The 72,089-nt window shown below is 40.9% G+C and overlaps 1 protein-coding gene and 1 long non-coding RNA gene across 5 annotated transcripts; one reads left to right on the top strand and one right to left on the bottom strand.

The window, feature by feature from the left end:
• Window positions 1-35,047: 35,047 nt before the first annotated feature.
• MSL3 (MSL complex subunit 3) lies at window positions 35,048-52,588 on the bottom strand. Of its 2 annotated transcripts, none has more exon segments than NM_001132984.2 (13): window positions 35,048-35,820; window positions 38,095-38,179; window positions 38,545-38,644; window positions 42,132-42,241; window positions 45,101-45,363; window positions 46,892-47,050; window positions 47,833-47,993; window positions 48,577-48,699; window positions 49,248-49,330; window positions 49,889-49,989; window positions 50,331-50,426; window positions 50,958-51,040; window positions 52,478-52,588. In NM_001132984.2, coding segments are annotated over 13 exon segments (1,566 nt in total). In that variant the 5' UTR covers window positions 52,580-52,588; the 3' UTR covers window positions 35,048-35,720.
• A 184-nt stretch (window positions 52,589-52,772) lies between these two features.
• On the top strand, window positions 52,773-63,142 carry LOC129052887 (uncharacterized). Of its 3 annotated transcripts, XR_008518013.2 has the most exons (4): window positions 52,773-54,096; window positions 55,326-60,211; window positions 62,857-62,908; window positions 63,016-63,142. It is a non-coding gene; the product is annotated as an uncharacterized LOC129052887 (long non-coding RNA). The 3 variants fall into 3 exon arrangements; XR_008518012.2 differs by having other exon boundaries at window positions 55,326-62,908; XR_010138938.1 differs by having other exon boundaries at window positions 55,326-63,142.
• Window positions 63,143-72,089: the final 8,947 nt, after the last annotated feature.

Below are 72,089 nucleotides of genomic sequence, written 5' to 3'. Positions count from 1 at the left end.
TCCAAAATCTTTACAGGACAGTCAAGATTTTAAAATATAAGTTAGTTTTTTTCAAAGGCTCCAAATAAAGCAATACCTTAAGAAATTACTGCAACTGTTCTAACAGTGTGTTACTAATACTTTCCATAAAAAAGACAGGATGTAATAATAATAATAAGTTAATAGTTCATGCTGTTTCTATGGGTTCCACTAGCACAGCGAGTATAGAGGTTCGAGGTCACGTGTGGAAGAGCAAACAGCATTCTTTACTGCTGTGCTACCCCTTTCAGGAGACTTATACTCATCCAGGTAATTTCACTGCCCCCCATGGCATCTCACACCTGTGTTCTATCGCCACAGCTGTGCAGCTCTCCGTAGTCAGCTGTGGGGCTCTGTGTCCAGGTGGCTGGGTACCCCTCTGAAAATGAGATTGGTTCTGCTGCCCCCCTAGCATCTGCAGTGATTGCCTGAGGGGTCAGGCAATCTTAACCAGTCTTTCCACAGCACACAGGGGCTCTCGGTATCACATGTTCAGTCTCCTCTCCCTAGAACTGTGGCATATGTCTGTGAACTAGAATTGGGGGATAATTTGAGAATATGGAAGGAGCCATTCTTACAGTGGTTCCTCCATTCTGCTTTGTCCCAAACCTCCAGTCTGATTATTACTGGGCTCTGAACTGTGAAGTCTTGAAGCTCTGCCTTGTCCACCTTCAATCCTTTGGCCTTGCTGTGTGAAGTTCAGCTGCTTCCTCTGCAGCTTGGATGTAATAGACCACCCAACTCAGCACTCCTTTTTCCACCCTACAGATTTCAGCCCCGGATCCACGTACCAGCTCATCACCCAAACAGGCAAGCCCTTCCTTCTTCTCACTGTCCTTTCTTTCATTTTTTTGAGATGGGGTCTCACTCTGTCACTCAAGCTAGATTGCAGTGGTGCAATCATAGCTCACTGTAGCCTTGAACTCCTACCCTCAGGTGATCCTCCTACCTCAGCCTCCCAAGTAGTTGGGACTACCAGTGCACACCACCATGCCCTGCTAATTTTTAAAAATTTTGTAGAGCTGGGATCTTGCTATGTTGCCCAGGCTGGTCTCAAACTCCTGGCCTCAAGCTATCAGCCCACCTCAGCCTCCCAAAGTGCTAGGATTACAGGTGAGAGCCACTGCACCAGGCCCCAACTGTCGAGTGCATCTTACTATGGATGCACTTGCTCCCAACAGCGGTAGAGAAATTATGTTTAATAAGTAGTAATACATTGATGAGAAAGCTAGACAGTTGAGAATAGTTTAAAAAACTAAAAGATTAACAAGTTTATATTATGCCAAATTTATAAATCAGTTCTTCATATTTGTAAATGTAGTTGAAAAAATCCTACCTCACATAAAACTTTGGGAAGGCAGGTCACACTGGAATTTTGATGCACTGAAATCATTTTTTCTCAGCTTGCTGTTTTGAGGTACATATATGAATGAAAAGCTTCTTTGAAATGCTACAGTTCAACACAGACACACTCAAACTTAGGAGATAGTAATAGATTTTCATAAATAAAGGGCAGAATTAGGAAGATGACAATCTTTTCTATTATCTGAGAGAAGCATTTTCTTTCAGATACATTTCCTAACCCTGAGCTAACTTACTATCTAAAAATAAAGTGGCCTTGTTTTGGTCTTCTACCCATCTATCCAAGGGTAGGAACCAACCTTAGCTTATAGCCAAACCCAAGTAGCACATCTTTATAGACTTAAATTTATTTTAAAAAATAATTTCTGCAAAATTAAGTATGCACCACACTTGAAAACACTGATCTCAAAGATAAACTTAGACAATCTGAAGACACTCTTTTGTCCCAAGCTGAAATGCAGCAGACTGAAGTACGATTTAGAAGCCTGGAACTATAATCCATTATTTTTCACCCTAGCCAGTACACTGTTAAAATGGAAAATCTGTCTAATCAATTACAGCAGCTGAGGTGGAATATTGCATAGCTTGTAATCTCTGAAGCTTAAAAGAAAATCTGTTTACAAAAATTCAGAGATACATCAAAATGACAAGGGGAATGAAAGTTCATTTTCAATTAACACCAACCAGAGTTTTAGAAACCTGTAACATCCTTATTCCCCTTCCTCTTACCTCTTCCGAGGTTGTCCAATTTGACCATAAACATGCCATGGAAACCGAATTGATGGAATGTTTACAAAACAGATGTGTTCACGGGATGCTAATAATGTATTTAAACCCAAGACCTACCTTTCCAAAGGGACATAAATTATAAGTGACAGAATACAAAGTACAAAAGAATGCATTAAAGTATATGCCACAGAGCAGACAAAATTGAGGAAGATATTATCTAGTCCGTATTTATTAAACATTCACTATATGAAAATTCCCAAATTTCTTCCAAAGAATATTCTTTCACTCTGCCGAATTATGTACTACTATCTGTTTAGAAAATGACTCAGAAAGAAAAGTATAATATTTCACTCCACCTAGAATCAACAGGGGAGGAAACAAAAATATTCAAGATAAATAATGAATGAATGATAGAATATATATATATACACATATATATGCATATGTACATACACATATACATCTTAATAATGATGAAGTGTTTTTTCTCAACTTTTTTTTTTCTTTTTGAGACGGAGTCTCACTCCCTCAGTCACTGAGGCTGGAGCGCAGTGGCACAATCTCGGCTTCTTGCAAACTCTGCCTCCCAGGTTCAAGTGATTCTTCTGCCTCAGCCTCCCAGGTAGCTAGGACTAGAACACACCACCACACCCAGCTAATTTTTGTATTTTTAGTAGAGACAGGGTTTCTCCCTGTTGGTCAAGCTGGTCACAAACTCCTGGCCTCAAGCGATCCACCCGCCTCGGCCTCCCAAAATGCTGGGATTACAGGTATGAGCCACTGCACCCGGCCTCAACTTCTTTACAAATGAAATATGCTTGTGTCTTCCAATGGCAATTGCCCTCGATGAGGAACTCTGGTTTGCTAGTGGTATAGAGGTCTGACTGTTGTCAGTACTCTGTCATTCCTATTTATTTTCTTGTTTCACTGTGTGAACATACCTTTGTCATAGTAAATACATGTTTTTGACCTATAACCCTTCACCCACTACACAGCAGGAAGATGATTCTTTTGGTAACCCATCCTCAGTTTTGTTATTGCCACTAAGTCAGTGGTTCTCGATCACGAGTTAGTCTGTACCCTTAGGGACATTTGGCAATGTCTGGAGATGTCTTGGATCGACACAACTGGGGAAGTGATGTTATTGGCATCTAGAGGACAGGGATTCTGCTAAATATCATACAGTGCACAGGCCAGCCCCCAGGACAAAGAATGATCTGGTTCAAAATATCAATAGTGCTGGGATCAAGAAACTCTGCTCTAGAGTTAGGTAGGACTAGGTCTACTGTGTGATTGACTCACTGCTGAGCCATTGTATTTTTGGATCTAAGATACAAATAGATTTATTTGTATTTGATTATTCGAACTCCCCAGTTTACGGCACATATTCATCATTGGACTCTTCTCGGCCTTATTTTGTTCTACTTTTCTATTTCTTTTCCCCATTCCACCATTCTAATGTATTTGACGTATATCCTTTTATTTGTATGTGTCTTTGGGTAGCATTTGGGGGTGTGTTTGTGTACATGCATGTGTACATGTGTTACACACATGGTATTGGGCTCTAGACTCACACCATTTTGGCTTTTTTCACTCAGCATTGTTTCGAAGTAAAATAATTGCTCCATTGCTATGTGCAAATCGAGTATGTGCCTTCTAATTGCTAAAAGACACAGCAGTTTACTAATATACCACCCCCATCCCCATTGTCACAAGTGGTAGTGTTTCCAACACTCTACTCCTAAAAATGCCATGAAAAACAGCCTCAAAAATTTTCCTTATGTGTCTGTGTGAGAACTTCCCTGAGACATATATCCAGAAGAGAGTTCTCAGTGCTTTCTCAGATATTATCACAATTGACCTTCAAGCAATGATGTGAGACAGGCATCATTGTTTTCCAATAATGGGGAAGCTAAAGCTTAGCGAGATTACATAGGTTGCCCAAGGCCACATAGCAGAGTGGGGACTGACTGTCTGTATTTTCTGAAGCTCACATCTCACTTTCTCCTTAGACACCTCCAGATGCAAAAGAGACTGAAGCCCAGAGCAGAACTGGCACTGACAGCAGGGAAACATGGAGGGATTTGTATGAGGCTGTGCTCACATTCTAGAGCTATCTGCCTTTCCCTAGATGAGGTATTTTTCCTCTCCAGCATTTTATTACACCCCAGGATCTCTGGGACCAAATATCATAGGGACAACTGGACCCATGAGACTGAGGATGAGGAGGACCTGATGGCCTGAGCCACAGGCCCAAAGGAGATGTCACAGAGAAACCAAAAACTTCTCCAGGCATGTATCTTCACCATTCATTCTTTCACTCATTTTCACTATTAATTGATCGGCTACTATGTGTAGCACGCTTGTCAAGCAAAACCTATCATTCAAGGGATTGTGCTCGTATCTGTGACTCCATATTACAACCAGCTAGTGCCCTTGTTTCAATGGCTATCCAAGCCATCACACACATGATCCTTAGGGAAACCAGCAAGATGGCCATAGCCCTTAAATGCCAGAAGAGTTGGCAGCAGACGTGGGGCCAACTTCTCCCTTATGTCCCTGAGACCTCACTGCACAGGAATGTGTTGGAGATCTCTTGCGCCTAGGATGGTGATACATAGGTCACTAGGAAACCCTAGCAGCACCCTCCAAAGAACAGGGACGTTATAGTGGCTGAGGTCCCTACATTTGACTGAACACAGCTATTTGGTCCCAAACTAATATGCTAAGGGAACCAAAGGTTAAAAAGTCCTCTGCAGATGGAGGGAAGATTGTTAACCTATTGTATTTTCACATGTTTTAAAGTTGAATCATGTTTAGAGCTTTCAAAAGTGGATTTGGCTGTGTTATTTTGAACCCAAGAAGGCATAAGTGGGGGAGGAAGCCAGTGGAAACATCCCTAACCCAGAAATCCAGATACCTGGGCCTGGGTCTCAGCATGATAATTGATCCACTGTGTAACTGGGAGCAGCTCAGCTTCTCTGGGTCTCACTGAATTCCCCTGGGAAAGAGGTGAAGTTTCAGATTGTTTCAATGAGCCTTAAGGGTCAGTGAACGTCCCTCAAGGGCCACTCAGGATGGGAGTTGAGATGTTAGGAATGGGAGTTGCAGTATCTGCCCAATTTGACCACTTTGACCAAGTTTATATCTTGGCATTGCATATAAGAATTCATCTTTTTACAATGAGTTCTAACACAAAAGAAAGATTTTTAAAATGACTGATCACAACGACTTTAAAACTCTGCTTAGTGCTAGATATACTTTGCTTCTATGACTCATTTCATTTCTCTCAACCCCAAAGCTCTGGCTTCCCTTAACTTTCCCTTCTTCTAGAAAACCAATAAATTGAAAGAAAAAGAATCTTACAGTGGACAGGGCCAACTTCTCCATCAGGCCTGGATAATCAGCCCAGGGCCAGAGCCCAGAATGTATTTAAAGACCCATGAAAATTTACTCTTAAAATTTTAATCTTTTCCAATCAGAAAAAAAGAATAATAATGTGTACATAATAATGAATCCAGCTCTGCTTACGTTTGTCTTTATGCCATAACAGCCATAAAATATAACTATTAGTATTTTTGGTGAAGGATGGACCCATGGAGGCAAAAGTTCTTTCAGCCCACGAAGGCATCATCGGTTCTAATAGCAGGAAGTATGTGGTGTTTGGAGACAGCACAGATCTGGGTTCAGATTCCTGCTTTTAACATAGCTGCATGTGATTTATCTCTGTGTCTCTGTCTCCTGGTCTACTCAACAGGGACACAGATTACTCCAGGACTTGCTGGGAGGCTTAAGTGAGCATGCACATGATATCCTGGACCAGCAGGTGCTAAACTAATAGAGGTTTCTCCTATCCCCTCCTTTTCACACAAACCCCCAGCCAGGTGGCATGGACAAACATTTTAGGGGGCACTTAGCCAACATTTACTCCCTGGCTTGGACTTGAAACTTCTAAAACTTCCTGCCAAGTCATTCAGCTCTGCTTTGTTCTCTCCATACTAGGAATTAAACAGAACTCATGTAATGGTCTTATAATTACCTCCTGCTTCTGTACAGAAAAATCCCAATTTTCACTGAAATAAACTGAGGTAAATGAAACAGCCACAGCCTGGGCCTCATGCTTTGTCATCTGTATCTCCAAGAACTGAGAAGTAGCAAGACCTGATGATAGAAATAGCATTGACAGAACATATGGCTTGGTTGACATAAAAGATCTGTCCCAAGAAAGATGTAAATAAATCTAGTTTTCATAAATTGGATGATGTTTATCTTTTAAAAACACACACACTTTTACATTTAAATATGATTATTTGGACACTTAGGTTGCTTCCATATCTTGGCTATTTTGAACAGTGGTCCAATGGACAGATATCTCTTTGACATACGAATTTCAATCCCTTTGGATATATACCCAGAAGTGGGATTACTGGATCATATGGTACTTCTATTTTTAGTTTTCTGAGGAACCTCCATATTGTTTTCTATAATGCAAAAAGAAGGGTATTCTGCCATTTGCAACAACATGGATGAACCTGGAAGACATTATGCTACGTGAAATAAGCCAGACACAGAAAGACACCACAAGATGTCCCTTATGTATGGAATCTAGATAAGTCAAGCTCATAAAAGTCGAGAGTAGAATGGAAATTTCCAGGAGCTGAGATGGGGTTGAGTAGGCAAGGAAATGGGGAGAGGTTGGTGAAAGGATACATAATTTCAGTTAGACAGGAGGAATAGGTTTTAGTAATCTACTGTACGGCAAGGTGACTATAGTTAATAACAATGTATTATATATTTCAAAATTACTAAAAGAGTATATTTTTAAAGTTCTCACCACAAAATAAGTATGTGAGGTGATGGATATGTTAGCTGGATTTAATCATTCCACAATATATACATATACATAACATCACATTGTACCCCATAGATATGTACATAATTAGTATTTGTCCATTAAAATATGATTATGTGCTGTTTTAATTAAAAAGAATATAACATTAGCAAAACCACTCCATGTTAAGAGCATACTAAAAATAAAACAGAACTTGCCCATGCCTATGTCCTGAATGGTAATGCCTAGGTTTTCTTCTAGGGTTTTTATGGTTTTAGGTCTAACGTTTAAGTCTTTAATCCATCTTGAATTAATTTTTGTATAAGGTGTAAGGAAGGGATCCAGTTTCAGCTTTCTACATATGGCTAGCCAGTTTTCCCAGCACCATTTATTAAATAGGGAATCCTTTCCCCATTGCTTGTTTTTCTCAGGTTTCTAAGATCAGATAGTTGTAGATATGCGGTGTTATTTCTGAGGGCTCTGTTCTGTTCCATTGATCTATATCTCTGTTTTGGGCATGTCTAAAACACCAAAAGCAATGGCAACAAAAGCCAAAATTGACAAATAGGATCTAATTAAACTAAAGAGCTTTTGCACAGCAAAGGAAACTAACATCAGAGTGAACAGGCAACCTACAAAATGGGAGAAAATTTTCGCAACCTACTCATCCGACAAAGGGCTAATATCCAGAATCTACAATGAACTCCAACAAATTTACAAGAAAAAAACCAACAGCCCCATCAAAAAGTGGGCAAAGGATATGAACAGACACTTCTCAAAAGAAGACATTTATGCGGCCAAAAGACACATGAAAAAATGCTCACCATCACTGGCCATCAGAGAAATGCAAACCAAAACCACAATGAGATACCATCTCACACCAGTTAGAATGGCAATCATTAAAAAGTCAGGAAGCAACAGGTGCTGGAGAGGATGTGGAGAAACAGGAACACTTTTACACTGTTGGTGGGACTGTAAACTAGTTCAACCCTTGTGGAAGTCAGTGTGGCGATTCCTCAGGGATCTAGAACTAGAAATACCATTTGACCCAGCCATCCCACTACTGGGTATATACCCAAAGGACTATAAATCATGCTGCTATAAAGACACATGCACACGTATGTTTATCGCGGCACTATTCACAATAGCAAAGACTTGGAACCAACCCAAATGTCCAACAATGATAGACTGGATTAAGAAAATGTGGCACATATACACCATGGAATACTATGCAGCCATAAAAAATGATGAGTTCATGTCCTTTGTAGGGACATGGATGAAATTGGAAATCATCATTCTCAGTAAACTATCGCAAGAACAAAAAACCAAACACCACATGTTCTCACTCATAGATGGGAATTGAACAATGAGAACACATGGACACAGGAAGAGGAACATCACACTCTGGGGCTTGTTGTGGGGTGGGCGGGGGAGGGATAGCATTAGGAGATATACCTAATGCTAAATGACGAGTTACTGGGTGCAGCACACCAGCATGGCACATGTATACATATGTAACTAACCTGCACATTGTGCACATGTACCCTAAAACTTAAAGTATAGTAAAAATAAATAAATAAATAAATAAATAATAATAATAAAAAATATGTAAAATAAAAAGAAAAAATGCAGAGATAACAAGCTGGGGAAAATATTTGCATCACTTTGATTTATAGACCAAGAGTTATTTTTCTCTATTAAGAGCTCATATAAATAAATAAATAAATAAATAAATATAAAAAAAAAAACAGAACTGACATGATGCTTTAAAGGTATGAATGTAATATAAAGAACTCTGTGTCTCAAAGTGAACTAGAATCCACTTTAGAAACTGTGGGGAATATGTGTGCATATTTCTGTGTGCATAGACAGAAAGACATTTTTATATATTATGTATGTATATAATATACAAAAAATCAGAATTAATAAAGAATAGAACAATAATGTATACAATATATACATGTATGTAATCTTGGGTCTTGGGTAGCTGACCTTTCTGGGCAGGTCCTGCGAACGTCTGGCACACAAACTTAGGCTTCCAGTGCCAACCTTCCAATGACCTAACCCTCGACTCAGCTTCTGTCATGCTATAACATAAAATGAAGGCTCACAAAGGGCAGGGGGTCCAACACATACACAGCGAAAAGCCCTGACTTTAGCGCTCCTTTCTGTGGAACCCTGGAATTGTGAGGTGCCCGTGCTTCTCATCTCGAGTCAATCCTGAACTCATAAGTCCACCCTTTCCCTAATACTCTTTCCCTATACTTTATAACATATAATTTATCTAAAATTCTAATGAGTGACCCAGAGACAGTCAAAGGAACCACCTGAGTGACCGCTGTAAGCTGTATGTTGGTAGTGATCATTGCTGGGTGGTAAGTCTATAGGCAATGGCTAATTTTTCCTTCCTACTTTTCTGACTTTCCAAATTTTCTACCTTACCCTTAGAATGCAGGAGCTGGGACGGGGGATAGTTATTATCTAAAATGAACTTGAGACTGCCCAAAGAGGAGCCCTTCAAAAGAAACTAATCTGCTTGGTAATTTGGTCCGGAACTAACCACTGGTTCCTTTAGAGATGTAATCTACAAGACACTGATTGTAAAGGAAATCTAATCTCTGTTCTCAATTTATCACCCTAAAAGTTGCTAAAAGAGAAACAAGTCCATGTCTCTTTAGTTTAGAGAATGACAGTCTCCGCTACAAAAGATAATTTCTTGGAAAACATCTTGTTGCTTCTTTACAAGGTTCTTTTCCCTCCAGGACCTTCAGGGAAAGCTATTCTTGTGAGAAATAATAAATCAAGCTAAATAAAATATGGCCTAAAAAAAGATTTACACTTCCATTTACGAGAATGGGTAGTGGCAGTAGATGGATCAAAGTCGCCTCATTTAATTCACGGTCCTAACAAGGGTGGTTATCTGGGTTTCCAGCCTATGAGAAATAAAAGATGTGAAATGGGAAAGGGATGGAAAGAGAAGGTTTGAAGAAGTGGACTGCAAGGCTGGCAGCAGTGAGCAGACAAAAATGCCTGCCTGATTCAGAGGGTAATACTCTTGATGATGGCTCAAGAGATACTTAAAAAGTAGATATAAACAAAATTTGTGGGGTACTATCAGATCAGACTAAAAACAAAAGTTGAATTTTCTGGTTGTGTTTTATGAGCAGTGCCTGGCACACAGTTGGCACTTTACAGATGTTTGTAAAGCATAAATATCACGCAGCCCTAACAAGGGGTAAAGTGAAATGGCCACACAGGCATGGCTGTGCCAGTAGAAATTGAGTTTTTTCTTTTTGGAACGTAATTTAGAAAAATGCCCATAGCTTTGGATTCAGTAAATTTTAGGAATCTGATCTAAGGAAATAATCTTAAAGTAAAAAAAACAAAAAGCCTTATGTAAAAATATTTTCAATTGATTGGCTATTAGCAGTAACACTGGAAAAAATCAAATTTCCAACAAAGAAGAATAGTTAAATAAGCTTAGTGGAATATTACATAACAGATAATATATATTCAGGATAACCTATAAAAGTATTTTTAATGCTTTAAAATGTTTAAATTTTTCTATCCATCTATTATGTGTATATATATGTGTGTACAAAAGCATATATAGTCTGATTATAATTTAATCATTGAAAGAGTAAGCATTATTTTCTATGCTAACTGTACTACAGGGTAATCAAATATTTGTTAAAAGAAAGTTTCTCTTTATAGAAGTATTCTAGCTGGTAAATGATGATTGAATGAATGAGGTAGAGTAACACTAAATTAATTATCATTACTGAATAACAAATTACCCCCAAACATAGAAGCTTAAAACAACACACTTTCCATGGGTCAAGAATTCAGCAGTGGCTGAGCAAGGAGTTTCGGCTCAGGATGGTTCAGGAGCTGCAATCAAGATGACAGCTGGGGCTGCAGCTACCTGAAGGTCTGACTTACAACCTCACTCATACAGCTACTGGCAGGAGGCCTCAGTTCTTCTCCATGTAGTCCTCATGGCTTGGCTGCTGGCTTTGCCCAGAGTAAGTGGCCAAGAGAGAGAGGAGTAGAAGCTATGCTGCCTTTTATGACCTACCCTCACAAGTGATATAACAGCATTTCTGTTATGTTCTACTGGTCATGCAGACCAACCCTGAAACAGTGCAGGAGGACATTACATGAAGCCGTGAATCCCAGGAGCCAGGGAGCACTGGGGGCCTCTTCAAGGCTGGCTACTGCAAACACCATTTATCAACCCTCAATGAATTAACTGATCTACACTATAATCATCAACGGCCACTGACATCACAACAAGAGAGACAACCAGGCATGAAGTGCCACTGATGGAAGTAACAACAACAGCTATGAAGTAGTCCTGTGAAAAAAAATGAACTTGAATCTGATTAAGTCTCTGGTTCTACATACTAATATACAAGAACTGGAGGGGACAAAGGAACATGTTAACCAATACCATGTAAATGCAGCTTCCATGTGAGTGCAATACCATGTAAATGCAAGTCCAGACTGTGAGCAGTTTTATAAGACAAAGAACTAATTTCTTGATTTAAAAAATTGCAAGGGATAAATGAGAGAGAGAGAGAGAGAGAGAGAGAGAGAGAGAGAGAGAGAGAGAAAACCTACAGATTGAAAGAGACTAAAGGACATTTCAATAATTGTAACATTTAAACATTATTTCAATCCTAATCCAAACAACTAAATTTTGAAAAACATGACTAAGCATATAAATAGAAGGGAGAAACTTTAAAGCATACAAAAACAAAATACAACATTCTGTAATCATTCATTGTAACGGAAAGAATAATTCCACACATATAATATCTTAAGAAAATATTATAGTAAGAATGTTTCTATGTTTCCTCATTCATTTATCCATACAGTTAATAAATGCTTACTGAGTACCCAACGTGACTAAGGCATGCAGTAAGTATCCTAGCAAATATAGAAAAGGTTATGTAATACTTGATACCCAGTGTTCAAGAAGGCAGCCAAGTATAAGCTGCATTTTTGAAAGTTGGTATTAAAAAATGATTCAGCCTCAGTAACTAAAATGTGACTTGGGCAGAAGACATCAAATAAATTTTCAAGGCCGGGCACAGTGGCTCATGCCTGTAATCCCAGCACTTTGGGAGGCCGAGGCAGGTAGATTGCTTGAAGCCAGGAGTTCAAGACCAGCCTGGCCAACATGGCAAAACCCCATCCCTACTAAAAATACAAAACTTAACCAGGCATCATGATGCGTGCCTGTAATCCCAGCTACTCAGTAGGCTGAGGCAGGAGAATCACTTGAACCTGGGAGGCAGAGGTTACAGTGAGCCGAGATCGCACCACTGTATTCCCGCCTGGGTGACAGGGCGAGACTGTTTAAAAAAAAAAAAAAAGTCATACCTCCCTTGTGTTAATTTTATAATTGACATTTTAAAAACACTTCACCACTTTTCATTAATGATGATCATGCTTGCCCTAACCCCACAAGCTTTTAGTGGCAAAGTAGATCTATCTATTTTTCTTCAGTGTGATTAGATACTCATATTTCCATAGCATTTTTGAAATTTGAGATGTGATTGAAATATTACAAAATTCTCTCCTTGAAAGTATACAGTTGGGCAGTTTTTATTTTTATTGATTTATTGAGACAGAGTTTTGCTCTTGTTGCCCAGGCTGGAATGCAATGGCGTGATCTCAGCTCACTGCAAACTCCACCTCCCAGGTTCAAGCGATTCTCCTGCCTCAGCTTCTGGAGTAGCTGGGATTACAGGTGCCTACCACCATGCCTGGCTAATTTTTTGTATTTTTAGTTGAGACGGGGTTTCACCATGTTGACCAGGCTGGTCTTAAACTCCTGACCTCAGGTGATCCACCTGCCTCGGACTCCCAAAGGGCTGGGATTACAGGCATGAGGCATCGTGCCCAGCCAGCAGTTTTTAGTGTATTCACAAAGTTGTGCAACTATCAACACTATCAAATTCTCGAGCAATTTCATCACCCCCAAAAAGAAACTCTGTACCCATTAGCAGTCCCTCCTCAGACCTCCATTACCCTCTGGCTGCCCCTCCACCCACCAACCCTAGGTAACTAGTAATCTACCTACTGCCTCTGCCTCTATGTATTTGATTATTCTGGATATTTCATATAAATGGCATCAGATAATATTTATGGTCTTTTGGGACTGGCTTCTTTCACATAGCACAGTGTGTTCGTGGTTTATCCATGTTGTAGCATGTGTCAGTACTTCCTTTCTTTTTATGACCAAATGCTATTCCATTATATGGATTGACCACATATGTTCATCCATTCATCAGCTGATGGGTTCATGTCATTTCCACTACTTGGCTATTATGAAAAATGCTACTGTGAACATTTGTGCATAAGTTTTTGTGTGGACACGTGTCTTCATAGGAGTAGAATTGCCAGGTCATATGACAACGCTAGGTTGAACTTTTTGAGGAACTGTTTCACACTTGTTGATATGGTTTGGCTCTGTTTCCCCATCCAAATATCATCTCGAATTGTAATCCCCACGTGTCAACGGAGGGACCCGGTAGCAGGTGACTGGATCATGGGAACTGTTTCCCCCATGCTGTTCTCATGATACTGAGTTCTCACAAGAGCTGATGGTTTTAAAGTGTGACACTTCTCTCTCTCTCCTGCTGCCTTGTGAAGAAGGTACCTGCTTCCCCTTTGCCTTCCACCATGATTGTAAGCTTCCTGAGGCCTCCCCAGTCATGTGGAACCATGAGTCAATTAAACCTCCTCTCTGTATAAATTAACCAATCTCAGTAGTATCTTTATAGCAGTGTGAGAACGGACTAATAATATATACTTTATTTACAAAATAAATATTTATTGAACAATTAAAACATTTTAATCTGGCTCTTAATTTACCCCTAGTTCATTATTTTGTAATAGTTTGGTGTTTTTTTTGTCATAAAGTTGACATTTTAAATGCCAGACTTCCCTCCATTTTCTTGAATTATGTTGACATCATAGCTGCTGTTACCTTATATTTTATTTATACTTTATTTTGTCCAAGTTTTAAAAAATGCTTCTATTTTTAAAGGCAATTTTATATGTAATGATATCTGGGATTTACTCCAAAATAATATGAGTAGAGGATGAGAAGTCAGTAAAAGTATAGAAAAAGAAAGATGAAACAAGATTGGCCATGAGTCAATAATTCTTGAAGCTGGTGATTATACCTAGGGGCTCAATATTCTCTACTGGGTCAAGTTTTGTATATGTTCAACATTTCTCATAATATAGTTCTGAAATAAATATTTTACTTTAATAGATTTAAGCCAATTTTTTAAAACAATGAATTTATATTTTTCATTTCAGCTGAAAATCATTACACCATCCTTTTCTGTATTAAACATAAAGTATATTTCATTGGCCAGATGAATTTTCTCTTCTTTCTTTGTTCCAGAGGTACTTGAATATATAATTTGTGTTTGCTTTACATTGTGGATTTGGAGTCAACGTGCAGAGGATCTCCTTGTTCTAACAACACAAAATGAGTATTACAGAGTCACATAGCAATCCGCAAGTTAAGTCACTTAATTTAATGCAACTTAGAGCAGACGCCATCCTAACAAATTGGCTACAGAACAGCTAACTATGAGTAACAATACTTCAGTTAGAGCAGCCCAGGCATGGATTATTTATCAAACTGACCGTGATGAAGCCCATCAGGAACAAAGGGATCTGAAAACACGTACTCAAGCTGACTGAAGGCCAAGCCGTGATTCCAGCAAGTCCCCAGCAAAAAGAGTGTGATTGCCACTAATTTCCAGGTATTATTTGTATAATGCTGTCTTAAATAATTTCATATTTTAAGTTGACTACAATATGCTCAGATGCTCTTTGCTTGACTTGATCAAAGTACACAACTCACTGAAAATGTTGTTCGCAATATCATTCTATCTGCATATACTGATAGCAAGCCAATTTTGCAGTACATCACAGGAATAGGTGGTAGATTTGGTTTACTTAGGTGTAGAAAATCTTGGAAACAGGAAAGTGTCCTCAGGAAAACAGTATCCTTAAGATGATCACTTACAATGAGACCTTAAAGATAAAATAATTCATTTCAAGTTGCTGGGCGCGGTCACTCACACCTGTAATTCCAGCACTTTGGGAGGCTGAGGTGGATGGATCACAAGGTCAGGAGTTCAAGACCAGCCTGGCCAAGATAGTGAAACCCCATCTCTACTAAAAATACAAAAATTAGCCGGGCATGGTGGCAGGTGCCTGGAATCCCAGCTACTCAGGAGGCCGAAGCAGAGAATTGCTTGAACCCGGGCAGCAGAGGTTGCAGTGAGCCGAGATGGCGCCACTGCGCTCCAGCCTGGGTGACAGAGTGAGACTCTGTCTCAAAAATAATAAATAAAAATAAAAAATAAAAGTATGAACAGTCTCTTAGAAGAATAATTTTTCAAAAAGACATACTGTGAAGTGTCCATGGAAAGCATATAGATGCTTCTACAAAGGCAAGTAGGTTGAGAAGTGAATGGCATGTCCTAAACAGCTCATTTTCCACCTGCCAAGGCCTGGATCCTCACTAGCTGGTAATTTACACAGTAATCTAGGAAACAGAAATAAAATAACTGTCATTTCTAAGTCTTCAACAAACTATTACTGGCATTTTCAAACTACTCTATGCCTTTTAGAAAATATAGGAAAAGGGGTGTTCTGTTTCACAGTTGATCCTTGCCTGCCCTCTCAAGCCTGAATCACCAACACTAGCCATCAGCCAGACAAGCATATTTAGTGTCTCAATTTCGGTATCTGTAAAGAAGATATTTCAACAGATGGTGGAAAAGGAACTAGGACAAGAACCAAAGGACACAATTCCGAAAGGAAACTTAGAGAAACAAACCCAATGCCTGGTAACTTCATATGTACAAAACAGTGTCAATCAGCTAGCTGGTTGATGAAACAGAATAAGGTCTGTGTGCATTGCTTTGGATTGATTTTCCTTAAGAGAAGCATAAAAGAAAAATTGCCCCTCTCAGATACGTAGGCTCCAGGCTGGGTTCTAGAAGCCTGGTCCCATCAAGTCAGAGGGGAGGAGCCAGTGCTCAGGCTGAGTGCTCAGGAGTGGAGGAACACATCACAAAATGAAAGGTTAATACAAAGGAAACATCCATTTAGAAGAGTTAGGAATAGATTCTATTTCTTTTTATTTTCTTTTTGAGCCATTTCCTGGAGAGACTTATAGGGGTACAGAGAAAACTTCCCCTTCGCCCTCTAAAGGTTCGCTGAAAACCAGCTGACAAAAGGCAAATTAATAAAGGAAAAGGCATGCAATAGTTTATTGTAATGTGCATAGCATGGGGGAAACACAGGAGAATGATTACCCTCTGACCGACAGCAGCACAGAAGCCCATATGCCCTTTTGCATAGGGGACGGAGAGATGGCTCTCCTGTCAGGTTCAAATCAGCCTCGTTGTGCTAACTGAGGCCAGGAGGTTTCACACTGAGTCGGTGGCCAATTAAATGCTGATGAATCCATGGTTTATTGTGAGGCTTTCACATGCCTACAATCATGCAAATATATTCAACACACAAGGGCACTAGTAAGAGAGAGAGGAGGGTCGTAGCTTGATTAGCTTCGGAGGCCAGCATGCTGACTGACAATCCGGCAGGTCCTGTTATTTTTTCCTGGGTCGGGGTTGGAGCGGGGGTCACTGTCACTGCTCTTCTCCCAGCAGACCTTCCTACAGCCCCTGCCGATGGAACAGAGGCCTCAGAGTTGCCACGTGCAGAGCTTCTGCTGGCATCTTGACCGTGGTCAGTTTCTTTGTGGTTTTTATGGCCTTCCATGGCCATGATCTCAGCCACCTTTTGGCTTCACTCGCTTGTCAGGTCTCAGCAGTGCCTGGCCACAGCAGGTGACATCTTCCATACATATGCTTATCACTCTGAGGGGTCAGCAATTTCACTGTAGGCTGAGTCATTTGTCATAAGTGACACCATTTTGAGACATTTAGGATCAAGAAACATTATTATATATCATCGGGGAATTTAGACAATTATTTTCAGGGGCAGTAAACCATTAGGGAGAATAAATGGACTGTGGAGGTGAGAAACAGACACTAAGAAAGGTGAGAGGTGGAGGTGCACAGGAAGAAAGGTTGTCTTATTATGCAGATGGAGTCTTCCAGGTCATCTTTCTGAGCTGCCCTCAGAAGAATAGATGAAAACTCTGTCTGGGTCTGGTGCTGACTCCCAGTTTTTTCTCTTCATAGATGGTTGATCTTTCCTAGATATTTGATGAGATCCCTAGGGAGGCGGTTTAAGACAATTACATTTCTTTTGGAAAGATGCTTTCTTAGTGAGATAAGAAAATTCCAGAGACAGTCCCTCCCAGAGCTTGGGGGACAAGAGGGAGGCGGGGGAGACAAGACAAGGTAAGAGGGACCTTGATTCTGACACCTCTCTGTATGTCAAAGCACCAGTCTTGGGGTATTGCTTTCTGAGCCTCAACAGACTCATGTCAGGCAGAGGAGCTGAGAGAACTTCTATGGCAGGAGTAGGAGGAGCTCAGGCAACAACTGCTATTCTAGTGATGTATAAATTTTCAGTCTAAAGCAGTTCACATGTTGTCTGTGTGAAGCAATGAACACTGAATGCCCAGAGCTATTTTAACACATGAGCTATATGGACAAGGATACACAAGAGAAGTTAATCAAGTCCCTTCACACTTACCAAATAGGTACTTTGTAAAAGCAACTCTCCAGAGAGACGTGGGTTTTCTCACAATTTCCCCCAGGGAGCACATTGGGCCACGCACCTCCCTCCAAACCTCTGCTGCACCATCTCAGGAAGCAGAGGCCTGGAACTGTGCCTGAAACTCCTTCACTCTGCAGGTGCGTGGTGACAGCCTGGCCCGGGTGGCAGGCTGGAAAATACGACGACACAACCACAAAGGCAGCATTTTCACACTAGCTTTTACAGACTGTTAGTACCTGTCATTCAACATTAGAGAAAAACAAAGCCCAGAGGGCAGCAAGATGAGAAGTATTTCTATGCTGGTGTCTCATTTGCAAGGAAAAAAAGAAATGTGACCTCATAAAGCACCAAAGTATCAACAATGAAATAAGAGATGTTAAGAGTTTGCCGAAAAGCGCAGAAGTTAAAAAAAGTACTAACTACTAAAAAGTGGTCAAGAGGGTTTTGAAATCATAACTTTCCTTTTGATTCATTATTCAGAACCCAAGAACTCAAATATTTGGTGTCACGGGAACATAAAGCTAGTAAATGTGTTCTGCAAATAGCAACTATCCCACTGTTTGTCTTTTGCTTACCAAATAGCATTTCACGTTATCGAATATCCTTTTTCCCAGGACATTAAATGATTTTATGGAATCTAAAAAGCAATGGTAATTAAGTAAGGAAAAATGTTGTGCCTCCATGTGTACCCTCAAGTAATAAACAGATTCAATACATGGTGCTTGCTGCTATTAGTAGGGGATGATGCAGATGATATGAAAATAACAAATACAAGCTCACTATGTGATCATTTTTGTATTAACTTCAGTTAGTTTCAGATACTTTATGTGGGTATTATTAGAATCAGAGATTTCATTCCTACATAATTCATTTTATTTTTTATTTTTATTTTTTGAGACAGGGTCTCACTCTGTCACCCAGGCTGGAGTACAGTGGCACAATCTCAGCTCACTGCAACCTCTGCCTCCTGGGCTCAAGCAATCCTCCCACCTCAGCCTTCCAAGCAGCTGGGACCACAGGCATGCATCACCATAACTGGCTAATTTTTGTATTTTTTTGTAGAGACAGGGTCTCACCACGTTGCCCAGGCTAGTTTTGCACTCCTGGGCTCAAGCAATCCACCTACCTTGGCCTCCCAAAGTGTTGGGATTACAGGTATCAGCCACTGCTCCTGGCCTCATAATTCATTTTAAATCTATTTAGAATGCAGGAAAAACACTATTTATCTAGACCAGAGGTCAGAAAAATAAAATCCACAGGACAAATCCTGCCTGCCACCTGTTTTTCTGTTGTTTTTTTGTTTGTTTTTGTAAATAAAGTTATATTAGAACATAGCCATGCCCATTCATTTATGTATTACCTCTGGCTGCTATTACACTATAATGGCAGAGGTTGAGTGGTTGCAACAGAGACTTTATGGCCCACAAAGCCTAAAATATTTACTACCTGGCCCTTGACGGAAAATATCTGCTGACTAATACACTAGACATTTCATTATTTACCCTCACTATCACTATGGCACAATAAATAACAGATTATGTAAAATTTCAATATCTGATTTTCCTGAAGAAAATTAAAGGAATTTATATTAAGTTTTGGTATATTCCCTGCAAATATGGCTGCCAAGTAGTTCGCCCTTGCCATCAAGACCTGGAGTTTATTTTCCCTTCCCTTGAATATAAGGAGGTCTTGTGACTTGCTTTGGCAGCACAATATGGTAGAAGAGGCCTGTCAGCTTCTGCTTTCCCTCTTGGAGCCCTGAGTCACCATGTGGAGAGTTTGTCTCCTCTGCTGGAAAGAGAGGCTCAGCCAGTCCCAGACATACCAGCTGTGGTACCAGTCTTTGAGTGAAGCCATCTTGGAGATCCTGGCTGCAGATAAGCTCCCAGCTGAATGCAACCCCAGGAGTGGCCACAACCAACACCGTGTGGAGGAGAAGAACTGCCTAGCTCAGCCTAGGCAACCAACAGGGTGGGGAGAATAAATCATCATTTTAAACCACCAAACTGTCATCATGCAGCAACAAATGAACTCAAAGTTTTGATGTTCCATTTAGTATTTCAAACTTTCTTTAGGATATTTTAAAATAGTTCTAAAACAAGACAACTCTATCGTCTTCTTTTATATCTTAAAAGCAAGAAACATCATTCTGTTCAGATGGCAGTGTGAGCAGATTGGATGAAAAATGTCTCTCATAAACTGCATGTAAGACATGGAGACTCAAAGAAAAAGCAAAGTTATCTGGCAACAGCAATAAGATACAAAATCTCATCTAAATGCTGAGAAAAAGATTTTTTTTTAATCCACGAGCTAAGTGGTCAGGGTTTTCAGAATCTCATTTTTTAAGAAAGCATTTCTTTTCTCAATCTATTTGTCTTACTAAAAAGCAAGCAGGTCAGGAGAAAGAGACTTCAAGGAAATGAAAAACATTGTTAAATTTAAGTTAGCTGGTGGCAGGTGATTTACAATTGACTAGTAATATAAGAATAAAAATTGAGAAATACTCCCAGAAAAAAGAGAAAATAGAGGAAAACAATGAGAGAAGAAATTGATGCAAACATGACAATAAAAGTCTTCAAGACAGAGACATTTCGAGCAGGGGATTGTATTTTCTATAGGGCATAGAAAAGGGGGTTCAGTTAGGCAACATTTATTTAAATTTTATTTAAAGAAAACAATGACTTGAACTAACCACTGAAACACTTGTGCCTCATAAAGGAGACAATTTGGTACAGTGCCTACCAGAAATGGCATGGAGGTTTCTCAAAAAATGAAAAGAGAATTACCATATTACCCAGCAATCCCACTTTTACTTCTATATCCAAAAGAATTGAAAGCAAGATCTCAAAGAGATATTTGCATACCCATGTTCACAGCAGCATAATTCACAATAGCCAAGAGGTGGATGCAACCCTAGTGTCTACCAACAGATAAACTGATAAACAAAATGTGGTCTATCCATACAATGGGTTATTATTCAGCTTTAATAAGAGGAAATTCTGACACATGCTACAACAACATAAACCTTCAGGACATTATGCTAAGTGAAATAAGCCAGTCACAAAAACAAAAATACTGTATGATTCCCCTTATATGAGGTACCTGGAGTCATCAAATTAATAGAGATGAAAATAGAATGGTGGTTGCCAGAGGCTGGGGGAAAGGGGAAGTGAGGACTTGTTTAATAGGTTCAGAGTTTCAATTTTGGTAGATGAAAAAGCTCTAGAGATCTGTTGCATGACAATGTGAATGTACTTAACACTACTGAACTGTACACTTAAAAAATGATTGCAATGGTTAATTTTATCTTATTGTTTCTTTACTATTAAAAAACTTAATTTTTTAAAAAAAAAGAGACTAGAAGGAAAAACTCCAAAATAGTTATGGTGACTAGCTATGGCATCATGATGTTGGATGATTTTTCCCCCCTTTTATCTGTGCTTTGATGTGTCTCTTTTTGTTTTTAGTTTGTTTTTATATTTGGAAAATATTAGTTTCCTATAATCTTAAAAGAAATGGGAGTTAGTTGGGTCAAAAATAATAATAATTACCTTAATATATTTAGACAAGGCTTTTTAAAGTCTATAAGTAGGATGAAGGAAATAATTAAAGCATCAAAACAAATATATTAGAAAATAGAAAACCATAGCATTATTTACAAGCCCAAGAGTGCAAGTTTCTTGAAAAAAAAAATATATATATATAAAGAGAATACCTTTGCCAAATACAATCAATAGAAAGGTATGAGGAAAATGTCCATTAAATGAATTATGAATGTTAAAATAGCAGCTGCTGAAAAAAATCCTTTGAAACTGCAAGAAATAACTAAGCAGGCACAGCTGTAATATATTTGAAACTCTAGATCAGGCTTGGCAAACATTATCTGTAAAGGACCAAATAATGAATATTTTTAGCTTTGTAGGCCATGCAGTCTCTGTAGCAACCACTCAACTTCTGCCATTATAACTTGAAAGCAATTACAGATAATATTTAAATGAAAGGGTGTGGCTGTGTTTCCATAAAACTTTAGAAAAGCAGGCAGGAGGCCTGATTTGGCCCAGAGGTCGTAATTTGCTAAGTGATAGAGGCTGGGGTCACTTTTCCTTCATGTTCTTTTTCCCCTAAAATTTGGCCTCCCCACATCACTGTGACAACCTTCACCAAGACAGTAAAGAGCTGGAGCTACTGTATCTTTTTCTCATGGGCCACTGACATCCTCATGGATAGCATTCCTAATTAGATGCCACTAAACAAACAGTGATTCTGGATACTCAGAATCCATAGGCATCCCGCTTCCACATTTTATATTTTATATTGAAAAAACAAAGTGTCATAAACCTTAGAGGGCAAACAGAGGCAAAGTAAAACTTCCATCATGGTCTATCAGTACTCACAAAGACTCTTTTCAGGAAATATCTCAGGCCCACTCCTTGACATAAGGAAAACTATAGAATATGTCATTCTAAAAGCTTTTGAACATAGGAACCAAGGCTCTAGGTTTTGGAGAAAGTATTAATTAGAGTAAGAGGCTCTAGCCAGGGGTGAGAGGGAGCACAAATACAGAAACCAGGTCTTCCCTTTGCTATAGCGATCCAGTGCAGTTACCCCAATTGGGGTTCAGGTTCAACATTCTCCTTTAAGTCCCTTTTTTATTAAAAAAAAAAAAAAAAAAAGGCAGCAAGTAGTAAACAATCTGAAAACTCCTATAAGAGAGTTCATGGAATTTTCAGATGAAGAAACTGGGCAAGCCATGAAACTTGTATTCAAATGCCAGAACTGTGGGCCCTGATGATTTTGAAGTAGATTTGGTTCAAACTTTCAGGGCCTGGATAATTCCAAGTCAAAAACTCAGAAGTTTGAATATAAAAACATGAAAAGTTATGCAATTAGTTTCAGAAAGCTTCAACGGAATCAATTTCCAGAGGTAAGCTCTGGGACTCTATATTCCCCCATAATTCTGATGCAGCATGTCTTGGAGCTAGCATTTGAGAACCACTGAATTCAAGAGTTAAATATAAAAATCAACCAAAGACAATGATTAGTTAATTAGCAACAATCGTATGGGAGGGGGTTTCTGGCAGCATTTTCGCATATAACCAGTGAGAGTGTAAATCACGATAATTCGTCTGGAAAGCAATTTGGCAAATGTATCAAGGACTTTAAAAATGTTTACAGATGTTGATACCTGCGAAGGAGGGAGGGCTACCCGGCTGCTGCTGGGAGCAGGGGTTTACAGGAGGAGACGCCAGGCTAAGCTCAGGCCGCTGAGGAAGGGGGGCCTCCCAGCTGTTGCCGGTGTGACCGACCGGCCCCAGGAGGATGCTTCTGGAAGTGCGGAAAGAAGTTGGAGGCTGCCACCAGCCGCTGCAGCCAGAGTGAAGCGCCCCTGCATCCTGACAAAGCAGCAAGCCAATCGGGATGAACCCCTCTCTCCCGTCCAGTTGTCCCTCTCCAATGCCCCCTGCTGGCAAAACACAACAGGAAGCAAGGGAGCAAAGGAGTTTTCAGCACAGCAGAAAGCGATGTATTTGGAGCTGCCTGATAATCGCCGAAAAACTGACAACACCTGAAATCTCTTTATAAAATTCCCCTCACGTGTGCAAAACATGCAGGATATTTCAAAAACCAGAGCCTTGATTGCCCAAATCTTAAAGGAAAGAACTAAAAAACTAGCGTCAGAAGTTCCTTTCAGAGTGATTTCTGGAAGCCAGCAGGATTTCACTTCATTAATATAATTATTTTATTACTTGTACTAATCAACATTTTGTCATCGGGCTGGCTTGGAGTTTTGAGGACAAAGATGTCGCTTTCCCATAGTTTTATTTCTCCTCATTTTTCTATACAAAGTGAATGATATAGTATTACTTCTACAAAACAGCAATTCTTATCACCAGTTGTAAGAATTTAAAACTAAGAGCGTCTGCATTATAGACTATCTATAATGTAACCTGACATAAACCAAGAAAACCTCAGGCAGCTCTCAGATATGGTTACAAATCGAAAGAATAGGGTGATGTTGACAGCATCCTGTTATGATCAGCTGGTTTGCACTGAGCCCAGAAGACAAAGGGTACACACAATTTGTTGAGAAGAACATTTATTATGACGGCAGGCTTCTTGTATGCTAATTCGCTTTTGACGGGAAGGTGTAAAAATCTAAGAGCACTTAGCTACTTACTACTTAAGCAACAAGAGTAATGTTCTGTTTACAGAAGGAAAGTTGTTTGAACTTGACCATGATCATACCATGGTATGTTTACCATACCATGTCTTGGCACGGTAAAATACAAGATTTTAAACTTGACTTCGCCATTGAGAAAATCAAAACAAAACAAAAGAACTGGTTTGCCTTATTGAATAATGAATCTGAGACTTCTCAGAAATGATCTAATGTGATGGTTTGTCCATTTGGAGAACATTTCAAAGAGATTTCAAGTTTCCATCTACCTTTTCTTTTATTTTAGCTTCTTGTGTTATAAATTTGTCCCATAAGACAACGACTCTGAAACTTACCATCAAGGAAATCTTATAAAGCCAGGTTCCTGTCTGGTGGGATAAATTTAGACTCTAGAAAATGTAAAAAAGTATGTGTCCCACCATCCAGAATTCTGGGTGTGTGACCTAGAGAAAGACTGGCATTTGAATACAAGGAATTATATACAAGTGCTATTTATTTCAGCACTATGTATGAGTAAAGGGGGAATTTGGAAGCAATCTGAATATTCAACAATGGTAAAGGAATTAATACAGGATATTACATCCATGTGATAGACTATCATACAGGAGTTAAAAGTATTAAACTAAACGTGTGTATAAGTAAAACACATATTTACATATTTATGCATATGTTATACATGTATGTATATATACATATGGATGTATGTCATATATATGTATGTCAAAACTATGATGAGTAAAAGAGCAAAAAGTTTCATTGTACAATGTGAGTTCACACTATACCACACTCAGGCTATTTTTGCCTGTGGAAGAAGGGCAGGGTCTTGAGACCCAGGTAATGGTTAAAGGGAACTTTAGCCAAATATAAATTTTTTTTTTGTCTTACAAATAGTGGTTGAAACAAATATTACAAAATAATAACAGTTTTTTTACTTTATAGTGAAAATGTATTTTATATTCTCCTTTCTAGTTTTCTGCAAATTCTAAATTTCTTACCAACTGCCCCCCACCTGCCCCCACCAGACTTCATGCTAGCTACAGGATCCCAAAGATGTGTTGCTGTCTCCATCTACTTTCTTCCTTGTTATTTGAGCAGTAGCAAGGGTAGGTATATGTTCCCTTGAGCATCTGATGGCTTCTGAACATGCCAGGGTTTCAGTGATTTCAGCCAAGGCAACGAAGTTTAAACTGTTCCATAGACAGGGAGTAAAACATTTGCACCACAAAAGGCACGTTGTGACATTAGCTATTGCTGTATAGCAAAGCATCCCAAAATTCAGTGGCTTAAAACAATAAGCATTTATTATTGATCAACAGTACATAGGTCACCTGGATGGGTCTGCTAACCTGGGCTAGACTTAGCTGATCTTGGCTGGCTTGTATATGCATCTGTTGAGGGCTGGCAGGTAAGCTGGGGGTTGGCCAGTCTAAGATTTTTTTTTTTCACATGTTGGCCAGTCGGCTGATTGTTGGCAGTGGTAATAAGAATAACTGGCCATGTGGCTCTTATCATCCGCAGGTTAACTGGGATTTGTTCACATCTCAGCAAGTTTCCAAGGGAAAGAATGGAAGGGAGTGACTTCTGCCATATTGCCTTGGCTAAAGCAAGTTATAAGACCAGACTTTTCTTTGTCCTTTTCAAGAGCAAAGAAAATAGACCCCACTTCTTTATTAGAGGAACTTCAAACTCACATTTCACAGGTTAGGAAAGGGAGTAGTGGTGGTTGTGGTGTTAGGTGTGTAAAGATTTAGAAACATTTTTAAATCCATCTATCACACCATGGCTTCTTGTGGACCACCAAATTAACTAAGAGTCTCTGATTGGTTATGCTTCACATGCTACAGAATATAAAAGACAAGATGAAATATCATATATCAAAAGAAAATCTTACTATGTTTTCCCTCCAATAGAGTGTTTTCGGTTTTCAGACTGTTTTATATACTGCCCAAGCACATTTAAACAGCCTTTATCCTCTGACACTAATAGGTGTGTTTCTATGCAGCTCACAAATCATCTCACCCAAAATTATTTTCTGGATACTAATGGACGACTAATAGAGGCTGGTGACCTGAAACTGTCTCAGAAGTCACCTTTACAATAGTGAAGACTGAGCAGTAAATAGAGACTGCAGGCTGGTGTAATTTACCTTCTGCCAAGCCATATCTCCAAAACGGCTTATTAAATCATCCCACTGAGAGTTGTAAATCTAAGTGGGAAAAGTACAAATCAATAGAAAAACATAGTCAAGCACTTCACTACCTATGATTTTCATGATCCTCTGGAAGGATGAAGATTGATGTTGCAAAGAAATTCCAAAACGTGGAAGACTTGTAAAGATTAACTGGCTCTGGTTTGCTTTAGTCTTAACAATTCATTTTATTCTTGCTGTCACTAACCTCTGTGTATTAACCTTTTATGCTTATATCACAGTATCAGTATATACTTATTCCTTATGCCCTATCTTGCTAAGCAGGAGAATCAGAAAGCCAAAAAGTTTGAAGATCTGTCAACCCCATATTTGCTTACAAAGGAAGCTGTATAAAGGCACAGGTTTTCTGACCTTCAGAGGAGGTATGAACTCAGAGGAATGACAAGAGGAACCTTGGCCTGTTTTAAGCAGCGATGCTTGAAAGAAGCCTCACTGGAGTATTGGAGTAAGTAGGCTTTCAGCTCTCAAAAATGGGTTTTCATAGTGTATTTTCGTTGAGTTTTAGGCACAGCCAATTTTTAGAGACCCCTTTCTAAAAAGTGAAATATAATTCCCTGTTGTAGTCTATTCTCACATTGCTATAAAGAAATACCTGAAACTGTAATTTATGAAGAAAAGAGGTTTATTTGGCTCATGGTTCTGTAGTCTGTACAGGAAGCATAACACCCTCTGTTTCTGGGGAGGCCTCAGGAAGCTTTCAATCATGGCAGAAGGCAAGGGGGGAGCAGGCTTCTTACATGGTAGGAGCAGGAGCAAGAGAGAGAGGTGGGAGGTGCTACACATTTTTAAACAACCAGATCTTACGATAACTCACTCACTATCACAAGATCAGCACCAGGAGAGTGGTTCTAAACCATTCATGAAGGACGACCCCCATGATCCAATTACCTCCATCAGGCCCCGCCTCCAACATTGGGGATTACAGTTCAACGTGAGATTAGGCAAGGACACAAATCCAAACCATATCATTCACATACCATAAAATTCACCCTTTAAATGCTGACAATTCGGTGGTTTTTAGTATATTCAGAGTGGTATAATGATCACTACTAATTCCAAAAATATCCATCACCCCCCAAAAAAAGTTCTTATCTATTAGCAGTTAGTCCCAATTCCCTCCTCTCCCTATCCTCTGACAACTACTAATCTACTTTCTAGCCCCATGGATTTGCCTATTCTGAACATTCCACGTAAGTGGAATCATATAATATGAGGCCCTTGTTTCTGGCTTCTCCAGGATCCTTTTTGATGAATGAAAGAGCACATGAACCTGATATTCCTGACTCTCGGAGTGTCCTTGCTCTTTCTCTGCCTGCCTGGAGGCCTGTTTCAGCCTGGCAACTCATTTCCACAGAAGCTCAAACGCACAAATCCAGCTCCTCAAGCATTAAGCGAATGTCTGACATTTGAGCAGCAATGAAGGGAAGGCTCACAAAGCACATCACCCAGCAAAAATGCCCCTGCCCCGCTTTCAATCCTTCTCTTTTTTTCTGAAACAGATCCTTCTTTACTTTTCTTTTCCTTTCCTCCTCAGAAATCTCCACCACCCCCTTGAGCCACAGCTTAACCTCCTCCCCAGATGCTTCTCCAAACTCTTCCTTTTGGTATCTCACTTAACAGCCAGAAGCACGGGCTCATCGTGGGCCAGACCACACCACACCTTGCTCCCCAAGGGCCTCCTGAGGGCACTCCATTTGTCTCATCACACACACATTCCAGAACAGGACCCCCTTCAGGTTTTGTGGGGCCTCAAGTTTCTGTTATCGTGGCAGCCCTCTTTGAGAAATAAAGCACACAATTATGCCTACAAAACTGAGGGCTTGGAATAGGTGCACACAAGCAAATGAGGAGCCCTGAAGTTTCAGCTTCACCAGCTCCACAGTCATTCTACCTCTGCTCCAAAGCCAACACCATGGATTGTTGGAACATCTGAGTAATGCAAATGTTTCCTGGCCTCACAGGCCAGGACTCAGTGATAGGCAGAATAACAGCCACCAAAAACATCCACATCCAAATCCCCACGATCTGTGAATATGTTACCTCACATGGCAAAAAGAACTTTGCAGATGTGATTCAGACTAAGGACCTAGAGGTGAGGACATTATCTGCATGGGCCCAATTTAATCATAGGAGTCTTCATCAGCGGAGATGCTTTCCTGGCTGTGGTCAGAGAATCAGAGACATGACAGCGTGAGAAGGACTCAGCCAAAACTTGCTGGCTTTGAAGATGGAGAAAGAGGCTACTAGCCAAGGAATGCAGGAAGCCTTGAGAAGCTTGAAATGGCAAGGAAACATATTCTCCCCTAGGGCCTCCAGAAGAAACACAGCCCTCTGACACTTTGATCTTCACCTAATGGGACCTGTATATTATGTCTGATGTCCAGAACTGTATGCTAATAAATGTGTGTTGTCTCAAGTCACTAAATTTGTGATTATCTGTTACAGCAGCAGTAGAAAATTAATATGGACTCCAAAATGTTGAAAGTGTTGTAATCTGAGCATAAGTGGAAAAGACGCTTATCTTCCTACAAACCTGCCCTAGCAGGAACCAAACCCTTAAAACAGGTCCCTCTGTGTATTGGGGAGTCATCACAAACCAGTTGGCTAGCTGTGGTCACCATGCAGTCTGCCAAGTTCTTCCTCCCTAACTGCCTTAGGAGATCCTTGGAAGAGGAGGAGGAGGTGAGGGAGCAGAAAGGGAGTAAGTAGGAGGATAGTGCAGAGCTGATTTGAAAGCTCCTTGAAAGAGACTTGCCTCCCTCCACGTGATGATAGGGCCGTGGCGAGAGTATCAGTGCTGCATGTACCATGGGCTACCTCCAGATGGCCCCAAGCTTTAGTTCTCATGGAGTCAGAGAAGTGTGAAGCTTGTGTCCCCTCACACCTGGGCCCGCAAACAGCTCTGCTCGAGTCTACAAGTGCTCTTGTGAGGTCTCTCCAGCTTCTGGCCTTCTGCCTTTGCCCAGAGGTGCAGGAAGTCCCTTAGGAAACACATTGCTTGGTTTTAGGCCCTCAGGCTTCTATTGCTAGGGACTCGAGCCCTTCATGGCAGCAGACAGCTCCTCCTCTCCATCTTCCGCCTCCCTCTCTTCTGCACTGGCCTCCCCAAAAGCCCCTCCTCCCAAAAACCAGCTAGAAATGATCTCCTGCATTTCAACACATGAGCAAGCCCATGAGGTGGCTGTCCAGGCCAGCAGCCTTTGGGCCCTGCTTGGTCAACCAAAAGGCTTTGGAAACTGGAGGAGGGGACAGCAGAGAGAATTAATTCTTACTCCCTGCCACATTTAGACTCCCATATGAGTACATAGCTTTTTTGTCTTTTTCGTGCTTTTTGCTGTGGACAGGTCTCCTTGCCACAAGCCGAGTAGAGAATTTGCCACAGAGAATTAAACAGCAGCAAGCCCAGACATGATATAGAAACTCAACCCTCAAGACCTAGTGTTGAGGGCCACCTGCACCTGGGTGTGCTTTCTTCTGTCCCATTGGGGTCCATGGTGTTGAATACACCACACTTGAGAGGCCACCAGAGTTTGAAGGCTGTTGTGACTGGTGTGTTTTGAAGCCAGTGCTTGGAAAGGTGGCCAGGAACACATTGAAGGGTCCCTGAGAGCCCAAAGTGCTGGAAGAGACTCTGGCTCTTGACTTGTTTTTTGGGGAATAAAGTCTAAGTCCAAAGTTGTTTGTAATCAGCACTTTAAAGATATTTGTAAGCCCTGTCTTTTGCATTTGAGGTTGCTGATAAGAAATCCCATGTTCAGGCCTAGCATGGTGGCTCACGCCTGTAATCTCAGCACGTTGGGAGGCCAAGGCAGGCGGATCACTTGAGGTCAGGAGTTCGAGACCAGCCTGGCCAACATGGTGAAACCCCCATCTCTACTAAAATACAAAAATTAGCCAGGCATGGTGGCAGGCCTGTAATACCAGCTACTTGGGAAGCTGAGGCAGGAAAATCACTTGAACTCAGTTCGAGGCCAACCTGGGCAACATAGCAAGCCCTCATCTCCACAAAAAATTTAAAAAAAAATTAGCCTGATGTGGTGGTGCACAGGTGTAGTCCCAGCTACTCAGAAGGCTGAGGTGGGAGGATCACTTGAGCTGGGGAGGTGAAGGCTGCAGTGTCACGCCACTGCTCTCCAGCCTGGGTGACAGAGCAAGACTGTCAGAAAGAAAGAGAGAGAGACAGGAAAGAAGGAAGGAGGGAGGGAAGGAAGGAAGGAAGGAAGGAAGGAAAGAAGGAAAGAAGAAATCCCATGTTCTACTCAGTCCATACTATCTTCCCCGGTAAATTCTTAGCCAATCTCAGAATTTACCACCTATGTTCTGGTGACTTCACAGACTATATTTCCCACCCAGTTCTTCCTCCTGAGGTACAACTTCCCTCTCGTATAAGTCTCAAAACATTCTGTCTCCTCTCCTCATCCTCATTTCAATAATTTTATGGAGGCCACTATCTCCCAACTGGCCTATTTCCTCTCACCTTTTTTTTTTTTTTTTTTGAGATAGGGTCTTAGTCACCCAGGCTGAAGTGCAGTGACATGATTATAGCTCACTTCAGCCTTCATCTCCCCAGCTTAAGCGATCCTCCCACCTCAGCCTCCTGAGTAGCTGGGACTACAGGTGTGCACCACTACGCCAGGCTAATCATTATTATTATTATTATTATTGTGTGTGTAGAGATGAGGGCTTGCTATGTTGCCCAGGCTGGTCTCGAACTCCTGAGCTCAAGTGATCCTCCCACTTTGGCCTCCCAAAGTGCTGGGAATACAGGCTCATGAACCACGTAGCCTAGCCTTCCTCTCACCTCTTTCTAATCCATCCTCCACAGTGCAGCTGAGTGAGATTCAGAAAATACAAACTTAATGATGCCAACTATTGCCATTGGCGATCATTGCCTCCAGGATAACATGCAGACCCTTAACACGGTCTATATGGCCCCATATGATCTGACCCTCAGCCCCTGACCCTTTACCTCTCTGACCTCCTCACTCTGCTCCAGCCATACCGGCCTCCTTGCTCTTCCTCTAGCAATGCCAAGAACACTCCTGCCTCAGGGTCTTGGCCCTGGCTGTTCCCTCTGCCTGAATGCTCCTCCTCCAGCTATCTGCATGTCACACTCCCTTAAACTCAGGTTTTTGCTCAGATGTCACCTTATCAGTGAGTGAGGCATCTCCCTAGAACTATAATCACTTTACCTAAGTACTAATTAATTTTTACCTTGGAAATCAGGTTAATTAATAAATTCAGTGACATTTAGAATAGATGATAACTGTTAACATCAGTGAGACTAATAAAAAGTGAAATAGTTTAATGATAAAAATACAAGATTCCACTATTCTGTCAATTTAGATAGATCATGTTAATCCATAGAAATCAGTCACTATGAGCACACTAGTACTTTGAAATTACTTCCTGGTAGTGACTTGAGTTACTTCTGCTAGGCTAGAGATCTATTTCCCAGTATTCTCTGAATGTAGCTATGATCACTGTGTCCATTTAGCACATATTCTATTTTACAGTTCTCATTACAACCCCATGCAACAAAGGGTTTGGATGCCAAAACTAAGATATTTTGTTAAATCCTCTAGGAAGCCAAACATCTCTAAAACTCTTGAAAGTGTGGTCAGTGAAAGATGTTGTCATTGAATCTTGGATGAACTTAATATATTTATTCTTTTGCAATCAGCCCTCATATTTCAGAATTACAAAAAATAAATCCAGTTTAGATCTAGCTACATAAACGATAAAGCCTTAAACTAAGAACTGCCTCTTCCTTTAATACCAGAATCAAGCAAATGGCCAAGCAGATGGCAGTTTAAAACAGTAAGAATCCTGGGAACACGTGGGAAGGGTGAAGAAGATGGAGAAAGTGGAAAGACTGCAGAAAAATGATTCCAAATGTTTCCCTACTTCTTTCCTCTACCCTCTGACCCATAAGGCTTGCTTATTGTCTTGCCTTGGCTTGGAAAAAGTTGGGGTGAAATAGCTTTAGAATCAAAACAGATCTGTTTGAACTCTTTCCTAGCTTCTAACTAATCTGAATTCTAATTCCTTGATTTATGTAAGACATAATACCTTCCTTATGTAGCTATCCTGAGAACAAAAGGAAGAACATAAAGTATGGCAGAAGGGACTATGTCTGAATCCTGCTTCCTACCCGATTTCGTACATCCTATCCCCTCAAACAATATCTCAGAACCTGCCTGCTCAGTGTGCAGACTGAGGGCCAGCAGCCTCAGCATGACTGGGAGCTCACTAGCAGTTCAGGCCTGCTAACTCAGAACCCACATTCTAGCAAGACTGCCCATCAAAGCAGGAGAAGCATCATCCTGTAGGAAAGGTCTCCTGATTTCCAGCAACCCAACTGTTCAACTACATGTGAACTCTTGCTTATTCACCCATTTCTAGTAATTGCATTCCTCACTGTGTGATGAAAGATCTAACACATGTATTTTCCACGTATAATGCATGTTGGCAACATGTCCATTCTGGATATGATGTGGGATAGCCTCCCAGTTGCTGTGCCTGTCACCATGCAAAGGGAGTGGTGCTGGCTAGGTACATCCCAGGCCCTGAGACAATTTGCTGGGGACTTGTATTCTGCTCATTGGTTAGATATCCCATAATTTACACCGGAGGGAAAGCTGAAGGCAAGAAATGGCCATTGATAAACTCATGTTGAGTTTAGAAGATGGATTCCAGAGAATAGGGAAGCACTTGGTCTTTTGACCAGAATAACATAAAAACAAATACACACTAAAGTCACCCAGTTCAAAAGATTTAACTAGTTTATTGAGGAGTTTCTTGCCTCTTTGGAATACAAACATGATTTCCAAGTTATTGCTTTCAACTTAATCTATTGAAACCCCTTTACCCAAGTGTATATCAAGTTCCTTAACACCATCTTGGCCAGATTTCATAACTGATGAAAACATTCAATGATCAAACCCTCTACACTGAAAACCAGTTAAAAGAGTAGAAGTATACTTTCTTTTTGGGACAATATAAGGGTTAATTTCAGAAAATGCTGACCTTTATGGGTTACATTACACTTTTGTATATTATGAACTGATTAAAGTAACATACTTCCTTAATACCAAACTTGATTTAGTAAAAATGATGGTCAGTGCCTGTAAAAATTATCTTAACCGTATTCCAACAAGGACCATGCCTTATTGTTCTTCCCATTTCCAATACCTAGTAGTTTCTGGCAGCAGAATAAGTAGTCAATAATTGCTCAGAAAAACTTAACTGTTGACAAGCCAAATCTTAAAGGGCAAAGGCTATTGAACTATTTTTTTGACGGCAAAACAGGGTCATTATACTTGTTCAAATTTTTGAGTTGACAATATCTAATGAGAGACGGCAACTTTTATAAATTGATGTTTTCTTTGGCTTCTTTAGTGTACATCATACCATGGAATGATTTATATATTCTATTTCTGCTCAGAAATGGTTTTTTTTTGTTCTCACAAGTTTTTATCAAAGATCTAGTACAAGGATCTGATACAGAAGTTATTGAAATATTGTTTTCAACATGCCTTTAAGTTACTACTAAAAGGAAAACATTGACAATGAATGTAAGACTTAACAACTGTAAGGTTTGGCAGTTTAAGAAAGTAACAATTTAAAAATTAATAAAAGGAAGATAATTTGTCATTTGTATAAGGATTATATAGACATTTAAATATTTTTATCTGAGGAATATTTTGAATTATTAGTAATAAACAATAGAGGGTTAGATGTTTTGATGAAAAATTAGTACTTAAATCAACCAAAGCTGCACATCATCAACTGTTTTTTTTTTGTTTTTTTTTTTTGAGATGGAGTCTCGCTCTGTCGCCCATGCTGGAGTGCAGTGGCACCATCTCAGCTCACTGCAAGCTCCACCTCCTGGGTTCACGCCATTCTCCTGCCTCAGCCTCCCAAGTAGCTGGGACTACAGGCACCCGCCACCACGCCTGGCTAATTTTTTTGTGTTTTTAGTAGAGACGAGGTTTCACCATGTTAGCCAGGATGGTCTCGATCTCCTGACCTCATGATCTGCCCATCTCAGCCTCCCAAAATGCTGGGATTACAGGCGTGAGCCACTGCGCCCAGACACATCATCAACTTTTGAAGTTATATTTAAGAAATGCCTTTAGGGGAAGAAAATAATTGTTCATTATTAGAAAATGAATTAACTGTAAACTCAAGGTATGCGCCTATATAAATGTCTGTGCTCACTTCATTGAAGACATTTGAACAAGTTGAGTCTTACAAAGGAAAATATTTTTCCTTTTCCTGGCCATAAGTAATTACTAATTCAACTTTTTAAGCAATTCAGAGCACACTGCAGGTGCGCCAGATTCAAACAAGCATTGCATAAACCAAATGGAGATAAAAGCTACCACGAACCTGAGTACTACTTTGGGTGAGACACCAAAACCCACGTCTAACTTAGCAACTAAGTGCACAGTATTGATTCTCATTGGTCAGTGTATGCATAAGTCATTTTGATGAAACCATCTACAGATTTTTAAAAAATCCTTGTGGCCCTTGTTCACAACCAGTGATCTTTGGAAGTTAAGGTGTGCTGAGTTTAGTTACAAGGCAGGTGCTATATTCAATGCTGCTATGGTACTGACACCATTTCTACGAAGTTAGAACTTTCTAAAACATCTGAAGATAGGGGAGGCATATGAGACTAAAATAAGAATTAGAGGAGTGACTGCAGAGACTGTCAGTTGGTAATGAGGGAGGAGGAGGATAAACTGGTGTTGGCCCCAGATGAGACCACAATGCAGCAACAAGACAGCACAGAACCGCAGGAACTTCTAGGAACCACTGTCTGGTCCTGCTGCCAAGTGAGGCAAAACCAAAGAGGGATTTAACAAAAAAAGGCACAAAGGAAAAACAAAATGAAACCTAAAGTTATGAGTCAAAAGGTTACCCCACTGTTACCCTGCATTAAAGAGGACAAGGCCAGAGTGAAAACTCTCTCTCCTGGTTCTTTCAAACAAGACAGGCTTTATTTAGATCACCAAAAATAACATTTTACAGAAAGGGAACCATAACATTACACAACAAAGTATAGCTGTAAAATCTCAAATAAGAAAGGCAATGCTTTCTTTAGATCACCAAAAATAATGTTTCACAGAGAGGGAACCATTAGAAGCAAATGCATAGCTGCAAATTTTCTTTTGCCATCAATATCGATTCCCTCTAAAATACTTTGAGACTACTTTGTGGTTTCCAAGTACAAACTAAACCTTTTTGGACAGAGTTGCTCGGCTTCATCAAAAAAATAAAACCAATTTGCAAAAAAAAATTGTTTAATGCTAACAAATAAAGAGACAATGTGGTTCTTGCTAACTAACTGCAATGTCTACTGAAATGGCCTAACCTACTCCACGAATATTTCACTGTGAACATAGTTGCTTCTTCCTTGCCATCACAGATGGCCTGCAAAGTAACAAGTGTCGTGTCAGAGCACTTTCAGGCACCCAGGGAATCATTCCTAACAGAATAACTGCAGTATGTGGGCAACTCAAACAACAGAGCCCCAAGGTGGGCATTGTGTCTGTGCTGTGGGTAAAGACCCACCACCTTGTTAGTTGTTCACCTGGAACCCAGAACGCCAAACTAGACAGAGCAGTTGCTCTTACAGAACCATCAACATTTTAATAAATTGCCCGGGGGTTCTTGGTGCTGTAATGTGCCTCACAGGCAGCGACGTAAGCCGACTCTGGGAAGAAGTCATCATGGTATTCTGCTAAAAACCTGGAAAAAAAAAAAATAGCCCCAGTGAGCACCATACTAAGGACTAAATACCATCAAGCAAAATATTGACTTTCAACCTACTAACATTTCAACTGTTTTTTGGTATTAGGAAGAAAAAAATGTTTATAATTTTGATCTCTCTATATCGATTATTTTCACTGCACTTATCTAGCTTCTATGTGAATTACTACTTATCTGAATGCCTTCACCATCATCAGGTGTACAAATGAAAACAGAACCTATGCTCCACTAGGTGGCTGTCTGGTTATATAAACACTTCTGTTGGGGGCAGAAAAAAAAAAGCCCATGAATGTTTCTACATTTTTCTGTTGTTCAAACAAACTATTAAAAAACAACAGGTTATAGGCTGGGCGTGGTGGTTCACGCCTGTAATCCCAGCACTTTGGAAGGCCGAGGCAGGCGGTCACGAGGTCAGGAGATCGAGAACATCCTGGCTAACACAGTGAAACCCTGTCTCTACTAAAAACACAAAAAATTAGTTGGGTGTGGTGGCGGGCGCCTGTAGTCCCAGCTACTCGGGAGGCTGAGGCAGGAGAATGGCGTGAATCTGGGAGGCAGAGATTGCAGTGAGCCGAGATCACGCCACTGCACTCCAGCCTGGGCGACAGAGTGAGACTCCGTCTGAAAAATAAATGAATAAATAAAATAAAAAATAAAAAACGATTATAAACAATAAATCTCACTTCAGAAATGTACATCATTTATATGAGCAAAGTCATACAAAAATTGAACAGAACAACTAGTAATGGCATTTGGTGTCCTAATTTGCCATGCCAAAACATGTTACAGTTCTAGCTAACAGTACCAAGACACAGAAAAGACTCATATGTATGAAGACGGATGTTAAAAATGTGCTGGTCATTCAAGAATCTGCAATATACATATGATATCTTGACTCAAACTTCAACTGATTTTGCCATGGAGGGCTAAGACATTCTCCCATGTGCAGTATTCACTAATAAGCACATTTGCCTTATGCTTGCTTCCCAGTGACTCCCACCTGCCCAAATTCCTAAAAATGTGCAAACCTTCTTTAGTATAAATTGAGTCAAAACTCATTGGATAGCTAACTCTTTTTCTTCTATGAGTGTACTCTTTTTATGATCATTATTGAGTCCATTGATTCTGGTTGATATCTTCGAATACATTTTTAAAACCTCTTACTAGGTTTATTAATAAGTCCTCCTAAGTTACTTCCTAAAATTCTAATTTCTATTTTGTATTAGGCATGCATCAAAATTAGCAGGATTTCCTATGCTATCCCGCAGCTGACTCTTCATATTTTCTTGGCACTATTTGATTTCAGTTTACAAAATTTTATGCCAAACAGAGTTGTGGGTTTTGTTGAGGAAGAGGCTGGGAGGGAAGAGGGTCTTTTGGAAACTTGTTTCCAAGAAAATGTTGTGAAGTCTAATTCCACTCATGGACACTTTATTCAAAATGCCTACATGAAAGGATCTCTTAAAACCACAAGACGATTTCCCTGGCTGTGATACTCTCCACTCTGTGGTAAATCCTACTTGATGAGTCAGGGTGGGGCCTGGATACAAGGAAGAGATGCTCCTTAAAGAGAAGGAAGAAACAAAGTCAGGTAGCTAGGATGAGCTGCGTGAGGCTGGGGGACAACTAGCCTTGAAGGCCAAGGACAGAAAGTGCTCCATAGACATCACCTGGAAGGGAGAGGACACAGCAGAGCCTCAGGTCAAATGATCCTATTAGATAAAAAAATGACTGGCTTTGTCAGCTGCAGGAAACAATACCTTGGTGTGAATTCATACATGACAACACAGATGAGGGGTCTTTTCTCTTAATTCTAAAGTAAACACCAAAATCCAACCTATAAATGCTATTTAAGTTAGTTTATGTACATGCAACAAAGGAAAGTCCAATGCTTAAGGTACTGTTGAATAAAAAAATGTAAACCCAAATTATCATCAATCTCAATCACTTCTACTTTAGAAAATTTATTTTCTATTTATAAGGTTTTTTTTAATTAAATTCTTCTAGTGAGACAAAAAAACTTCACCTCTGTACAATGAATGCCCCTAACTCAGAAACCAGAGAAATTATGGAAAAAAGAAATACCAAAAAAACCCACTCCTAATTCCCATTACGGTTAGAACCAACCATACTTAGGTAATACTTCTACTATTTAAAATACCACAGAGCTGACTTCCCCATGTGCTAAAGAGAAGTTCAGAAAAGCCACATATATGGCAACAGATGTAAGTTTTGACAAAGTAATAAAAATACCTCAAAAAGAGATCAAAGTGCTTCAATAAAGCCTTCAGATTCTTCTCAGAAAAGGACATCTTACCAAGGATTTCTGGAAGTTTCACTGCATTAAAAATAAAGGCAAAACCATTTACAATTAGCAGAATCTGACAATGCATAGGATTCACTCAGGGAAGGTCTGGGCCCCTCCTTATCTCTATTGGAACTGAAATTAACATCCACATTATCAAACAAAACCCCAAACTCTTACTGAACAAAGACAGAGTAGCAGTACAAATATTACAAACATAATTTTTATGAAATTTAAGATTCATTCAGTGCCTTTTCTTTGATAGGTTACCTTCAATTTTTCTTGGATCCCCAAATTTCTTAGTTAGATAATTATAGCCCAAACCACAAGGTGTACAGAAAGCTAACAAGAGAATGCAAAATGAAAAATGGAAAGAAGGCAGGAACCAGGATTCTTACCAAACAATCGCAGCAAATGTTGTGCCCCGTAAATGTAAGAGGGTGGAGGCGGCTGGTCACCTGGCGGGTAATTGTCAGGCACAAGCTTCCAGGAGAGGACCTGGAAAAAGCACGAATTGAACGCTTTTGTTATTCTTAATGGAGACACTTCCAACCACCTAACAATTAGGACAGTAAATTGTACGTAGAGGGGAAAAAATAAGTGATTGGATCAAAATAAACACAAGCTTACAAAAAACAATGATGAAAGGCAAAAACACTTAAAATAGATTAAGAAAGTCTTTAATTTCTTAACTCGCAACAGTTATTCTCTATAAATAACTGTAACTGTTTAGGTTCTTTAGTCCCTTTCTCTTTATTGAAAATCCTGCTGCATGGCCAGGCGCGGTGGCTCACACCTGTAATCCCAGCACTTTGGGAGGCTGAGGTGGGTGGATCAATTGAGGTCAGGGATTTGAGACCAGCCTGGCCAACATGTTGAAACCCCATCTCTACTAAAAATACAAAAAATTAGCCAGGTGTGGTGGTGGACGCCTGTAATCCCAGCTACTTGGGAGGCTGAGGCAGGAGAATCACCTGAACTGGGGAGGCAGAGGTTACAGTGAACCAAGGTTGTGCCACTGCACTCCAGCCTGGGCAACAAGCGTGAAACTCCGGCCCCACTTCTCCCCCACCCAGAAAAAAGAAAATCCTGCTGCACTAGAGAGAGAATGAAGCATTAAAAAGTAATCCATAGATGTTCTGAATAATATTACTGTTGTTTCAAGATTCCTTAATTTCTTGCTGTTAGACTCATTATGGAAACGAATTTGAATCTTTTAACCCCTTGAATCAACTGAAATAGACTTCAAACCTGATAACTGATTTGTCTTCATTCTGAATTTCAGAACTTGGGTGGACTTGGGGCTTTTGTTAAAGGGAGAGTTGCATTTCAAAACTCTCTGATGAATTTCTGTAAAAGTACTTCAGCAAATTATAGAACCAGTGCCTACTCTACTGAGCTGCAACTTTGGCTTTTGGGACATTATATTCAATATGGAAACAGTCAGACTGGAGGAAGTCCACCAGCAGACAAAGCAGAAAGCTGCCCCCACAAACTCAGAAATGCTGATATAGTCAGTTTAACAATATGAAATTGCCAGAAGCTAATAAGCACCAAGGTGGCCCTGAAGGATCCAGAACAAAGGCCTAGCTTCACTTTGGCCCCGGCCTAGACAGGCCTAGACTCTCGCCTAGATCTCCACTCCCAGTGCCCCACTTCTGCACTGTGGAGCACTGAGGGAAGAGATCGTTCCAGCATCTTTACAGCATCCCCAGCACCTGCCCAGTGCACACAGCTGAAGCTTTGGAACGGTTCTGAAAGTGACTCAAAGGAAACATACAGGACTTTGCAATCTCAGAGGCATGAACAGCACTTGGCATGTACAAAAGCAGGTCATCTGGCTCTATCTCACTCACTCAATTCTGTGTTTCAAGGCAGTTTATAATCTTCTATTTATGAAGACACATTTTCCGGGGAAAAACAGGTTTCTAGTCCGGGGATTCCCAACGGGGTATGCATGGGAACCACTGATGGATCTTTACTGGCATGTGCTGGCCCAGACCAGCCCCTAGTACTGTGGAGCAGCGATTGGAACGGAGAGAAAGAGCCCTGGTCAAAAAACACGGTGGTAGACGTACGTAAGAAGGTGGGAATCCACGAAGGTCTCATGAGTCCTTGTGAGAGCCGCCTGAACCCCAACCATTTCCCAGAAAGCACTTTTAAACTATAAGTTGCAGCTGTACCTATAACCACTAGATGGCGCATTGGCACTGCAGACCAGAGTGGGAATAGCCCTTACTTGACAACTCAGATGCCCCTTAAATTCATGATTTCCCTTCAATAATAAAATTCGTAGTGCATTCTTATCTGAAAAATGGGCGTGTCAGGGACTGCTTGAACTAGGGATTTCCTAACCTACCCTCAACAATCATCATAACACAAATTAGGCTTTCTAGATTCTCTATGGGGTCAGCCAACTGTAACCCCTGGGCCAAACCCAGCCAAATGCTCATATGTTCAAAATGGTTGGGGAAAAAAAAATCATATGAATAATATTTTGTGATATGTGAAAATCACATGACATTAAATTCTCAGTGTCCATGAATGAATTGAGGGGGCAGCACACAGAGCCACACCCCTTTGTTTATGGCAGAGCCATGTCCCTTTGTTTATGGCTTTCCTGCTGGAACCGCAGAGTTGAGCAGTCTCTCAAGAGACCTTAGGGTACACACTACTGAAGATAGTTATCATCTGGAAGAAAGTTTTCTGACCTCTCTTCCCATCATCAAGTGCTCTTTGCCTAGGCTGGGCACAGTGGCTCATGCCTGTAATCCCAGCACTTTGGGAGGCAGAGGCGGGAGGATCACTTGAGCTCAGGAGTTGGTGACCAGCCTGGGCAACATGGCAAAACTTAGTCTCTACAAAAAAATGCAAAAATTAGCCAGGCCATAGTGGCATGAGCCTGGAGTTCCAGCTACTCGGGAGGCTGAGGTGGGAGGATCACCTGGGCCCAGGAGGCAGAGGCTGCACTGAGCTAACATCCTGCCACTGCACTGCAGCCTGGGTGACAGCATGAGAGTGAGACCCTGTGTCAAAAAAAGAAAAAAATGTTCTTTGCCTAGCAAAGCCATTTTCCCCTGTGCAACTCCTACTCACCTTAAAAAAAAAAAAAAAAAAAAAAAAAAGGAAATCTCACCTCCTAGGAGACATTCACAGAATATGCTGATAAACTGAGACATCTTCAGAATCCCTGACAAACTCACCACCTACAGATCACCTAATGGGCCTTAAAAATAGTTTTAAAATGAAAAGTTTTCCCATCTATCAAGTGGAAATCTGCTGGCAAGGCTGATCTCGAGAATTCAAAGTAATTTGGTTCAAGTGTCTGGCACAGTGGTGGCCTAGAGCCCATCCCTGAAGGGACGGCTATTGGTATTACTGTTAATGATGGAGGGGAATCAGGTATTTAAAGTAGGAGTCAGCAAACTACAGCCTGCTGGTCACATCTCGCCCAACTACTGCCTGTTTCTATATTGCCCACAAGCTAAGAGTGGATGTTATATTTTTAAATGATTGAAAAACAAAAAAAATTTTCAAACACATGAAAATTAAATGCTAGTCAAATTTCAGTGTCCATAAATCAAGTTTTATTGGAATATAGCACACTCATTTTATTTACATACTATCTGTGGCTACTTTTGGAGTTAAGTAGCCTTGACAGACACCATATGGCCCACAAAGCCTAAAGTATTTACCCTCTGGCCCTCTGTGGAAAAAGTGTATTGACATCTGTTCTATAAAGTAAAAATACTGGTATTTCAATAATTACACTTATTTAAAAGATGATTGTCAGTGTAGGGCTGGAATCCTAACAATTTTCTCACTTTAGAAACCAAAACCCACAGTGTTAAGCATAATCTTACGTACAATTTTGATGTTTACAGTAATAGCAACATGATGCTTCAAGAACCTTGACTTCCACCTATAGAATCGAAGTAATCACAAATGAAGGAACCATTGGGAACAAACATCAAACATTCTTTACCTCGTTTATTTCATTAGTTCTTCTCCCTTCAAAGCCAGCAAACACAGCACTCCCTTCCTTGCTAGGAGTCAGAGGAATAGGTGAAGATGATCTGCTATGCACAGGTGTCTCTTCCAAAGAAAAAGATGAAATTATTCACACAGCAACTGAATTAAAGACTGCCTCAAGACTGTTAAAAACTGCAGAACATAAATCTAAACTTGGTTCTCAGAAATTACCAACCTTTAACGATAAGACTTTCCTTTTATAACAGATAGCACCTGAATTTTATTTGGTTAAAAAATAAGGAATAATGCACTGACACATGCTACAATGTGGATGAACCTTAAAAGACTATGCTTAGTGAATGGAGCCAATCACAAAGGGCCACATACTATGTTTCCATTTATATGAAATACCCAGGGTAGGCAAATCCAGAGAGACCGAAAGCAGCTTAGTGGTTGCCAGGAGCTTGCAGAAGGGGAAGTGGGGAGTGATTGCTACTGGGTATGGGGTTTCTTTTTGGGGGTGCTGAAAATGTTCTGGAATTGACTGTGCAGATGGTCGCACAACTCTGTGAATACACTAAAAACTACTGGATTGAACTCTGTGAATACACTAAAAACTACTGAATATGTGGATGTGTCAATAAAGCTGTTAAGTGCCACTGAATGATTCACTTTACAATGGTTAATTTTATATGTGAATTTCACATCAATAAATACAAATAAAAAATAAAAAGTACAAAGAGAAACAGAAAAAGATAGCACTTTATTTTGTAGCACCTTTTTAAAACAGTCTTTTTAAAAATTTTCCCAGCTGACCCTTTTCAATCTTCAATCAACCAATCATTATTAACCACTTACATACAGATGATTCCATTTATATGAAATGCCCCAAACTGGCAAATCTATAGAGACAAATAGATTAGTGGTTGTCAGGGGACATAGGGAGAGGCAAATGAGTAACTGCTAGTCGATGTGGGGTTTCTTTCTTGGAGTGGTGAAAATGTCTGAAACGGATTTCAGTGATGGTTGCCCAACTCTTTAATTTTGCCCAACTAAAACTATTTTGTTAGTTATCTATCAGACAGGGTGGTCTCTTTGTGTCGCCCAGGCTCGACTGCAGTGGCCCAATGAGATCACTGCAGTCTTGGACTCTGGGCCTCAAGCAATCCGCCAGCTTCAGCCTCAGCCACAGCCACAGCTGCAGCCTCCCAAGTAGCTGGGACTATAAGTGCACATCATCACACCTGGCTAATTTTTTCTTTAAGAGATGGGGTTTCACTGTATTGCCCAGGCTGATCTTGAACTCCTGGCCTCAAGTGATCCTCCTGCCCCAGTCTCACAGGCATGAACCACTGTCTCTGGAGACACTAAAAACTTTAAATGTGTGAATTTTAAGGTATGTGGATTATATCTCAATCAAGCTGTTTTAAAAAAGCACCTGATTTTGTTTTAGTACTTGATTATTCAAAGGGCTTCTCTTAAAGGAATGTCTTCTTCAACTCTGCCCTTCTGAGCCTTCCCAATCTTCAAAGAATCAGCAAATACTTTCACGCACCTGGAACTATGCCCCCAACACTGAGCTGTGATGGGGTGACACAATCAACAAGTCAGACCCTTCTCTCAGGAGCTTATGATGTGGCAGGGACAGGATGTACACAAGGAAATGGGCACCTGAACAGAGAATGGCACTGGGATGAGTTTTGGGAGTTCCAACAGGATGATGCTTAGAAGGACCCCTGAAGGAGTCAGCACAGCAGGAGAGGCTGAGGGAAGAAGAGGGCACAGGTCATACACAAGATACGCCTACTGGGTCATGGGGATTCGACTCCAAGTAGATTTACCCTGACCTTAGCTTTGGAGGTGTTTTTGATATTTATGAGGGGTGTCTTAGATTTCACAGCCTGCGAGCAGCTGAGCTCTGTGAAAGGAAGGCCACCAGGTTTCCATCTCTGGAGTTGGGTGCTTGGCGCCTGCTGGTGTAGCTCTGTTTCCGCCTCCACACAGTGTGCCGGTGGACAGGCATGCAAGCTGCTTCCCCTACTGCTGACTTCCTAACTCACCGAGCCTGCAAGGAACCAGGTGACATCGTTGGCCCTGCTGCCATCAACTTTCCATTTCACACATTTTTGGCAGTCAAGGGTGGAAGGATATAAGCACAGAGCACCCTGTATTTGTGAATGAGGTCTTCAATGTAAAGTGAATACTACTAGTAAGATGGCTTCATTAGCATAGGCTAAACAACCAGATTGTAATTAATTTCGGAAAAATGCCTGGTTAGTGTATGATAGCTAATGTTAGTTTCTACAGTAATTGTACCTGATTCATGGCACCTGTTTTAGCAGTTTTTGAAAGTTTAAAATGATTAATTAGCAGTGGTTTACTTCTAAGTTTTATATTACAGCAAATCAACCTGTGTGTATTTTGGAAAAAAAGAAAGTAAACTCTTGTCTAATTAAAACATTCCAGCTGAAAATCAAGGTGAGCAGATCTGATGGAGTTTGAGTTGGGCTAAGAGGAAGTGAGAAGAGCTTATGGAAATCTGAGCATTCTTACTTTGATATTTTAGGACAGACCTTTCCAAATTAAACTTTAGAATGGAGAGACTACAGAGACAGAGTACAAAGAAAACAAAAAGCTAAACAACCCATTAGCATTGCTCATTTTGAATGCTTCGTTAGGCCTAGCTACACAATATATAGAATTCTGATAACTCAATTTGCTCACAAGTGGTAGAGTGATGGCAAAAAAAGAAAGGCTGAGGAAACAGCCCAGTCCTGCCTCCAACACAGCTGCGCTGCAATCTGTGCCAGGTGCTTCAACTTTCTACAGCTCCAGACAGCAGGCAGCATGACAGCACTTTGGACATGGGAATCAAACGCACCGTACACACACACATGTAACCTCAGCACCATGCCTGGCACTGACTAAACACAAGGTACCCGCTGGCTCTCCCCGGCCTGGGGCACCCGAGAATGAACCTACTCTTTTCCAGGTGCAGGAAGAGCTTGGGCATGCTGCCGGACGTGTCCTGCTGCCGGCGCTTGGGCTGAGGTGAAGCGCTGCTCTCAGAAAGCCTGTCACAGTTGGCACTGTGGCGCGTGGACCGCCTCAGCGACTGCAATGCTTCTGGCTCAGCTTTGCGCCTTTTGGGGGTGGCTGGTTCACCGGTGGTCGGCTGACTCTCTGTGGACTGTGGCGTGGATGGATTCAACAAAGGCGGGCTGGGAGAGAGTTCCTCCTGGCTCCTAGGGAAGATGGAGAATGTCACACACGGCTCAAAGGGCCTTTCCAGAACATGGAGTGCTTCTGAAGACACGAAATGCTCTCTCTACTCCAGGAGGGTCGTAAATATGTACCTAAGTCACTTGGACCCTCTCCATAACTCTGCAAGGCATGCTGGCATTAAAGATTGTGATGCCCCTGTTATATGTGTCTTAGAGCAGTGGGTCTCAAGTGGGAGCAATGTTGCCCCGACAGGGAACAGATGGCAATGTCTGGAGACATTTTTGGTTGCTGCAACTGAGGAAACAGGTGCTATCGGCATCTAGTGGGTGAAGGCTCCTAATGCTGCTAAACATCCTATATTGCACAGGCAGCCCCACAACAAAGAAAGATCTGATTCAAAACATCAATAGGGCTGAGGCTGAGAAACGCTGGTCTAGAGAACAAGCATACCCTACCACCTCATTGAAACATAACTACTGGCAGCACTAGGAAAAGCATCAGGGCTGTTGTGTGAAAACACACAGCCCACCCCGGAGGAGTCTCAAGGTTTGAAGTAGGCCCTGGGGACTTTGACACAGGTCCCCAGTGAGTCCTGCAGGCCTCTCACCTGGGGTGAAACTGACATGGGGAAAGGGAAAGGAGAGAGAGAAGCTACCAAAGGAAGGATGGCTGAGAGGAGATGGTGGCCAGGCGGAAAGAGAAGCTGGGGAGCCGACAGCCAGGAAGCAGAGGGAGAAAGGGAGGGCAGGGCAAGGCGGCCGAGGCAAAGGGCAGCGCGCTGCGAGTGGGAGGTTATCAGTTCACATGCAGGCAAAGTTTTGCAGCACAGCAGTAGATGAAGGCAGACGATAAGTGGTTAACAGAGGAGACAGATGAGTGGAAATCATGAGAACAGACCACTCTCTCAGGAAGAGAGGGAAGAGGGAGCAAGCACAATACCTTATAGAGATTAAGGGAAAGACTTTAGGTGGCAGGATCCCCCTCCCTGCCCCCTCAAAAAAGAACAGAGCATGCTCGGTAACTGAGGGAGGAAAAGTGGTGACATCGCAGAGCAAGAAGAGAAGTAACTTTTACTGAAGGCCAAAGTTTGCAGGCCCTGTGTGAACATACCCATTTAATACTACTAGCTAGGCCTGCCTTCAGTCCATCCCACACCTGCAAAAGAAGGAGGCTCCTAAGGAACCTCTGCAACTAACACAAACAGCCAGTGAGGGGGCTCAATTCAAACCTGCCCCTTCCACCCTCCTCGGCCTGTGCTCTGTTCACTCCACCCCCTACCGTCTTCCCCAAAATGGGATAGCTGCTCATCATCCCACCTAAATTCTCTATGCTGGGGTCTTCACTTGGTAAAATCTGCCAGAGCCATATGAAAGTGAATGATGACTTAGCTTACCCAGGAAAAAAGAAAACCACCAGGACACACACTTTCCATTTCCTTCCCTCCTCCAAACATGTTGGCCCACGCCATCAGATTGAACTCTTCAGAACAAGGATCTGATTATTGCACTGCTGACACGTGAGGGTGAAAGTGCAGGCTATATAACTTACCTGTTAGTGCTTGTGGCACTTTCCTTAATTGGAAGAAAAAACTTAGACGAAGTCACCTTTTTATACTGAGCTTGTTCATACGGATAGAGTAAAACCAACGGGAGAGTGTAATCAAAGGTTATTCTTAATCCATCCACCATCTCCTTACAAAGGTCAACACTAGGAGGATTAAAAAGAAGAGATTAGAGACACAAGTAAGAGGTACTTTCCAAATGTTCACAATGAAGTTGCCGATTTTTAATAGGGCAGTTTTAAATCTAATCATTATATATTACACCTACGTACACACAAAATGAAATGGATTTGTAGCTACTATCAAGATTACATACGAAAACATAAAGTGCAGAAAATACAGCAGTCACTTTAACTTACCCCAATAAACACAAATAAATAAGTTTGAAGCCATACGAGGTGTCCAGCAGCCTGTGCTGCAAAAGTGGACAGGTGGACACACCCCTATCACTGCAAGCTGAAACGGGTTGACCCTAGTGAACCCCTAACCCTTGCTTTAACTCCAGCACTCCACCTTTCTGCCTCTCATCTAGCTGGGTCATGTGTGCCAGGCAGGATACAAGGAAGCTTTCTCTGACTGGAATGAAAACCTGTTTGTAAACAAGCTTTGAGAAATCCTCACTGCCCATTCTGGTGCTTCTCAAGGAAAGTTCTCGCCCTAAACAGTACCACTGAAAAAACTGTCTCAGTGCTGAGGCAGTATACTTTCAATGCATCCATGTAAGATGTGTAAATAGTTATTGAAGTACTGAAGATTTCACAAAAGTGACAAGGTTTTAATATTAGATGATTCAATGAATTATCAATAAATTATTAAATATTAAATGAATTCAAAATAACTGAATAGAGACAAGTGTCACCTGTTTTAAATGGAAGCCACCTCTCTAATACAGAGAGAACCACAAAACACCAAACATGCCAGTACTCACTTCTTTTCTGCTGGGATATAATGCACATTCATGTTGGCATGTGGCATAACGTGATGGTGACGAGGCCTCTCATTGGCTGAAAAGGCTGCATTGATAGCAAAATGCTTCACATAGGATTCCAAAATCGTTATGATGTTGGTCTGGCATGGAAGTTTCACTAACTGTTAACAAAAACATAGACATCTGATGTATGCATCCTAATGTAACAAACCACATAGTCCAAGAAACACTGGTTATGTCTGTATCATTTCTTAACTCAAAAATAAAGCAAAGCCAATTCTGTTTGAATAGAACTTCTTAAATATGTTCGCAACCTCTTTGATCTTTTTTTCTCTACTGATCATAACCTTATGTAGATTACAATATTACTTTTTTGAATAGATGTAAGCAGTGATTCTTAATCTCAGTGATCTGTCAGAACAACCTGGGGAACTTCTTCAAGTATACCTGCAGTTGGACTCCACCACAGATCAATTAATTCTTAATTTCTGGGCTGAAGCACAAGCAGCAGGATTCTGGAAAGCTCCCAACACAACCCTAATGGGCAGCCAGAGCTGTGTGAGTTACAATTTAATCAGCAGCACAGCACCACTGGCAGAGAACTTTAAAACCTGACTCAATACAAAGCTGAAAAATATAAATTTCATTCCTCCAAGATTCGCTATTGCTTACGTCTATGATTGCAAAATATGGCAAAATGAAAATGCCAAACAAATTAATGTTTTATACATTCTCCCTACATACCCGTTTCCTCCTGTTAATGTAGTAACAATCATCCTCCAGCTGCTTCTTCAGAACTTCAGGGATTTCTATAGTTATTGTTCTTTCTTCCATTTCCTTTCTTGTTTGAAGCTCTGGTTCTTCTTTCTGCAATATCAAAATTCCATTTTTAACTATTTAAAACAGGAGGAGAGTCAATATCCAAAGAAGGCCTGCTATGAAACAAACCCAGCTAATCCTCAACAATCATAGTATGCCATGTGTTCTAATTAAAAGTATGTTAAAGGCCAAAAGTTAACTTGTTTGGGGGCACTAAACACAATGCAAATATGTATTTCATTTCTTTCCCATTTCAGTTTACCACTCGGATTTATACTAACTTTGGATACAGGCAGAAGACATCACAGTCTGTAGGCTCCATTAAAAAAATTAATCATTATAAAACAAATAATTTGACTGGAAAGAAAGATAACTATAATTTGTGGAAACACTTTAGGGGCATAAAGAGCCACTGAGAGACTCATACGGCGACTACAAATAAGGGTTGTTTTTCTTTAAATGTCAAATAAAAATTTACATTATTGGTTTAAAAGATGTATCTTTAGAAAACAATTCACAACTAGAGTATTTCACTGTGAATTTTTACCACTAAAATATATAACAAAGAGAAAGTTTTTACAATAAAAACTTTATACCACTTCAGTCTTTTCTTCAATATCACTTTCTTCACTTATTTCTTCATCCTTGTTTTCACTACAGTCAGAGGAACTGCTTAATGCTAGGTGAAACAAAAGCATCCGGTAAACTCGCATTGTATACTTCACCAACCCTTATGTCTACAGATCTTCACGTGTAGTGCGGGTGCTACAGGAAATAATAAACTGCAATTCCATGTATTTTCAAATGCCAAACACAAATACTGTATCTTTCACAATAGAAATTTATTTTGACAACCAATTTCAACGGATGCAAAAATCACACTAGCTAATGATCGGAAAGTGTATTGTCAGGATCCTACAGTCTCCTGTTGCATTCATAAATGGGACCAAGGCCTGGGAGGTGACAAAAAGAGAACAGATCCCATGAGAACACACCCATGAGGGGTTTGTACAAAGATGCTGGCCGAGAGGGCAGTAGTCACAAGCATGACTCTGCTAACGTTCTATTACTGATTTACTGACTTATATTGACCTCTACTTTAATTGTCAAAAATAAATGAGGCAAATATTATACATAATGAGCTTGAAGTGTTTCCCTGTCTAGAATTTCAGTGAATCCTTCTCTCAATCTAGGTGGAAGTTCTTTCAGCCAAAGGAAATGAAGTGAAGCTACTCACAGTTTTCATCATTTTCATCTTTTTCTTCAGTGGGGAGGCCTTTTAAGACAGAGTCAACACCAGGCAACCTGCAGCGCTTCTTCTTTCTTCCTGTGCTCCTCCTGAAAAAGAGTAGCAAACAACTGAAATAAGTTTTGACATTGAACTCGTGAGTCTTGAGATCAAAACAACATATAATAAACAATGAAATACAATTGAAAAATTATTAAACTTTAGAACATAAATGGTAATTTCCATTTCAGAAAATTATACAGTAACCACTCTGAAAACACTAAGGTTATTTAGAATACCATAGGAACACTCTTCCCCTTACACACTTTAAGTATTTAAAATTACTTAATAAATGATATTTGTCATTGTATTACTTTTATATCATAAAAATCTAAAACACTAAGAGAAAACACATTGGATAACATTTATATCTTTATTTTTGTATTCTTACAGGCGAGCTACAGCTTTTCTTGCCAATTTACGCTGTAATCTACGATTTTCATCGGTATCACGAAGCACATGATCTTCGGCTGCCCATCTATCCCAGCTAATTGAACAAAAAAGGAAAATTCAGTACTTTAGTTTGATATGAAACAAAGGCTAAAAGTACCTCAAAGCAATAGAAATGCCCCAGAATAACATTTTAGAAAACGATTTAAATATTTTAAAATCACAAAGAGGAGGCAAATAAACTGAAAAAGTAACTCATTCAGACACAGAAACAACTGGGGTTTCCAGAATCACCCAGACAGAATCCAAATACAATCGACTTAAAAGTAACTATTCCTCACAATAGGCAAGTTCTGGTAACAAAGTAAAAACAGGAAATGAATGAAACTTCTCTACAAGTGTTTCTAAAACTTAAAGAAGTTTGCAATGCTACAAAGTAAAGACAGGAAATGAAACAAACTTCTCTACAAGTGTTTCTAAAACTTAAAGAAGTTTGCAATGCTACAAAGTAAAAACAGGAAATGAAACAAACTTCTCTACGAGTGTTTCTAAAACTTAAAAGAAGTCTGCAATGTTCCTATGCTGCAAAGACAATCAATTTTCAGTCTGGTTTAACAAGTTCACTCACCTTCTGTTCCAACCATTAAAATGGATCAGATATTCTGGGATCTTTCTGCCTTTTTCGTCTTTCCCAACAATAACATCAACAATCTGAAACCAAGAAATATTTCCCACAAATGGCAGAACATACAGAAAATTAGAAGTTAGATCAGGAAAACTAATTCATAGACCTTTTTTTTAAAGAAAGCATTCTGTCCTCTTTTAGACCGAGAGCTGGGTTGAAATATTTTTCCTTTCATTTTTTCCCCTGAGTGGACGCCTTCAAAATAGGAAACATCCGTCCAACCACCCCGTGATTGGTCTCTGAGCGTGAGACAGTGTGAGGCTTCTGAAGCCATTGGCCGGCCGATTTGTCACTAAGGAGAGAGTCCAGGCTAGATGAACGCTGCAGCCCTGAGAGCTCTGGGAGTTGTAGTCTCCTGGGCTCCCCTATGTCCAGTGCTAGGACGGCTAGCTGGAGACTCTGGAATCCCTCCCTGTTGTGTCCCTAGAGGGAACAACTAAGACTAATGATGGGGCGTGTCCCTTCCCCCCCCCCCCCCCCGAGGAGGCTGGAGGGCGAGGAGAAAGAGGGATAGCAGACGCGGTTAAAAGACAGGAGCAGCAGGGGAGGGAACTGAAGGCAGAATATGCTCATCCCTTTAGGGATGTCCTTTAGCATCTCTAATGGACAGAGCTGTCCAGACATCGCCAAAGACACAGCTGGGACTGCCCTTGTCCCTGCCGCCTAAGGCTTCGCCCAGGTGGCCCTAGGAACCCAGGTCTCTGAAATGAAAGCACCTGGGTGCTTTCCTCGGGGATCTGGGAGACCTGGTGCCAACTCCTGCCCGCCACCCAAATCTGAGGAGCTGCAAGATGTGGCTCAGCTCCCGGAGACTTAGGTGGACCGGCCCGGGGCGCGATTCCCATCAACTATGGTCAGTCCCACGTAAATCCTTCAGAGTTTGAAAACGTAAATGCTGCAAGGCCCTGGGGTACGAAAACACTGGGCCAACCTTGCCCTCGGGATGGGGTTCACGGCCTACAGGAGGGATGGGGCCTAAACTGGACTAGGGTCCCAGGGACACAACGTCGCAAGTCAGCGGCCAGCGCCGTGGAACTATGAATTAGAACCTGGATTGGACGGCCAGGGCGTCCCACAGGAGCCCACCCGGCACCAGGCCGCACAGAAGGAGAGATTTAACGCGAAGACAGAAACCGTATTCGGGAGGCCTCCTCCCTCAGCGGCCACCGTTGCAGTCGGAGGCACAAACGGTAGCCCCGGTAACGCGACAAAGCATGGGCGAGGCTCCCAACCGCGCGTGCGCCGCCCGGCCTGACGGAAGGAAGTGGAAGCATCTCAGACCCCGCCCCGACTCCCGGGCGTAGCGCCCTGTGAGCGCCCCCTGCTGGCCGCACCGCTCCTCGCAGGCCGAGGAGCCGGGCCGGTCCCTCAGCTCCGCGCGGCCGTCCGCCCCCGCCCCCGCCCCCGCCTTCGGTCCCGGGTCCCCCAGCCCGCGCCTCCTCCCTGTCCCTCCGCGGCGGCACCTTGGCATCGTACAGCACTCGCGCCTTGGTGGGGTCAGGCTCGAAGCACAGCACTTTCTCCCCTGAGTGGAATTTAAATTTCATGCCCTCGCTCGCGCTCATTTGCTCATCGTGGCGGAGGGCGAGGCTCCGGGGCGGGCGGAGCGCGCGCGGTGGGGGAGGGCGGGCGGGGGCGGGGAGGCGGTGCGCCGTGGCCGGGGGGGGCCGGGAATGGCGGAGGCTGCGGCCGCCCCGCCCTCGGCCCCTCCTCCGCCCGCCCCGAGCCGCTGCCGGGACCTCGGAGGCGCCTGGCGCGCGCGCTCCCGCCCGGGCGCGTCCCCGCACGTCCCCGCCGGGGCTCCGGGAGGGGTGCGGGCGGGGAGCGCGACCCCCTGGCCAAGGTCTACCGGCAGGACGTCTCCCGTCGCCCCCATGGGAGAGGGTCCCCGCGGCCTCCAGGCTGCGCCCACGTGCGCGCAGGGTCGTCCGTCGCCCCGAGCGCCCGCTCTCCGGCCCGGGCGTGGGAGGCGCCTAGGGAGAGAGAGAGCCGGTCTGGAGTAGGCACCCGGCGGCCGGGAGGCTGGACGGCGTCTGCCCCCAAGAGCTCCCTGGCCGTGCGCGCCGCGTCAGCCCCCTTGGCAGAGCAGCGCACCGATGAGTGTGGCCACGCTTGGAGAACGCAGCGCTGGAGCTGGCCCCAGGCGGGCAGTGGCCTCGGGCGAGGGCAGAAGGGCACTCCGGGCTGTGAATAGAACACTTGCTTATCCCTCCAGAGGACAAGCCGGTGGCAGGCCTGGAGCCCCCAGTGACGGGGTGAGCAGTGGGCAGCGAGGCAGATGGGTCCTTAAAGAGTAGCTGACGTCTTCAGTGTCAGCTTCTAGCGTGGCCTGACAGCCCCCAGCATCCCCGGAATGCCCCCCACGGTCTATCTGCTCCGATAGACTAAAAATTCCCTAAATAGAAGCACCCTTGAGGCCGCTATCAATATGGTACCTGCACAGAGTGGATGTTAAGTAAATACTTGATGAGCGAATGACAAGTGATGGGAGGCTTGAAGGACAAACTTCCAGGGACAGGAAGGACGGTGCTGGGCTTTTTATTTTGAGTTTTGGAAAGCCATTGGGCAGTGTAATTACTGGATTAGGACCGGGCTGGAGACCAGCTTCCAGGCTAATCTCTGCGGACCTAGTGAACTTCCCCTACTCTGTTCTAGCCTCCAGAAAGTTGCATTTGCTTCCCCTCCGCACGCTTCCTTCACCAGGTTCCTGGTATACATCCTTCACATTTCAGCGTGGGCATTGCCAACAGAAAAGCCCTCAGGCTTCCCAAGATGAATCATAAAGCCCTGAGGTGTTCCCTCCCAGGACTCTGCTTAACCCCTTTCTTGCATGTACCACTGTGCTGTAGAATGGGTTGTTCATTTGCAAAATGACCTCATTAAGACAGTAAGCTCTTTGAAGCTGGGGGAAGGGGTCTTATCCAATTCATCACGGCGTATTCGTGGCACATAATCAATATGGAATGAATGAACAGATTGATTCAGGAAATAGAACCCACAAAACTCAGTGGCCAATTGGATGTGAAGGAGAGGGAAGGAGGAATCTTGAGAGACTTCCAGGTTTTCTGGCCCAAGGAATTGGGTGAGTAATAGCTGCATCCGCCAGAATAAGGCTATACAGAGGAGTTAAAGGTTGGGGGAAGATGGTCAAATGGCCTTTGGGGTAATACGGTGCAGAAACTAGAACTGGAACCATGATTCCTCTCCAGGTTGTGGTTTATCAGAGATGAGAACAGTAGATGGTGGTGTTCTCCACAAATGACAGGGGCGGCTTGGAAGCACGCGTAATTGCACGTCCTGTTAAACCATAACTGAAGTATTCACCTTTTTATTTTTCCTGCCCATGATTGGAGAGTTCTGCTGCAGGCTCTGCCCTTTCAGGGATAGGATTTTAGATGCTTTCCTTTGTTTCTCCCCATTTCCACCCCTTCTTATGTCATTGAGGAATTCCTCTTTCCCTGTCCCTCTAAAAAAGTACAAGAATGCAAAAGCCTTCAGGAACCTAAAAGTTAAAAAGCCTGCCAATGGCAGCACCCCTTACAGTCCTCCTCCAGATTAGGATCCACTAGAGAGGGCTCCACCCTTAATGCAGGACATCATTTTTCCTCTCGGGTGTAAAGGTTAAGAACATGGCCAGCTTTGCAAACCACTCTCCAGGACCCAGTCCCATGCTTGTCACTTTCTAGCTTGTGACCATGGACAAGTGGTTAGTCTCTTTGTAATGCACTTTGTTCATGTTTAAAATGAAGGAAATAGTGGCTTCTACTTCATAGGGTTTTTTAGGAATCAATGAGTCAATTCAGTGAACATGGCTTTGTGTAGTGCCTGACATATAAGCGCTGGGTAAATATTTGCTCTTGACATTAGGCATTTCTTATCTGTTTCTCCGTGTCCCTCATTCATTCATTCATTCATTCAACAAATATTTATTGGACCTCCTGTGTGCTGGTTGCTAGACACACAAAGTAGGATACATACATTACCCCTGTCCTCCCAGAGGGCACATTTCAGGAGGGCAGAGCAGCAAGCAATCAAGTTCAAGCTTTATGTGCATACCCTGATAAAGCTAGTGTGGAATAGAGGAGACAGAAGAGCTTACTTCTCTCTAGGAGGAGGGAGAGTGTCTGAAAAAGCTCCAGAGAGGAAGGCACTCTTGAATTGCAGCTTAGGTGTTTTCCTCATTTTCCAGTTTTTGAGGTTTGGACAGTAGTTTCGTCTGTATTCGGGCATGATTATAGAATGGTCTTGTTTTTGTCGGGATTAAGATAACCATTAAATCTTATAACAAATCTTTTTGATTTCTCATTATAGGTCACCTACAGGAATTGCTTCTCTTAGCAAAGTGTGTGCAGTGCGGGATCCAGTTAGTTGCGTCGCCCGCCGCCCCACTGGCAGAGGCCCAATTTTGTTCAGGTGTTTGCCATCCCACATTGTTAGAGCAGACCTCCCACCAGGGCTGGAGTGAAACTTGATCGGGCTAATACGGTAGGACTCACTTCTGGGTATACATTTGGAACAGCTGGGGAACTTTGAAAACTTGTTAAAATACTGTTGCCAGGAGTTGGAATTTTGTTTCCAAAGTTCCCAGGCGATTCCACTGTGCAGGCGGGGCTGAGAACTACTGGTCTAAACCAATCCCGGCAATCCCCTTCCTCTTACAGTGATTGGCTTAAGTATGGTCATGTGATACACGCCTGGCCAATGAGAAATTCTCATAGCGAGTTAAAATTGGGAACTGTGAGTACTTCTGGAAAATATTTTCCACCTGCCTCCCCCTAAAAGAAATAAATCTGGCATAAGGTCTCCTCTTCCTCACTGGGTGTTATCGTCTGCATCAGAATGCGGGGTTGGGGAGGGTGTCAGTGCTGTAGCCACCTTGGCACCACGGAGCTGGCCATCATCACTGAGGCTCTGAGGATGAGAGCCCAAGGCTAGCACTCGCTCACCTGGGTCACTGTGGAGCTGTTGAGCCCCTGACACACTACATTAACTAATCCTGATGCCTAACACCAAACTTCTTGCTTTGTGACATAATAAACCTCCATGCAGCAAAAGCATCCTGATCACGCCCCTCCTGCAGTTGTAGAGTTAGGTTATTGGCATCTGGTATGATGTCTATTGCTAATTTTGGTGATACTGATGAGACAGACCTCTGATGGTGAGAATGCATTTTTCCATGGACATGTAGACATAATTGATGTTGCATTTGAAATATTGTTTCACATGTATTCAGTATTCAGTAGGCTTTGGGAATGAAGGGTAAACCTAGTTACCATTTATGATATGGTTTCAACTAGAATGTCTCTTTTAGGTTAGAAACAAACTTTAAATGAATTTCTGGAACAACCCATTTATAAAGTTAAGAACAATCTATGATCTTACAACTTTGACCTTAGAACTGGATGACCTTACAATTAGATTTTTTTTCTTCTTTTGGTCTTAGGTGATATGCAGACCTACATCCTAAGAATGTATCTTGTGGTTAATGAATATTCTGATAAAAGTTATAGTGATCCTTTTACAAAAGTTGCAATGCTTCTTAATCCTTAATCCTTGTTGGTGCTTCTCAGGTCAAGTGGAGTTGACTTTCACTGCTTCTCGGTTTCCACTTGTAATTCTTCAGATGTTATAGGGATGTAGTTCCAAGGGAAAAACCAAGCTACCTACATTGTGGTTATATTATGAAGAAAGCGTTCCAGAATGCTGCCATCAGTGCCCTCCAGCCAAAGACCACTAGGAACACACTTGTTGAACTTGAGTTGAACAAGTTGTATATTGTTTATTTCAGCCAGGGAGAAGGCACGCCTTGGGAAGTTGTGGGGAGCCTCAGTGAGGGAGTTAGAAAAGGCTTATTGGAAGACTTGAGCTTGTGTTCTGTGATTTGGTGGCTTGAAGCCCTTCTTCTTGGGAAGGAGTTAAGGAAGTAAGGTTTTCCTCTGCATTTGATGATGTCATGAAGAAGGGATTTTAGGATTGGGTATTTGATTACATCTTACCTAGGAGGAGGAAAGACCAGATTGCAGCTGAAGCTGTGATTGGTAAAGAAGTGGCTGTCACTCATATTAGCCAGGAGAAGGGACTGTTTTGGATTTTGTGGTTTGGACAGTAGTTGTGTTTTGCCTGTGTTCAGGCGTGGTTGGAGTGCTCTTGTTCTTGTCATGATCCATCATGGTCCCTAAGTGATTTCACCTGATATTCTATGACACTGTTTATGATCAATATGAGAATAGCCAGGCCCAGCTGTTCATGCCGGGCCAGCTCCTGGATGTCAGAGGCTGCCTAGTTTTTCCTCAATCATTAAGGTTTATTGAGTGTTTTCTATGTGATAGGCATTCTGCTAAGTGCTTGACATATTCAGATCCAGTCATTCTCGAAACCTTAGGAGGTGGTATTATGATCACCCTCGTTTAACAGAGGTAGAAACAGGGACCTGCATTGCTAACTGACTTGTCCAAAGATGGGGCTTGAGTTCAGGCTGACACCAAAGCCAATGATGCTGGTAAGCACACCTCTCCACAAAACGATGTGGCTGGGCTTGGGCTGTAAGATTCAAGACTCAAGTCACTGTCACTTTATAAATAGCAAGAGTATTAACATACATGATGTCTATCTTGCAAGTTTGAAACAAAGTCCAGCAGCACGCCTATATTATGAAACCATTTAAAGTTATGTTGTAGAAAGATATTTACTGACATGGAAAAACTGTGAACCGTATGGTAACAGACAAACACATTAAAAAACAGAATTTGGGTGACCTGAGGAGCTTTTTACAGCTGCAGCTTTGACTCATTGAATTGAAATATCAGAGTGGGATTCCAGCATCTGTGAATTCAAAAATTGAAATTCTTACTGTACAGATGAAGCCCAGTGTTCTGTTTCAGGTGTAAACTGAGGCAGGTACTTGTCAGGCTTTCCTGTTGTATGATCAACAACCTTAATGGCCAACATTCAGAATATAATTGGGTTCTGATGAATTCAGAGCTGTAGAATGTAGTCAGTTTGCACTTTTGTGACACTGTACTTAGGGTCAGTGGATACTTTTGAAGATGGTGAGAATGATTATTTACATCTATTGGCAAGTTTGAGTAAAGCCACCTTGGGCGTAAGATTTGGCCCTGGTACAAGCTTAAAAAGTAACTTTAGGTCCTCAACCTTCTTATTCAAGATTAAACATTCAAAGCTGAGGTTTATTCCATTTAACAGAACCAAATAATAACAGCAGCTATTTATTGAGTGGCTACATGCCAACTTTTCCACATGTCATATTTTTTAGCCCATAAACAATCCTCTGAACTAGATAATTATTATCTGCACTTAAAAACAAGAAAACTAAGGCTCAGAAATGTTAAGGGGCTTACCCAAGGTAGCACATGAATAAACGTCAGAATGGCAAGGTGTTTTCCAATCTGGTTCTATCTAATATCCATGTCCCACTTTCTCCATTTGTTAATATCCCAAGTTTTACAAGCTTTTAAAAAGGCTTATAAAACTCTAAGGAGGTTTCAAATATCTCTGCCTTTGTACAGCTATGTAATCAATGCTTTCTGCACCTGTGACATATCAAATTAGCACAAACACAGAGAATATTATTTGCATTAAAAAGGGTACTGAACTTGCAGTCATATAATCATTTTAGTCTTCAAGAGACTGAGTCATATCAGCTACAAAGGCCAGATTAGAAGACTATCCTTACAGTTGAAATTCCAGAGAAATTTACACAAAATCATTTTCAAAAAGGTTCAAAATATCAAGTCGGGTTTAAAAAATGTTAACTAGATGACAACCTTCAAATGCCAAGACCTCTGAAACATTAAAGCCTATTTGAAATTTGGCAGAATTTTAAAAGGAAGATTGAATGTCTTATTCACCTGAAATTTGCTTTACTTAAGACTCACATGATGTTTCTGAGTAAAACAACTGTCCTTGACTAATTTCATATAAAAATGATGATGTATTATGAACAATAAAACTACTATTAATTGTACATTATGAACTGTTGGTGAACCATGACAGGGAAACAAAATACACATGAATTACAAATTTTGCTGTTGAAATATATTCTGGAAATTATTAGTTTCTTGGTCATATTTCAGTGAGTGACTCTTAAAAACATTATTCTCTGTTTTTATCATATTTGAAAAGCAGCTTTGTCATCCTTGTAATTAATTTTTGTTAAGTTTTTGAAGAAAGTGGTAAAAAGAATCAGGCTACATTGAGTATTTATTATTAGCTTTCGGTTCTCCCAGGAACCATGGCTAGATACAGCTTCCTCTTTACTCAAATCTATAATTAATGTTCATAAGATATCATATTGACATTGTTTTTTGTTTTGTTTGGGGGGGCAGTTTTTGTTTGTTTGCTCTTTTAGAGACAAGTGTTGCTATGTTGCCTAGGCTGGAGTGCAGTGGCTATTCACAGATACAATCATAGTGCACTACAGCCTCAAACTCCTGGCCTCAAGCCATCCTCCCACTTCAGCCTCCTGAGTAGCAGGGACTACAGGCACTTGCCACCTCACCTGGCTGACATTGTTTTTTAAAACAGAATCTCATGAGGAAATTACCATGAGTCCATGACTAATGGATCATGAAAATATTAGCTCAATTATCAAATTGAAAATTATTGACCTAAATTATCCTTCATTATACTTGGATTATATGTAGTAAAACCTAAACTAAAAATGGTAATTTTTAGATTAAAAAGTAACTGAAAATGATTTTCATATTTTAGTTTCCAGAGATTAATAATTTACTACAAAGATGACTTTAAAACCTTAAAAATTCTAAGAATGTACAGTGACTTTTTTAAATCTCACCCCAATCTTATTAAGATGATTGTCTCCAATGACAATCATCATTCAAAGTGATGACTCTGAGGTATTGTCACTTCTTTTTTTCATGCTACACAAAGTACTGGATTCTCGTCGTCATCATGTGAATTGTGTTGTAGTGACTATATTTAGTCTGTCTTGTTAGATTTGCCATCTTCTTTATTCTGGTAGCAGATCTTTTCTTCTGACCACAAGTTGGGCAGATGGCCCAGGCATGATCCAAGGCAATATCTCATCTCCTCACCAAGGTGATTGGGCAAAAAGGCACCTTGGTGCGATACAAGGCCAATGAGAATTATTCCACGTTCTTGCTACTTGGACACGGGGGAAAGCAACTCAAGTGGAAAGAAAGCAGCTTATTGTTCAGGTAGGTTTCTGTCACTTGCAACTGAGAGTTCTAATGAATAGAATCTTCTGAATACCTCAAGGTGTAGCCAATATTTTATGTAGTGGTTTTCGGGAAAGCAGGAAAGTGAACCAAATTATTTTAGTCATGTTTTTAACAAGGCTTGAAATAAAAGTTTCTCAAGATTTGTACCAAATCTAATTTTTCATTTTGTCGATATCCGATAAAGTTTAATAATGAAAAAAATAAATGTTAGCTATAATGAGTATTCTAATCCCATCTCGGGTTTGCAAATAGTTTCCTGAAAGTGGTAAACAATGAGCCTGGCTTGGGTGTACTGTTCCATACACGTTGGTATGTCGCAGTAGTAGAAAGAATGGTGAAAGACCAGTTCTCAGACAGGAACAGTAAGATTGCAAAAGAGGCTGAAGTGTGAAAATAATTCTGCTTTTCTTCACTCAGTACATGATCTCACTATATTGGAGTAAAATGGTGACTAGTGGATCTGATTCTCAGTCACTTTGCTTTCCTGGAGGAAAGCCAGCAGTTAAACCTAGGGAGATTGCACGGACAAGGTATAAATTCCTGGGAGCTGTATAAACATGTTACTGAAAAGAGGTTGCACTCTTTTGTTAATTTGGACTTTCATTAATTGGACTCTGCATTAATTAATGCAAGAGGTAATGAGACCTGCAACCGTATTTTCTTAACAGTCCTGCTTCCCCACAGTCCCATCTCAACCCCGCTGATGGGGCATGTGTAACCTGCAAAATGATGACTCTCCATACCTACATCTCTTCTCTAGTCTTCAGGTATCAGAGTGCTATCCTGTAATCATATGCTAGCCTCATACCTAGGGAATACCCAACGTATCTAAATGGAACAAGTCCAAAATGCAACTCATCACCTTTCTTCCTAAGCCTCCTGCTGTGTCTCAGTTGATGTTAGTGGCTATATCACCATCCATCCTATTGTTCAAGCTGTATATCTATCTGGATACTGCCCATTCATTTTTCTCCCTCACCCCTAACATTCAATCAGTTCTACTTCCTAAGTAGCCCTGAAAATGTGTAGTCATTCTAGACAACCTCTTTCTCTCAACCCTCTCAGTAATCCCTAACCAGGTCCTATCACATAAGTAGCTTTCTAGCTCATTAATCTTTTATTACATCTCTATTACTGCTATTCTGGTGTGAGCCACTGTCACCTCTCCAGCATCAGTGCGGAAACCTTCTAACTGGATGCCTTGTATCCAACTGGACTCTGTAGCGTCTTTTTTTCACATGGACTCTGTAGCATCTTTTTTTCACAGTGTAGGTAGGATGAACCATTTTAATATGTAAATCTATCATGATACTAACTGCACTGCTTTTAGTCTCCCAGGGACTTCTTTTTGCTATTAGAAAGAAATGGCATGGCTCACTAGGCAAAGTATAGTCTTGACATGGCCTTTCTCATGCCACTGTCTTCCTCTCTTGCCCTACACCACCCACACTGATCTTGTCCCAGTTCCTTTAACACCTTATCCAGAATATTCTTCCTCTCCTCCTTTGCCTGGTTACCACGTTGGTCTTTCCAGACCCAAAGGATAGGCTGTGGTGCTTCATTATGTCTCCACTGGTCCCTTCATTTTATAGCCATCATCTCAGATCATCATCATACATTCATTTGTGTGGTTGTTTAATTATTTGTCTCTTCTACTAGATTGTAACTTCTATGAGACCCAGGGCTGTGTCATCTTTTGCAAACATGTATCCCCAAAGCCTAGCATTTTTTCATAGATATGACATAATAAGTGATTCAGTGTATTTGAAATAGAACTATTAATACCTCATGTATATTATGGATTAAATAGGCTTTGAGTGCTGGAGGGTAAACCTAACCATCACTTATAAAACAGTTTCATTCAGAAACTGCAGTCTAAGTTGCCAGGCACAGTGACTCATGCCTGTAATCCCAGAACTTTGAGTGACAGAGATTGGAGGATCACTAGAGGCCAGGAGTTCAGTACCAGCCCGGGCAACATAGTGAGACCTCCATCTCTAACAAATAAAAATTTAGAAAATTAGCCAGGCCTGGTGGCACATGCCTCTAGTCCAAGCCACTCTGTAGGCTGAGGGGGGAGGATCACTTGAGTCCAGGAGTTCAAGTTTGCAGTGAGCTATGATCATACCACTGCACCTAAGCCTCGGCGACAGAGTGAGACCTCATCTCAAAAAAAGAAACTGTAGTCCAAGATGGAAAAATCAAAGTGTAAATGAATTTCTGAGACTTCCCACTAAAAATGTTGGAAAACTGCCTCTGAAATTATAGCTATGTAGTAGACACTGATTTTTGTTTTAGTAATGTAATAATATTCGGAGTATAAGAATGTGTTTGGAGGTTAATGAATACTTGGAAAAAAGGTGTCAAATAAGATTTTATAAATATCTCTTACCCTACTTCTGAAAGCTACTCAGGAGAGCAGGGACTATGTCTATTTTTATTTATCAGAACCTTATGCCAAATGCTATGTCTGTGACATAGGAAGCACTCAATAAATATTTGTTGAATGAACAAATGCTGTTTTGTTCGTTTACTTTTGGCCATTTGCTTTGATGCAGTATTTCTACCTCTATTCCTCTTTGCCCAGTTAGTTCATATTTATCTTTTATGCTTCAACTCAGGCATCGTCTCCTGTGCAAAGTCTTCACAGATGCCAACTGCCCCTGGCCAAAGGTGAGCTGGGGGCCCCTATGTGTATCTCCACATGCATCCTTCTATTATTGTGTTTATCATACTGTGGGATGAATCTGTTTATGTCTCATTTTCTCCCTGTGCAATAGGAACTCCTTGAGATCTCCTCCATATCTCCAGGGACTTGTACAGTTCCAGGTACATCATAATTTCTTGAGGAAAAAAAAAAAGCTTGTTAAATAAAATAATTAGCAAATATTCAGCCTTCAAAGTCCCCAGAGACTGGTTCTTGGTGCATCCTAATTGCTTCAAAATTGCTTGTTGAATGAAAAAAAAAATGAATCAGTGGTTCTTCAGGCTTCAAACATCATCCCAATCTCATTTTAGTTTAAATTTAAAATGTGGGCTGGGTGCCGTGGTTCATGCCTATAATCCTAGCACTTTGGGAGGTCAAGGTGGGTGGATCACCTGAGGTCAGGAGTTCAAGACTAGCCTGGCCAACATGGTGAAACCCCGTCTCCGCTAAAGAAAAAAAAAAAAAAAAATATATATATATATATATATATATATGAAAATTAGCCAGGCATGGGTGGTGTGTGCCTGTAATCCCAGCTACCCGGGAGGCTGAGGCACAAGAATCACTTGAATTCAGGAGGCAGATATTGCAGTGAGCCGAGGTTGCGCCACTGCACTCCAGCCTGGGTGCTAGAGTGAGCCTCTAAACAAACAAATAAATAAATAAATAAATAAGTGACCTGAATAGCTTTAGCATAAACCCAAGTCTATGTATTTTTATTTCCTTTTATTTAAACACACACACACACACACACACACAAATAGGCGAGATCCAAGCAGCAAAACAGAGGTACACTCCTTAAAAAATATTGGTATATGTTACATTAATATTCAAGGTGAAAATCATATGCCAGAAATTTATCAAGTACTACTGAATGTTGTTAAATAATTTAAAGGAACTCAAGGTTACCTTTTTGATAAGAAAGAGATGGATTCTCAAATGAAGCAAACTACTCATGTAATGAATATTTTAAATCTAGGGATAAAAAAATCATTGCAGAACATTGCACTTAGCATGAATTATGGCAGGCTTTTCCCCTGAGATGGGGACTAAGACAGGATGCTCATTTTACCTCAATTCTATACAATATTGAGATCTTAGTCAAAACAATAAGGCAAATAAAAGGAATTAAAGGCATAGAGATTGAAAATGAAGAAATAAAGCTATCATTATTCTCAGATGACACAATTGTCTATGTCACAAAAAAGTCCCAAAACTCTATCTGTAGATAAGCTATAAAGATACTTTGTAAGGTTGCTGTGTACAAAGTCAATTGTGTTTCTGTATGCTAGCAATAAGCAAGTAGAAAATGAAATTTGGAATAGCATTTACAACAGTATCAAAAAGGTCAAATACCTAGAATGAATCTAATAGAAGATGTGAAAAACACATAATTATTAAGAGAAATTTAAAAAGACCTAAGTAAATGGAGGAATACATCATGTTTATAGATCGAGAAGCTTAATATTATAAAGATGCTAGCTCTCCCTAAATTGATGTATAGATTCATAAATACAATGCAATCCTAGAAGTTTTTTGAAAATTGAAAAGCAGATTCTAAAATTTGTATGGAAATGAAAAGGGCCAGAAACAGCCACCAAAATTTTGAAAAAGCAGAACAAACCTAGAAGACTTTTATCATCAGATATTGTGGCTTCTTATAAAACTGCAGTATTTAAGATGCTGTGGTACAGATGTAAGAAAAGACAAATAGACAAACTGAACAGAACAGAGCAGAGGTCCCTAAGCCCTGGGCCACAGACTGGTACCAGTCTGTGGCCTGTCAGGAGCCATTTTGCACAGCAGGAGGTGAGCTGCAGGCGAGCCAGCATTACCATCTGAGTTCCTCCTCCTGTCAGACCAGCATTGGCATTAGATTCTCATAGGAGCGCAAACCCTATTGTGAACTGCAAATGCAAGGAATCTAGGCTGTGCACCCCTTATGAGACTCTAACTAATGCCTGATGATCTGAGGTGGAACTGTTTCATTCCAAAACCATGCCCCCCTTGACTTCCACAAAACCAGTCCCTGGTACCAAAAAGATTGGGGACCGCTGGAATAGAGTCCAGTAACAGACCCACACAAGCCACTTGAATTGTGAGAAGGGGGTTGCTTCAGTGCAGTGAGGCAAAGATGATCTCTTTAATAAATGGTGCTGGATCAATTGCATGTCCATATAAAAAAGGAATCTTGATCTCCTACTTCAACCGTATGTAAAAACAATTTCAGATGGATTGCAGATCTATCTGTGCAAGGTTAAAACAATAAAACATCTAAATGAAAGCATGAAAGAATGTCTTCATGACTTTCAAGATAGCAAATTTTTAAACACAAAAAGCACTCATTAAAAAGAAAAAGTGGACTGCATGAAAACTAATAACTTGTGTTCGTCAAAGAGCACCATAAAATTAATAATGAAGCAAGTCACAGTGTGGGAGAGGATATTTGAAAAGGTGATGAACATCAGTAGGGAAATGCAAATTACCAAGATCTCAGTATGTTTTCTCCAGAATGTCTTAAATGGGCAAGACAAGTAATACTAAGTCTTGATGAGGCTGTGAGCAACTGCAACCCCCAAACACTGTAGATGGGAGTATAAGTTGAAAAAACTACTTTTGAAACTTGTTTGGAAGTATTTATGAAAGCTGAACGTATAATACTCTATCACCCAACTATCGTATTCCTAGGTACATGCCCTGCAGAAATGCAGACATGAATTTCCAAAAGACATGTACAAAGGAATGTTCATAGTAGCACTCTTTGGAAGAGCCCTGAAGCTGTCATCCATATCTACTGACTGTAGCTTCGGTAAATAAATTGTAATACATTTATACAATGAAATACAATATATCAGAAAGAACAAACAACATAGATTAATCTTTTCAGAAATACTATTGAATGAAAGAAGCCATACACTAAACAGTACATAGTGCATAATTCTATTCATATAAAGTTCAAAAACAGGCAAAAATGATGCGTAGTGTTAAGAGTTGGGATTGTGTTACCCTTTGGAGGAGGGACAAAAGGGGATATTCTGGGTGCTAGTAGTGTTCTATTTGGTGATGTGGCCACTGGTAACCTTTGTGAAAACTTGCTGAACTATACATTTACAATCTGTGTACTTTTCTGTCTCTATGTTATATGTTAATTAAAAATTTACTTAAAGAATTTGCTTGCAATGTGGAGGAAGATGATGTCAGAGAAAAGGTTTTAGAGAATGCTTAGAAGTCAATAAGGAAAAGATTAATGACCTGAAAGAAAAATAGGCAAAGCAAAAATGTAGGCAAGTAACATGGGAGAAAATTATAGTGGCAGAAGCATTTCAAAATAGGTATGACCTGTTAGTGTTTAGGGAAATGTTTCTTCTAAAAACAATGTAAGTTTCACATTTTCAAATTGGCAAAAATGTGAAGGCTATATAAAGATACCAAGAGGTGGGAATTCTCATCTGCTGCTAGCAGGAGTGTGAATGGGGACAACTGCTTTGGAGAACAATTTGGCCACATATAAAAAAGTTGGAGACACACCTGTCTTTTGATTCTCCAACTCAATTTTTAGATATGTATCTGGAAAAATACTTTGTAACAGGAGATGAGTATCGTAATTTTCTTTCTAGTATTGCTTGTTATTACAAAGATTATGAAAATGATCTAAGTAGAAATAGGTAAGTGTAATATTCATACAATATAATACAGCAGCACATAAAAGAAATAACATAGTCATTGTATCAAAACTGTAGCAGTCAGTAAAAAAAATCTTAAAAACATACAATAGTGTATATGATGTGTGCATAAAAATGCACAAAAAATAAACAATAAATCCAGAATGGTGGTTGCCTCCAAGATAGGAGAGAAATAGGATGAGGGAAGGAGTACATATTGAGGAGGGAGTGTTCCAATTGCATAATTATTTTTTTACTTAACTGAAACAAATAGGACAAAATATAAAGATTTGACAAGGCTGTGTAGTGAGTACACAGGTATCTGTTATATTCTAATTTTCTGTGTGTTTGTAATATTTCATAATAAAAATTTTTAACAGGAATAAATGGTCAAACATTGGGCTGTTTTCCACAAAAGTAATCCCCTCAGTAAAAGAGCTAGTTGTGTGTATGTATGTGCAGAAGACACTTCATGGGATATATCTTGCTGATCAATACCTTGTTTCTATATTCAAAAATGTATCTAAAAGCCTAGAAAATTGTTTTTAGCTAATAATAGCTAATGGTTATAAAATGCTAAATTTATGCTAGGCTTTTTCTTTCCTGTTCCCGCCTTGCCCCTCTCCTCCTTCTCCCTCTCTTCTCACCTTCCTTTCTCCCCTCCCACCCTTCCCTCCACCCTTCTTTTCTTCCTCCTCCCCTCCTTTCCTTGTTTTTTTTCCTCTTCCAACATTTCTGTTGTTGTTGTTCTTGTTCTTGTTGAGACAGTGTCTCGCTCTGTCACCCGAGCTGGAGTGCAGTGGTACAATCTCAGCTCACTGCAACCTCCACCTCTAGGGCTCAAGCGATCCTGCCACCTCAGCCTCCCCAGTAGCTGAGACTGCAGGCACATGCCACTACCCCTGGCTAACTTTTGTATTTTTCGTAGAGACAAGGTTTCACCATGTTGTCCAGGCTGGTCTCAAACTCCTGGGCTCAAGTGATCCTCCTGCCTTGACCTCCCAAAGTGCCGGGATTATGGGCATGAGCCACCATGCACAGCCCCAACCATTTTTTATTATAAAATATTACACTCATATAAAAATTGTATAAAACTTAAACCCATGATTTAATAAATTATTGTGAAATGAATACTTCTGTAATCACAACCGAGGTCAAGAAACAGCATGGTCAGTACCTGGAAAGCCTCCCTTGTATGGCAGGTTCAGTTCTAAGAGGCACACAGAAATAGCTCACGGTGGAACCTGTATTCCAAGCCAGGTCATTTGGTCCTTGCTCCACATAATGTGTGCGTGTGTGTGTGTGTGTGTGTGTGTGTGTGTGTGCATGCTCATACAAGTGAAAATGCACATCTTGGTTTTTTTTTCTGTCAATTGATTAATGTATCCATATCTAACTCAGGATTGTTGGAAAGATTAAAGGATAATATACTATAAGGTACTTAGCACAGTGCTCAGTATGTATAATTGTTTCCTATCATCATCATTGTTGTCATCATCCACCACTACTTTATTCTGCTCCTCAGGTCCCTTCTGAACTTGGCCAAATGTAAACCCCAAAAGTAGAAATGAACATTCCTTTCAGAACTTTCCTTTTCTGCAGCAGTGTCTGGGCAGGCAGACTAATGAAAATGTATAAAGTAAGATACAGGTAAACTTTCGTAGTGTATTACAAAAATGAACACATAAAAGTTTATGGCAGTAAAACCGATCCAATAGTCCCATAGATAATTTTTTGGATAAAGAGAAATTGACCCTTCTGGGGGCCAGGTGTGGTGGCTTACGCCTGTAATCCCAGCACTTTGGGAGGCTGAGGCAGGTGGATCACTTGAGGCCAGGAGTTCAAGACCAGCCTGGCCAACATGGTGAAACCCTGTCTCTACCAAAAATACAAAATCTTTCTGGGTGTGGTGGCATGCCTATAATTCCAGCTATTCGGGTGGCTGAGGCAGGCGAATCGCTTGAACTCAGAAGGCAGAGGCTGCAGTAAGCTGAGATCACACCACTGCACTCCAGCCTGGGTGACAGAATGAGACTCATTCTCTCAAGAAAAAAAAAATTTTGACCCTTCTGGTCTTGAAACTTGAAACTTACATTTGTGTTATGGGAGCTCCTTCCTCAGGAAGCAAAGACCTTCAGGCCTCTCAATAAATAAATAAATAAATAAATAAATAAATAAATAAATAAATGTGTCAAAGAACTAAAACTCACAAGATCAGCACATCCAGACAATTAGAGGCTGGACCCCTCATTCATGATGATCGCTTTCTTGCCCCTCCCAGCTCCTGTTTTCTCACACATTGTTACATTTCTTCACTACTATTATAAACCCCTAGTTTTAGCTGGTCAGGGAGATGGATTTGAGACTCAGGGAGACGGATGTGAGACTGAGTTTTCATCTCCTTGGCTGCAGAACCCAATTAAAGCCTTCTTCCTTAACAGTACTCATTGTGGCTTTCTGTGTGACGAGCAGCAGCACCTAGTCCAAACCCTAGTGCTTCAGTAACAGTGGGTGCAATTCAGAACTTGAGAGTCCTAAAGAGACCTGCACTTTTTCTATCCAGCAGTACTTTTACACCAAGGAGATAAGTTTACAAAAGTTTATATAAAATGTTACAAGTTTATATAAAACTTATATAAGTTGCAGTTAATCTGTAATGTAAATTCTGCATTTTCAAAGATGTGTGTGCACCAGGAGGAGAAACATAGTGACTGAGAAACACCAAGAATAGGAATGAGAATTATGCAGTATAGTCATTTAGAGTATTCATTTATCCAGAAAGTATTTATTAGACACTAGACACTGGAGGAGATATGAGATGGCAGCACATTAGTACAGTCCCTAGCCCTATGAAGCCAAGACTAGTTGAATTGACAGATGAATTTACAAACTTAATGAAGAAAAAAATGTAATGAAAAAGGAGGTACAGAGTGCTATAGGAGGACATAGCAGGGGTGAGCAACTTCATGGCTGAAGGTCAGAGAATATCTGGAGCACAGATATTCCTCTTCCAGAGAAATTGTGCTGAAAGATAAGAAGGGATCAGAGAGGAAAAGTTGATCGTGGAGCAAATGGAAAAAGCATGTGCAAAGGTTTAGAAGATGAAAACAAAGCCTACTTTGGCTAAAGTCTAGACATCGAAGGGAGGTTCAAAAGTTGTTTAATGCCCGGCATGACATTTTTTTAATCACAGCTAACAATTAGAAAATATGGTCAAACATGTCACATTAGTTCACTGTGTTTACTAAATCCTTGGATTGTGGCTAACCTAAGTCTCTTGTCTTATAAACATACCTAACATCCTTTGGACCTGCTCATTGAGATTGATAGATTAGATGTGATAACTATATAGTTCTCTGTATTTAATCCCATGTGCCATTTTTTCCTTGTTTATATCCCAAAGGAAAAAATACAAATAATACTGGATTAATTTTATAAACAGAAAGCTACTAGATTCCCTATAAATACAATGTCTCTGACCAGATGGATTTGTGCTATCAAACTTACTTTTTTGGAAAACTTTAGAAATTTTCATCCAATATTATTTAAAAAACAATTTTAGGCCAGGTGCAGTGGCTCATGCCTGTAATCCTAGCACTTTAGGAAGCCGAGGCGGGCGGATCACGAGGTCAGGAGATCAAGACGATCTTGGCTAACATGGTGAAACCCCGTCTCTACTAAAAATACAAAAAATTAGCCAGGCGTGGTGGTGGGCACCTGTAGTCCCAGCAACTCCGGAGGCTGAGGCAGGAGCATGGCGTGAACCCAGGAGGCGGAGCTTGCAATGACCCAAGATCGCGCCACTGCACTGCAGTCTGGGCGACAGAGCGAGACTCTGTCTCAAAAACAAAAACAAAAAACAAAACAAAACCAAACAACAACAACAACAAAAGATTTCAAAGGATTATAATAAACTGATGTGGTAAAATAGTGCTTAGGACAAGCCAGGCATTCTTTTCTCACTGTTTAAACTGTATCATTTCAACTAGACCTAAATATTAATTCACTTTTATTAGCTTAATAACATTTTCCAGGCAATTTTTAAATGAGTACTGGTTATTTTGCAAATAGGTCTTTTACAGACTTGAGACCAAAAGACATCCCAAAAAGAGCATGAAAGCTGCAAAATTGTATATTCTGTTTTTCATATTCTTTCATAAGTGAGGAGATAAAGCTTTTAGAATAAAATACATATATCTTCAACTTGTATACTAATTTAAATTATATGCTGTTTACATTCACTTTATATCATATCAATGTTGTTTATACTAGATTTTAAGTTCTAGGTGGCAAAAAATGTGGCTAATAAGTTACTGAATTATTTAATAAATTATTCTAGAAGATAAATGAATATAGTGGGATTTCTCATGGATTTAGGGATAAGAATTAAAATAAAATGAATCTAAAACCCATGGCATGGCTCTGTCCTCCTAATGACCCTTCCTCCAGCCTTGAGAGCACTTCACTGCTTTGACTCTCATTTTCCATATGAAAACTAAAGACAGCCGTGCATGTCACCCTCCAAACTACTAGTACTCACCAGTCTTTTAAGGACTTTACATCCTGTTCCTTTCATACTATTTTTATAATTTGGAGGCAAAAGCCCAGATCCTGCTGGATAATGAAACTATTTCCCAGAAAGTTATGTTAGTAGGTGTGTTCTAAATTTCACCTAGTGACTTTATTTCACTCAGTAAGCAATAGAGGGGCTTTAAAAAAAATCACAACAGCTTATTAGGATAACCCACTAGAATGTAGGGGTCTCTAAACTGATTTGAATCTTTAAGGCCATCTGAACTGACTGCACCTTTGAGCAAGCAATATAACCTTTTTTTAAAAAAGGGATGCTGTCTCTCCTTTTTCAACCCAATAACCTCCTCATATTCTTCAGAGGAGTGAAGCATGCATTCCATTAAAACTCCTTTCACCAAGACCTTGGTGCTAACCCAAGTAACAATTGGGTTTTCTATCTTGCTTTTTTTGGCCCTCTGGCAGCATTTACTCAGGCGCTAACTCTCGCCCTTCTGGAAACACTCCACTACCTTTGTCTCTGTTTCCCTATCTTTCCCATTGTTACTACAAGCTCTTGAGCCACTCTCTGTTTCCTTTGTACATGCTCTTCTTTTATCTGCCGATAATACTTAGGGCTTTCTTCTAGGCCTTCTTTTCTCTCACCCTAGATCAGAAGTTCTTTTTAATATGTTTCATAAACATTTTTTGTTGGTATAATATGCTCAGTTGATAAAACTTCCAAAGATACAAAGGGTGTCAAGTGAAGAGTCTCCTTTGTATTCTGTTGACCCTCAGACACCCCATTTCTCTTTTTAGGGGAATCTCTGTTATGGATTTCTTGTGTATCCTTGCAGAGATATTTTATGTATACACAGACATAGACACACACAAGATACTGTATAATACTACATACATATTGTGTCTTGCTTTTACTGTTTAATAATGTATCACGTAGATTGTTGCATATATGTAT

This window comes from Pongo abelii, chromosome X, assembly GCF_028885655.2.
Source record: "Pongo abelii isolate AG06213 chromosome X, NHGRI_mPonAbe1-v2.0_pri, whole genome shotgun sequence".
In the NCBI taxonomy this organism is placed as follows: Eukaryota; Metazoa; Chordata; class Mammalia; order Primates; family Hominidae; genus Pongo; species Pongo abelii.
This window is presented reverse-complemented; position numbering and strand designations above follow the sequence as displayed.

Excerpts from the sequence above, each read along its gene's own strand:
- MSL3 (XM_063721005.1), bottom strand. The coding sequence starts at position 48,666 with ATGGAAGAAAGAACAATAACTATAGAAATCCCTGAAGTTCTGAAGAAG. Across the intron at positions 45,364-46,891 it reads AGTGCCACAAGCACTAACAG|GAGCCAGGAGGAACTCTCTC; the intron begins GTAAGTTATATA and ends CATCTTCCCTAG. Across the intron at positions 38,645-42,131 it reads GAACTAATGAAATAAACGAG|GTCCTCTCCTGGAAGCTTGT; the intron begins GTAAAGAATGTT and ends TGCTTTTTCCAG.